We start from the raw sequence: 72,089 nt of genomic DNA, 5'->3' as shown, positions 1-72,089 counted from the left end.
CAATATCATGGAAGGTAAGGAACATGACTTACACACAGTGCAATAAGGAAAGATCATAACCATTGCTACAGTCAGGACTTCAGAGGAGGGAGCAATCATCACAAGCTGAGGTGTAGGAGTGTTTTATTGGAGAGGTGATTTATTTTTATTTTTATTTTTTAATATATTTTATTGATTTTTTACAGAGAGGAAGGGAGAGAGATAGAGAGTTAGAAACATCGATGGGAGAGAAACATCGATCAGCCGCCTCCTGCACATCTCCTACTGGGGATGTGCCCGCAACCCAGGTACATGCCCTTGACCAGAATCGAGCCTGGGACCTTTCAGTCCTCAGGCCGATGCTCTATCCACTGAACCAAACCGGTTTCTGCTGGAGAGGTGATTTTTGAGCTGGATCCTTGTAGGATGGAAGGGATTTGGAAAGAAAACAGTGAGTGAGGTGACAGAAAACCTTAGCTAACCCCTGAACCGCCCATTCCTAGCAGCCTAACAGGAGCTATGGGTCAGGAGAATTGAGGAAGAATAGGGGGCCAGCAGGGATGGTAGGAGCCTAGGGAGAAGGTAGGTTCAGTTAGAGTAGTCCAAGGCCAATCCTGCTTCTGTATTGTCCAATCTCAAGTTACAAAGGAATAGGCTTCTCTTTTGAACCTGGATCCCAGAAGTTGTAATGAGTGATCCTTTATAATATGGTTTTATGTCTCATAAGGAACAGAATTATTTTCTTTCACAATATTTCATAGACCTAGTTAATGAGACCCATAAGAAACTATAAGGATCATTGCAATCTTGTCTCACAAATTAATTTTGAACTTGCAATACTTTTCTTCTTTCTTTATCAGTTAATTCCAATAAAAGGAACAACTAGTAATATTCAATGTCTAGAGACTTTTTTTTAGATGATCCGTGAGAGAGACATCAATATAAACATGTAATTAGAACACATTACTGCCAGTCTTTTTTTTTTTTATTGATTAAGATATTACATATGTGTACCCTCTACCCCCCCCCCCCCATTACTGCCAGTCTTATAGAATGAACAGTAACTGAGAGCTTAGATGTCAGATTCTGCCACTGTCCAGCTCTTTGACCTTGGATAAGTTACTTAATGTCTTTAGGCTTCAATTTCCTCATCTGCACCAAAGAGAAAATGATTTCCACTGCATGGAGTTATTGTGAGGATTAAGTGATATATACAAGTAAATTTTTTGGCATAAGAAATGCACTTAATCAATGGTAGCAAGTACTATTACAGATAGAGAATACATGAGGTTACTTCTTCACAGCTTGCTACTGGGTTATCTAAGGATTAGAACTGGCTGGAAAGTGTAATAATTTGAATGTGCTACAAACTATACTAGAGCAGTGTTTTAAAATGGTGGTTGGACCAACATAAACACAAGAATGGTATCCTATCTAATAAAAGAGTAATATGCAAATTGAACATCACTCCAACACACAAGATGGCCGCCCCATGTGGTCAAAGATGGCCATCACAAGATGGCTGGCAGGGGAGGGCAGTTGGGGGCAACCAGGCCTACAGGGGAGGGTAGTTGGGGGCACCCAGGCCTGCAGGGGAGGGTAGTTGGGGGCAACCAGGCCTGCAGGGGAGGACAGTTAGGGGCGACCAAGCTGGCAGGGGAGGGCAGTTAGGGGTGACCTCAAGGGGTCCCAGATTGGAGAGGGTGCAGGCTGGGCTGAGGGACACACCCCCCCCTGAATGAATTTTGTGCACCAGGCCTCTAATAAACTCATAATGAGTAAGCATTAAGCTGTTGAACATAAACACTCTGAATTCATAACCTGATAGGTGGTCAAGGAAACTCAACTACTCATAACACATTTTTTCGTCTTTTAGCATGAAAGAGTTTATTTCTCACCTTCAGTGTTACAATAGGGAGACATTTTGAGGTTATATTCCAATGAGAATGTAAAGCATTTGTTTATGTTGCAGATGAAAGGAAGGCAAAAAAAAAAAGTATATTAGACTAGATGAGCTATTTGGAAATATGGAAGTTAAAGCAGTGTTATTGTCAGATGGAAGACTAGTACAGAGATGGGCTGCAGAATTTCGAGTATCTTCTGGACTCTGTGCCTTTGTGCTCTTTTTCTGTTCACCGGGATGCAGTGTGTATCACTACCACTTTCTGCTAAAACATCTGGCTGACTCCTGTTTATCTTTCAGATGGGCTTCTCTAATCACTCAAACTTTGGTTTTGGGGCCTCTTGTATTTGTCTTCACAGCATTTTATTCTTTAGTTAATGTCAACCTTCTCACATTTTTGGAGGCTACATTGTGGGAATGTGATTGAAGAGTATAAACTGTTTATACATTTATACTATAAATATTTAGTATAAAAGTCCTTTTAGGAAAAAAAAAAAAAAAAGGATTCTCCTCTCTCCAAAGCCCCAGGTGCCTCTAGCTTTTAGTAAAATGTAACTTTTGCAGCTCTAAAATAGGTAAGATCACATTGTTCCAAGCAGCTTCATCCGGCCTTTTCCCATTCCTTCTGAGGTTGGCTTTTGAGTATGATAGCAGTATAGGTTCCAGATGGTGTGTATAATTCAACTAAATCATGCATATTATATAACAAAACTTAAAAAGTATATTTGAAAATGTGTTCTATTGACCTCACGTAGAAACCCTTTGGCCAGACTGAGTCTGATGCTGTGGATTTCTCTTACTCTACAGCTGATTAAATGATGCTCACCACCTACTGCAATGGGAGATGGAGCGGTATTTCCATGGTGCTCTGACTGAAATTGCCTGCATGTGTTTGCCTACCCCGTGGGTAGGTGAGTTCCATTAAAAACAAGGACCACACCTTGCTCTCCTGTATTCTCTGAGCCTTTCACATCATAAGTGTTCACAAATATTTGTTGAATGAGTTGGCTTCCTCTTTAAAGTTAAGGAAGGCTCAGCCTTCAGGATATTATCATTGCTCAATTGCTTCTCCAGAGAGAGGAGGACATCTGTTTGCCCTGCCCAGAAGAGTGGGCCAAAAAACTCCTTTTTGTGCTGCTGAGGAAAAAAAAGAGCAAAACTGTTCCTTTCATATCAGAACTACACTTTGGGCTTAAGAATTTCTGAAATTGTATGTAAATATCCCTGTTCCCCTAGAGAAAGAGTGCTTAATTTGATCAGATTCTCAAAGTTGTTTATGACTCCCAAAGGATAAGAATCATTGATCCAGAGCCTTCCTTAAAAGGGCTCAGAGGGGTCCCTTTTGATATTGTCACCAAATAAAAAATATTGAATATGCCACTGTTGGAATATTTTATTTTCCTCTATGGAACAGTGCCATCTCTGTGTCTGGTAATGTTGTCTTTGCCAAAGAGAGCCTGGTGGATATAAGTCAACTTTCTTATATATATATATATGTATTTTATTGATTTTTTTACAGAGAGGAAGGGAGAGGGATAGAGAGCTAGAAACATCAATGAGAGAGAGACATCGATCAGCTGCCTCCTGCACACCCCGCACTGGGGATGTGCCTGCAACCAAGGCACATACCCTTGACCGGAATTGAACCCGGGGCCTCCCAGTCCGCAGGCCGACACTCCATCCACTGAGCCAAACCAGTCAGGGCATATGTCAACTTTCTTTTTAATTTTACAATAGAGATCAATGGCCTCCTTACCTTTCCTGCCCCACCTACCCCCTTCTGTCAACCTCACTACTCAAAATCGAGAGTTAAGATTGTGGTTTTATCATATAAAAGCTTTGTGCTTCAGCAACTTGCCTAGCCTTTCAAAGACTTTGCTTCTTCATGTTTAAGTATATTGTTCCTCTTCTTTGAAATATAATGCTTTTAGCTCACTAAGTTGTTCATTTATTTATTCACGCAACACATATTTTTAGAGGACCTAGTATGCGTACCAGGGAACAGAAAAGACAAGAAACAAATATGCCAGGAGGAGGAATCAGACAGGATGCAAATAGGAAAACAGGATAATACCAGGTGGTGGTGAGTGCTCTGCAAAGACTTCAAATAGAATGATGCAATGGGTAGAGAGTGACTGGGTGGCTAGTTTCGACAGGGTCATCATGGAATGTCTTTCTGAGGGGGTGACATTTAGGATCTGAAGCTCAAGACAGAGGAAATAGCTAGTGCCATAGCTCTGAGGCAGGCATGAGCTTGATGCGTCTGAAGAAAGCCAGCGTGGCTGATGGGATCCAAGAGGTCAGCAAGTATGGTTTGAAAGGTCACCAAAAGGAGCTTGGAATGGATTTTAAGTACAGTCGGAGGCTTTGGGAAGTGTTTTACTCTAAAATACTTGTAAAAGATCACTCCAGCTGCTGTGTAGAGAATAATTATAAAGAGCGAAGAATGAAAGCAAGGAAACGAATTAGGTGGCTACTCTAGAAGTTTAAGCTATAGGCTATGATGGCTTGGACCAAGGTGGTGGTGTCCAGATGGGAAGAAGTGGTGAATTGTAGATGTGTATGCAAACCCTTGGGCCCACGCCTAATGTACAGTGAGCACTCAATCAAATCTAACTCTGATTATCACCATCATCATTATTATTGGCTTGATAAAATAAAATTGAAGCATTAATGGCTCAACATAACAGTGCCTTTAAGAATATTATGGAATTTAGAGCAAATTAGGTAGGATAAGCCATATATTACATGTGAAGATTTAATTAATGTTACTTTCCTGACACTGTTTTAGATGCAGTGTTTTCAAGACATTTCTCTTTGTGTTTTGAGAACAAATCCATCATTTGCTTTTTTCAGGATGCACTGTTTAGTCATTTTGTAGTGAAGAATCCTCATTATCTTCAAATGACAGATGTGAAACAGTAAATTCTAAGTTGTGTAGAAGATGTAACATATTGCATTGCTCTGGAATTTATTATGAGCAAGGAGTTGGAAAAAATTAGGGCGCTAATATCCAAGAAGAAAGCAAAACTAAAAAAATGACACAGATAAATTAGTATATTTATGGATACATGTCATGCAATTTGTTGCCAGAAAAACCAAATGAAGAAGTAATGTTCTGAAAAGAACTAACAATTACCAAGACCACTAAGCTCTGAGTCAGAGAAATATGAAGACTAGGGACATTCATACATATATATAGTTACTATGGAGTTATTGAAAGTTATGGAAGAGAGAGAGAGAAAGAGAGAGCTGTTCTTTTAAAATCCCTTTTTCAGAAGTGAGTCTTTCACTCTGCACTTTAACAAATGCACATTTCTTTTCAGTCTACCCTTATCAAACAAGCTCATATTTACAAGTTAAATTATTCTGAGACAGAAAAGCCTTAAATGAAAGACAGACATCATTACAATCCTTAAGGTCATGCTGATCTCTTCAAATGTTAGAATTCACTAGAGTGAGGTTGCTTTTTCAACTAAGTGACCCCATCACTTTAGAGTAATCCTTGTAATGAGTATAAATCTAGGCACACATTCTAAGAAAACACTAGATTCTAAATGATAATATTCTACTAGGCCAGAGAGAGTTCATTTTCAAAGTGTGGGCACCAGAATTCTTGAAGCAGTGTGATTTCTAGGTAACTGAAGCAGTTATTTAGATTTACTGAGGACCCACAGTGGGACAACAATTTTGGCAGTAAATTTTTGCTGCCTTCAAAATTCTTCTCTCTCTCTCTCTTCCGTCCTCTGTCCTCTTTTCCTCTTCCCCCTTTTCCTTCTCTTCTTCATTCTTTTAAAGTTTAGATAATTAAAAAAAGTGTCTGTCTGTCAGTAGTTTAATGAAGATATAGTTGGGTCATTAGAGATACACCTTTAAATCATCAAAACAAAATTGCATAAATTGTAAAAAAAACAACAACCCAGCATTTCCCAAAGATCTGTGGATCTCTAGTTCTTCAAGGCATCATTTAAAAGAAATCTCATACATACTGACTGCTATATTGCCCTCTCAGATCTGCTTAAACCCATTCTGCCACTACGTGACATGACCTCTTCAAGGTCATGGTCAGCTACAATCTCATTAAAACAATATAAGAAAGTTAGCAGAACAGGTACAGTACTGGCAATTGCAGTTGTCTCCAGGCTGCAATCAATATTTATCATATTTCTCTTCTGCCACATATTCTAGATTCCCTCTCTCTTGGACATCACTTTTGCTGCTTTAAATTGCTTGCCTGATGGAATAACCCAGACCTTTATCTCTGAGTGTCTGACTCCCTGGTTATCATGCCCTTGTTAAGCCATAATTATGACAGTTTTTCATTCATCACTGTTATCAGAAATGGTAGCATCAAGAGACACCTCAGTGAATACTCTTCCATGCTCCTATTATGTAACAGTAGCTCTAGCATCTCAGGATAATTAAGAGAGACTTCTCCCACCTTCTCCTTCCTTTTTTTTTTGTTAATCCTCACCAGAGGATATTTTTTCCATTGGCTTTTTTTTCTTTTTTTCTGAGAGCATGGAAGGGAGAGGGAGAGACTGAGAGAAACATTGATGTGAGAAACACATCAATTGGTTGCCTCCTGCATGCATCCTGACCAGGGCCCAGGTACCTGCAACCAGGGTATATGCCCTTGACTGGAATCGAACATGGACCCTTCAGTCTGTGAGCTCATGCCAAACCCGCTAGGGCTAGTGACTGTGGGTGTACAAGCATGAAGAGCTCAGAATGACCAGGTGGCAGTTGTGGCTGCAGGCTCAGTGGAATAGAACACTTACCCCTGGTGAAAGGGTAACTCTACTGGAAAGCAGGACCTCTAATCTAGAAGAACCTAAGTTGTAGGAATGGTAAGCACAAAAATAAAGTGAATTACTGAGAGTGATGGTGAGAGGGGCCAATTTTATTTCCATCCCTTCATCCCGAGACCCATATGTTTTAGCAATTGTGGTGTAGCACCATATATCAGATGTTGGCACAGTGCATCAGAGGGAGCTCCTCAACCTGGAGGGTTCTGTCTCTGGACTGCTGTCTTATTTGAATCTCCAATAGGTCATTGCAGCATTCTGTCAGATCTGCTGCTTCTGGACGAGCTGGCTTATGGTAGGACAAATGGACCCTGTGGTCATGAACCCTTACCATTGATATGCATCCTTTGCTGCAAAATGTGTCCCTTCATCAAAGGGAATGCTATGTGAGATCCTATGGATGTAAATCACGAATTCTCAAAATTCTCAGAGAGTGGGTAGGGAAGGCAAACATATAAAGCAGGTTTCATTTCTGATCTCTCCAGAGGGAAATGTCTCAAGACATGGAGAATGGCACTAACCTCTATAATTCTACCTAAGGTGTGGGATTGCTTTTAATTTAAATTTTCTGGTTAATTAATTAACTTGATTATTATTTCATAACTGCTGAATGCCCACAATGTGTTAAGGCTTTAAATTTTTTGGAAAAATGTTTACATTGCACAATGAGTTTCTGTCTCTAACACTCGGGCTCTAGTGGTAAGACAAGTGCATTCATGTAAATTTGAATTTTTGAGGATGCTACATTTACATAAAGTCATCCTAGGACATTGATGATCTGATAAGCATATAGCAAAGAATTTGTTTTGTTATTGTCTGTGGAACTAATTAAATACATGGACAGATAAACAGGTCAAATCAGTATGCTCCTCTAATTCATTCAAGAGAATGAGATTTGTTTCTATTGATGTCTTAATTGCTCTAAATCACCCTGGAGCTCACATATCTAGGTAAATAATACTCATAACATAAACTTTTTTAGCATATTATTCTTAGGCTAGTGACCCAGAATTCTTTTTTGAGGGGATTGGGGAACGAAATCATATTTCTATACGTAAAAATACTGAAAAGTTTAGTAGTAAATAGACCCATTCTACAGGCATAAAAATAATAAAGAAATGCTGAAGATAACATGGCCTTTGAGGTTCATCTGGGCAAATCAAGATACTGGTTGCATTGCCTCCCAGGAAGACCATTGTGGGCAGGTATAGGCACATTCCTTTTCACATGGGAGGTAAGATGTACAAGTGGTTCCTTCCTGCATTCATTTTTTGAGGATTGAATGGGTAAAATTGTTCTCTAAATCAGGAAGCTCCAGACTTCAGTGCAATCACATTCAGGCCTTTAGAGTAGATGAGGGGGCTAGACTTATGGAGATGCTGCAGTGGCATTTCTGCTGGCTGCTCTGATCCAAACCAACTAAACTAAACTCTCTGTGTCTCAGTTTCCTTATTTGTAGAACAGGGACAGTAATAGCAAACTTTCTCCTGAGATGGTCAGAAGGACTAAATGAATTAATATGTGTAAAATATTTAGAATACCACCTGGCTCATAATAAAGTATTCGGTAAGTGTTAGCTGTCATCGTTATCATTATCATCATCATTATCATCATCATCATCATCATCATCATCATCATCATCATCATCATCTTTATTTTACGTGTATCCTACTGGGTGTGAAAGTAAATTGAATTTAATAATTATGATTCCATTAACTTGTACTCCCAAAACTGAAGGAGCTCAGATGGCCTAAAATGATGAAGATTTTTAATAATTGACATAATTATCCACTAATTTTCCTGTATGCCTGTCTTGATACTGTTTCTGAAAGAAGGTGTTATGGGTTAAATTGTGTCCTCAGAAAGGTATGTTGAAGTCATTGGACCTCAGAATGTGTTCTCATTTAACAATAGGGGCTTCGTTACATACATCATTGCAGATGTACTTAAGATGAGGTCATACTGCAGTAGGGTGGGCTCCTAATCCAATGTGACTGTGTCTTTATTAGTCAAAGAAAATTTGGTCATAGGGATGTGCAGAGGAAAGACAACATGAAGACACACTAGAGAAGATAGCCATGTGATCATGGAGGCAGAGATGGGAATGAAGTAGCTCCAAGCCATGCAACATCAAGAATTCAGGACAGCCCTAACCGGTTTGGCTCAGTGTATAGAACATCGGCCTGCGGACTCAAGGGTCCCAGGTTCGATTCCGGTCAAGGGCATGTACCTTGGTTGCAGGCACATCCCCAGTGGGGAGTGTGCAGGAGGCAGCTGATTGATGTTTCTCTCTCATCGATGTTTCTAACTCTCTATCCCTCTCCCTTCCTCTCTGTAAAAAATCAAAATATTTATATAAAAGAATTCAGGGCAGATATCAGAAGCTAGAAGAGGAATGGAAGAATTTTCTTTTATAGGTTTCAGAGGGAACCTGACCATGCTGATATCTTGATTTTAGACTCCTAGTCTCCAGAACAGTGAAACAATATATTTCTGTTGTTGTAAGCCACCTTTTAGTGGCACTTTGTTATGATAGTCATGGGAAACTAAATCAAAAGGATAAAAAAAATACAATTGATGGGGTAATGCAGTGGTCAGACTTAACCAGTCAGGTTATTGGAAGTGTAATGTTCAAATGCCAAAGGTGTTGTTTTATGTTTTCTGTGACTGTTTTTGACAAATCCTACAATCTGATCTTTCCCCCCTTCTCATTTCTAATCTATCTCCAAGATCTGCTTTTTTAGGGGAAGATTTTTCTCACCATTATTTAAGTAGTAGGCTTATGGACATACATTCTTTCCTATCAGATGTTTGAAGAAACCTCTTCAAATTTTGTGCCTCATTCTATTTTTTTTTTCATCAGAGCAGAGTGCCAAAGCAACAGTGAGCCTTGTTTAGATGATCCAGAGTTACAACCACTCCTGCTCCTGTGGGTCTGATTTTTGTGCTGATTTCCCCACCTTCAATACCATTTGATTATTTTCACAGGGAAAATAGCCTGTTTTGTCCTGCAGGCATCATATATTTATATCACTTAACTTTTCCTAGTTCTAAAAACAGTTATTGGACACACACCATTTGTTAGGGCCAGTTTAATCTTTCCACAGTTGTCATCTAGATCCAGGATGACCAGGCCAACATTTATTTGTTTAAAAAAATTTTTTTTCCCCTAATAACCTAGAAAACCCTTCCAGAATTACCAATAAGTCCTATTTTCACTTTGTACAAGTGACCATACAGTCAAATTCAAAATTTCATAGATGCCTAACCTAAAAGTAATAGATGAAAGAAGCAAAGTTTATAAGAATATATATCTTCATTGATTTCAGAGAGGAAGGGAGAGGGAAAGAGAGATAGAAACATGAATGATGAGAGAGAATCATTGATTGGTTGCCTTCTGCACATCCCCTACTGGGGATCAAGCCTGCAACCCAAGCATGTGCCCTTGACCGGAATCGAACCTGGGACCTTTCAGTCCACAGGCTGATGCTCTATCCACTGAGCACAACCAGCTAGGGCTATAAGACTATCTTTAACTCATTAGCTAATTTTCTCTTGACTTATGTTTACTACCCCTCAAGTTCTATAGGATGATAAGGGTTTATTCAAGTCAGCAAGCACATTTTTTTCTTTTCATGACTATTCCCCAAAATACATTTGTAATAAGCATTTACATTCTTTTCAAAAGTACAAATGAGTGACTACTTGTCCTACTGATTCCACTTGCTACTTTGTAATGTATATTAAATACAAAAGTAGCTTAAAAATATATAGCTTTTTCAGAGGTATCAAGCAAGGGCATGAACAAGGGCAGGAGCCTATGCATCAAGCAGGAGCCTGCTTTGTATAGTTGAAAAGAAAGCTGTTAAAGTAGCTTTAGTTCCTTCTGCTCCTTGATTAAATCTTGATTAAAATCAGTGCTGCAGTTAGAATGGGAAGCAGTCTTCTCCTTCCTTTCCCTGCTGTAGGTAACATCACTTGATTGCTTGAGACAGTTAAAGGTGCTTTATAGTAAAAGGACAGCAAGATTAATGGGCAGGCATTTCCATAGTAACAGCAAAGCACTCTGGGGGACAGAACCACTTGTGGGTGGAGCTACATATACCAAGATTTCAGCTCCATGGCAACAGCATAGTGTGGGGTGGGGATGAAAGTAGAGGTCTGTTTAGTGGAGACAATGTATAATCAGAGTTGTCAATCTATTTTAAAATCCAAAGTTAAATAAATCAAATTTGAGACCACAAGCTGATGTAACACATTTAAAATACACTGTATATCCACTCAAAATTTCTGACGCATAAGCACAAATAGTTTAAGAACTAACCAATTGTGAAAACTTGCTAGTTTAAAAAAATCTAATTACCAAGATTTTTGTCCCAGAGTATTTGCAGAAAATTACACAATTAGAGCAGTTTTTTTCCTCAGCTGCTCCAATACTGAAAATGAAAGTAATTATAAAAAATAGTGTGAAATACTTTTTACAACTTGTGAGTTAGATTTTTGCTTTCTTTAGAAGAAATTCTGCTTTTCTGTGTAGATAACTATCTCAACCAAAAGCTGAAGAGACAGCAGTTAAAAAAAGAAAGCAATAGTTAGTAGAAGAATAAAGAACAGAATAAAAGGTGAGTGAAATGCTAAATAACTTGGGAGAAGCTAAAAGGAATTCAGAAAGACCTAAGAAGCTAGCATTCCATTAAAATGAGTAAAAGAAGTTTGACACAAAATTATATTCCTCCCACTTTTATCAACATCAGAGTTTACAGTTGTTTGTTTTTTTTAAATATATATATTATTGATTTTTTACAGAGAGGAAGGGAGAGGGATAGAGAGTTAGAAACATCGATCAGCTGCCTCCTGCACACTCCCTACTGGGTATGAGCCCTCAACCAAGGTACATGCCCTTGACTGGAATTGAACCTGGGACCCTTGAGTCTGCAGGCCGATGCTCTATCCACTGAGCCAAACCGGTTAGGGCAGAGTTTACGGTTTTAAAGATCTTCTTTACTCTATACAAAATTGTAATGCATTCAGGGAGCTCACCAGCCACTTAGGAATAGGCATTATTTTCTATGCAGGCCTTTTGAGTCAGGTCTACACAGCCAGTGAAATAGAAGGTTGGAAGTTATCTGGTGAATTGGGGATAGGTTAATTACTAATCAAGTTCATTAAGGTAAATCTGTATGTTTGTACCTGTCCTTTATTAAGAATATTTGTCACCTGGAAGTAGTTGCGGAGATTTTACTGAGGGTACTCCACGAGTTTGGAAAACGGACATTAGTGATTCAACCCAGTTGCTGCTCTGGGCTGTCTATTCTCTAACTGAACTTTGTGCCCAGAAAGATCTGGAGGCCAAATGTCATTTAAGAATGTGAAGAATCTGTCCCCAGTGTCGCAGGGAAGAGTGACGCCTATTGTTAAGCATCCAACATCCATATCCTACATCTGGAAAGGAAGGTTTACTATCAGGAACATCTATGATACTGCCTGCTGAGCATCAGTGCCCATAATTTGGAACTGCCCTCCTCCCCTACTGTCTACACAATTAGCATCATTGTGCAGTGACTCTGATTCCCTGTCTTTACTTGAGTGATTTAAGAATGGACACCTAAGTCTAACTTGGCTAGTCAATGCATTGCCCAGGATTTGGGGGGTTTGGAATTTGGAGAGCTGGGTCAGACTCTCACCAGAGACTAATGCCGTAAGATATAAGACTCTGGAGCTATTAGTTACCATATTTCCTGTCATATAAATAAAACCTCAAAAGAAAAAAAAAACAGCAGAGGAAAGCAAATATAAAAAGTTATAGAAATCATAATTTTTTCTAATATCTCAACAGCAAGGTTGTTGGAATAATGCCTTCAAAATTATTTCTAATCTAGCCAACTATCATATCCAGCCAACTACCAATCAAAAAATATAGAATGGATTCATCTTAGGTATGCAAGATCTCAAAAATGTATTTCCCAGACATACTTTCTAAGAAAACTGTTGACAAAGGTGTGCCACTAAAAGAGGGAAGTAAGTAAAAAAAGGAAATATGAAGGAGAGTGATCTGTAGGACTCTGGAGGACCCCAGGATGACCACTGTGCACCAGGTTTTGAGGGCCACTAGTCCCCTTTGAAGCAGGTTCACAAATTACTCTGATTTTGTATCTATAACTATCCTCCCTCCAGAGTGAAAAAATAAGTATAGTGATACTTAGCAGAACTCTATTTGTTGTCTATTGCTGTAACAAATTGCCACAAATGTAGTGCCTGAAGACAACATACATTTATCACCTTATAGTTTCTGTGGGTCAGGAGTCCAGGTACAGCTATGCAGTATCTCATAAAATATATGCATATTCAATGCCCCAGAAATTTCAGGTAACATAATTTAGGAATAAGCATACCAATGTACTTTGAATTGAATTAAACTAATTGAACATCTATTTTTATCCATTAAATGGATAATTCATAGACTTAATAAATAATTCTTGTCTATTGGAGCATTGACCATAATCTGTTACACAAATATTCCTATCAGGAATAGATTGGTTATTCAACTACAAAACATAAATTCCACTTCAGTCATAGTTTTGGCTTAGAGTGTCAAAAGAGTGGGAGTATGTATCTGGCTTGGTTTGTTCCTAAAGTTTATTTTACTATGGGTCTAGTTTCTGAAACCTAACTCAGAATTGACATTGAACAAAAAGACATGGAATGATCATAGGAAATGAACTTGGATGATGATTAAAGGAAGTTTTTGTGGTTTGGGTGATGGTACTAAATGGTTATTTGACTTTGGGTCAAATGCAGCAAGAAATCACCAAAGGTTTGAGGATTCTGGCCTCACAAACAGAAGCTTTCTGATTGTTAATGATCTGGTTATAAGAATAGCTAAACTAAAAAACATAAGGATAAAAGCTAACAAAAAATAATAGAATATAGAAAGTCTCTGTTACTGACCAATGAAGTTTCTTTGGAAATTGAGAACTCTTCCCTGTCTCTGAAAAAAAAAGGCTGGCAGAAACAGTCTAAGAGGGAGAGAGGAGTGAATGTCATTTTACCCAACATCCTTACTCTTCTCTTTATTTCCTTTAATGTGTATTTGCAGAGCTATTTTTTTTTTGCTTCTTTGAGCTGGCATTCATCTTCTACAATTTTATTTTCAGACTAGAGGCCTGGTGCACGAAATTCATACACTGAGGGGGGGAAGGGGGGTCCCCCAGCCTGGTCTGTGCCTTCTCACAGTATGGGAGCCCCACGATCGATTGCCCCAAAGAGGTTGGCCCTGTCCACCTATCCAGGGCTCCTCAATAGATTGCCCCAAAGAGGTAGGCTGGAGCCGCGGGACCCACCTCCGCACCGTGCAGAGCCGTGGAACCCCCAGCCTCACAGCCCGGAGCCGCGGAATCTGCCTTCATGCTGCGTCAAGCCCCACCCACTCATGTGTGCACACAGCCCTTCTGATAGCTCCTTACAGCGTGAGGGTGTGAGGGTGTCATGGCATGAGGGTTTCACAACCACATAGGCTTTTATTAATAGGATTGTCTTTTTAATTAAGTAATATTCTGCCTCAATTTGAGTATTTGGCAGGAATATTAACATGGCATATTTTTATCCATTGCATTGAATGCCCATTTCCTCTTTCTCTTTCCAATCTTTACTTTGTACATTCTCTTCTTATCTTGTGACCCCCCATTAGCTACATGCTTTAATTCACTTTTCCCCATAAAAAACTATGTTTAGGAACAGATTAATACATTTACTCATTGAAGGACAAAATTTGTTTCTGATTATGGTTCTGATTATGTGTGTGTGCATCAAGTAAATTGCACTTAACTACTAATAAAAAAGATACCACTATGTGGCTTCAGCAGATAAGTGTTTATTTTTCTCATATAATGAGAGATCTGGAAGCCAATAGTGATGGTTTTGGTATAGCAGCTCAAGGTCTCTGTGATTACCTTTTCCTTATGGTTCTAAGATAACTGCTTCTGTTCCTACCATCATATCTGTATTCCACACAGAACAAAGCAGCAAAGTTGGAAGGGGGAAAGGTGAGCTAAGTCAGCCTACTTTAACGAGCATTTCCAGAAGCTCTACCTGATGACTCCTGGTTCAAAACTGTGTCATATGACTGTCCATGGCTATAAAGGAGGCTGGTTGCTTAGTCTTTTATCCAGACACATTCCTATCTATACTAATAAAAGGATAATATGCTAATTAGACCAGATTGACTGACCATCTTCCAGACATCCTTCTGGACAAAGCCATGGTGGCGGGACTGAGGCAGAGGTGGTTAGGGGCGATCAGGCTGGCAGGGGAGAGCACTTAGGGGGTGATCAGGCTGGCAGGAGAGAGAGGTTAGGCAGGCTGGCAGGGGAGTAGTTAGGGGCATCAGGTAGGCAGGCAGAGGCAGGCAGAGGCAGTTAGAGACGATCAGGCAGGCAGGCAGGCAGAAGAGTTAGGTGCGATCAGGCAGGCAGAGGTGGTTAGAGGTGATCAGGTAGGCAGGCAGGCAGAGGGGTTAGGGGCAATCAGGCAGTCAGGCAGGTGAGCAGTTAGGAGTCAGCGGTTCTGGATTGTGAGAGGGATGTCCAACTGCCAGTTTAGGCCTGATCCCTAAACATCCCTCAAGGGGTCCCGGATTGGAGAGGGTGCAGGCCGGGCTGAGGGACCCCCCCACCCCCCATGCACAAATTTTGTGCACTGGCCTCTAGTCCATAATAACATTAGGTTTGTTAGTATGAAAGTAGGGAAGAATGGATATTGGGTAGGCAATCAGCTGTCCCTGCCACATGTATTCTTCTGTTTTGCATTCTAACAGGGGATCAAGCTTAAGATCAAATAAATGAATCTCTAGCCATAGAATTTCAGGTATTGGTCAGGGAGTAGGAGGCACTGTGTCATCAAGGGAGCTTTTACTGGCATCACTAAATTCTCATCCTGTAAGCCTTCGCTTACTTTATTTCCTCTTAAGGCTGGCCTCTATAAAGGTATGACTGAGTGTTAATGTGTGACCTGAAATCTTTTATCATTGAGTGGATACTTATGCTGCTTCACTTCTGGGGTTGAGAGATGCCTAGAGGAAGTGGGGAAAAGAATGCTGGGGCAAGGGAGGTGGTGGCTCAGATTTTCTGCTTTATAGACCACTAGAGGCCCGGTGCACAAAAATCTGTGCACTCGGGGTGGGGGAGGGGGGTTCCCTCAGCCCGGCCTGTGCCCTCTCACAGTCTGGGACCCCTCGGGAGATAACGACCTGCTGGCTCAGGCCCGCTCCCAGGTGGCAGAGGGCAGGCCCAATCCCAATGTGCAGCCCCTAGTCAGGCTCAGAGCAGGGCTGATTGGGGAGTTGGGGTACCGCCCCTGTCATGCACAGAGCAGGGCGGATCGGGAGGTTGCGATGCCACCCTCAGTCATGCTCAGGGTAGGGCCGATTGGGGGGTTGGGGCACCACCCCATCACACTAAAGGCAGGGTCGATGGGGAGGTTGCGGCGCCACCCCCTGTCATACACAGAGCAGGGCCAATCAGGGGGTTCGGGCGCTGCCCCCTGTCACTCACAGAGTAGGGCCCGTCAGGGGGTTGGGGCTCTGTACCCTGTCACGCACAGAGCAGGGTCAATCAGGGGGTTGGGGAGCTCCCCCCTGTCATGCACAGAGTAGGGCCGATAGGGGAGTTGGGGCACCGCCCCCTGTCACACACAGAGCAGGGCCGATCAGGGGGTTGGGGAGCCGCCACTCTCACACTCAGGGCAGGGCCGACGGGGAGGTTATAGCTCTACCCCGTCACACACAGAGCAGGGCCCGTGGGGGGGGGGGTGGTTGGGGCACCGCCACTGTCACACCCAGGGCAGGGCCGATGGGGAGGATATGGCTCTACCCCATCACAGAGCAGGGCCCGTGGGGTGGGGGTGGGGGGGGTTGGGGCACTGCACCCTGTCACACACACAGCCACAGGGCGATCAGGGGGTTGGGGCGCTGTCCCCTATCAGGCACAGAGCAGGGACGATCAGGGGGTTGGGGCACCTTCCCCTGTCAGGAACAGAGCAGGGCCGATAGAGAGGTTGTGGTCCCACCCCGTCACACACAGAACTGCAGGGTGATCAGGGGGTTTGGGCGCTGCCCCCTGTCATGCTGATCCCGGTGCCGGGAGGCCTCACGGCTCCGCTGATCCCGGTGCTGGGAAACATATTACCCTTTTTACTATATAGGATAGAGGCCTGTTGCATGGGTGGGGCTGGCTGGTTTGCCCTGAAGGGTGTCCTGGATTAGGGTGGGGGTCCCCACTGGGGTGCCTGGCCAGCCTGGGTGAGGGGATGATGGCTGTTTGCAGCTGGTCACACACCCTTCAGGGTGGGGGTCCCCACTGGGGTGCCTGGCCAGTCTGGGTGAGGGGCTGAGGGCTGTTTTCAGGCCGACTGAAACTCCCAACTGCTCCTTTTTTTCTTTTTCTTTTTTAATTCTGGGCCAGCTTTAGCTCTGGCTCCAGCTCTGAGGCTTCTGCTGCTGAAAGTAGGTATCTGGTTTGTTTAGGTTCTATAATCGAAACACTGTATAACTCCAGCTCTGTATAACTCCACTGTATAACTCCGGCCTTGCTGAAAGCAGGTTTTTGGGGTTTTCTTTAGCTTCTATATTCGTTACAATGTTTCTTAAACTGCAGGCTCAGAGGCCGGCAAAGCAGGCAGGGAGCGTTGGTTTCCTCCGTCACTGAAGCAAGCAAGCCTCATGTTAGTTTCAAGCTGCCTGGCTGCCGGCCGCCATCTTGGCTGGCAGTTAATTTGCATATCTCGCTTATTAGCCAATGGGAAGGGTAGCAGTTGTATGCCAATTACCATGTTTCTCTTTTATTAGATAGGATGTGAGTCAAACATGGGTGGTGGCTCAGTTGGAGCACTTTTAACAAAGGTAGAATCAAAGACATAATGGAGAAAAAGTTCAGCATTGAAATAATTATCAAACTGGTTTAAACAGATATCAATGAATTTTCTATGAACTGTTACTTTCCAAAAGACTAAGGTGGTGCCACTGGACTGTTTCCAAGGAATATAGGGACAAGTGCAGGAAGTAGCTCTCATATCCCCAGTGATGAGCTCTGGCTGTTGCATGAGGCAGTCTGGGTGGGCTGCAACTCTGTAAGTTTAGGAGCAGCAGTTCCACAGAGTGCTTCTCAGGGCTAAGTACACCTCTGCCCCATCACTTTGGATTTTGCCATTGCTGCCACCTGAACACCACTGGAGCTGGAAATTTTCTTGTTTATGGAAATGGATCTTTCCTGCTATGTCTCAAGGCTGGTGATTTTTAATGCTTTATTTGCATTTGAGAATAAAAAATGCTACCCATGTGCCATGCTTGGTTGTAGGAAGTCCCACATGAAGACTTCTCGATCCCCCTATATTATAGGGATTAACGTGATAGTTCTTAAGATTTATACACGTAGCTCCTTTCCACCAGTGTGCATCCATACCTCCAGGGGGCTATGTCTAGGTGAGTTTCAGTATCAGCCATTGTGCTTTCTTGGAAGGACCACTCACCATCAGCAATCAGGATCTGTTGCTGGCTCTAGTTTCTCTTCCTCTCTCATGGTAAAGCCTCTCAGAAGGTCCATTTTCCCCTGGCTGAATTGGACCAACCCAAAACACAGCTATATCAGTCTGATCCGCATGGTGGGCTGGAGTCAAGTCTTTCTCAGAGAGGCTCCTTAGCAGCTCTATGAATCAGGAGATGTGGGTATGCCTACAATTTTTAAAACTTTAAAACAATCATTCAAAGGCTAAAAGTAGATATTGCTTTGGAACACACTATGCTTTCAATAGGATTTAACCTTTGCGTAATTGCCTTATGGTCACAAAACACACACTTTTAGCACTTTAGTTACTCCAAGTGTGTTGGTAGTGATGGCTAAATCTACTTAGTCTAACACCTGTTGCCCACCAATGACTCTCATTTGAGGAATAAAGAAGTAGGCAGATTGAAAACCAAAATATTACCATGCTTACTGATAGAAATCAGATGGGAGGGTGTGACTTTGTATCTATTAGACAAGATGAATAGGTAGACTTACCCACCCAGTCACTATAGCACTGGGCCGGGGCAGGCCAAGGGGAGGAATGGCATTGCTAAACTAAGCATGCTTTCCCTCTAAATGAATTCACCCATAAATCATTTGCCCTCAGCAGGGGTGGTGTGAGTAAAGGTCTGAGGACAGCTAGGTATGTTTAGGGAAAACCCCTCATTGTGGAACCTGGAAGTGGGCAATGGCTTTTTCTGCTAAGGGTCACCCCCTGGTTCGCAGTGGCTGGGTGGTTATTATACCATTCTGCTTCCAGTTGTATATTCACGTTTGCTGCTTTTTTTTTTTTTTTTTTTTTTTACCTCAGGTGTAGTTTCCTAGCTTCAGTTCCCTCTTCAGGGCCTGAGCACTTCATTCTCATGCTCATTCGCATTCTTTCTCATTCTTATATTATACTCAGGAAGCCCTCAGTAGCTGTAAATGTGGCTTTGATGTTGGGAGACACCATCCTCCCCTCAAAATATTTTCTTCCTCTGTGACTCTGAGGAGAAAACTTCCCATTCAGAACCTAGCTCCACAGTGAGTAGAGGGAGGGGGGATGTAGTAAAGTGAATTAGCCTGAACCTGCAGGGCCTCAGTAGCTGCACTCCACTTCAAAGACACTTGCCCACTGAGCCCTCCTTTCACTCATGGCCTTACATCTGAAGATTAAGCTCTCCTAGAATATTCTGCAGTGGCTACTGAAGACTCTTGTGAAGTCAAGGCACAAAGAGCCACTCTGTTCTGGGAAATGCGTACATTTATACTACTGAGAGTCTCACACTTATATATTAAATCTCCTGCTCTCTCTCCTGCAGATTTCAATCTGGCGGGACTGCCACATGTCTTTGTGCTCTGCACCGCACACGTGCATATGGTGCCTGCTAAATATAAATGCTGTTTGGCAGGATCCTTTTTTCTCTTCCTTTGTTTCTGAAAATGTAGTGAAGAAAATGTGTAATGTGCGCCCTCTCCAAAATGAGAGAGACTTTCAGGAAGTATCTTGACAACAAGCCACACATTTTATACATATTTCAGCATGTGGCAGCAATAACTATCCGCTGCTTTCTCTGGTTAAATTGGGACTGCTGAGTTGGTTTGCACCCTCTTTTCAATGGAGGTCAGGCAGCTTCCTGCATGGATGAGTCATTTGACTAAGTTTCCGTGGGCTGGTTTTCAGATAGTGCCAGTCCCTCCCTCTACCAGTCAGGTTAGGTCAGTGTCTGGTGCCATAACAACTCAACGCTCTCAGTGGCACAGTGCAATATATTTTTATTTCCTATTCATGTTATGTGTCCAATGTCAGTGACTGCGCATCACAGTCATTCACGCCCAGGCTGATGGAGGCTGTGGCTCAACATGCCTCTCCACCATCTCTGCAGCTGTGGGTCAGAATGTGGCAAGTCTCACCCTGGTGATGAGAGCTTGCCCTTGAAGTGACACAAGTCACATCTGCTCTCACTCTACTTAGTAATTCCCATGCTATGCTTAACTTCAGAGAAGAGCAGGACAGTATATCTGATCAGATACCCGAAGGGCAGGGAGCTGTAAGTATTTTGCTGCTGGCACCAAAGACTAGCATGTCTCCTGCCAGAATTATGAAAAGAGTGGACGAGTGCTTGTGCTATTATTGAGGAGTGCAGGTACTTTTTAGGTGCATCAATGGTGTTGTTGAAGGAAGAGAGCAAGACACCACAGGATTGGAGCTATTCCATATAGGCATCTCATAGAATAGCACTGTCTTAAAACATGCTTAGATTTTTATTTTTATTTTTTTAAATACATTTTATTGATTTTTTTACAGAGAGGAGGGGAGAGGGATAGAGAGTTAGAAACATCGATGAGAGAGAAACATCGATCAGCTGCCTCCTGCACACCCCCTACTGGGGATGTGCCGGCAACTAAGGTACATGCCCTTGACCAGAATCGAACCTGGGACCCTTCAGTCTGCAGGCTGATGCTCTATCCACTGAGCCAAACCGGTTGGGGCAAACATGCTTAGATTTTAAAAGCAGTGTCACCGCTTAAAGAAACCTGGATTGGGGATAGTAAGGTGAAAGGCACAAAGGCACATAAACGCATGCTCCACTTTCAGCCTCCGGAGCTGGGCCGAGGTCCCACACATACAGTGTCACATGCAGAATCGGGCAAATGTGAAAACTGGTAAAATGTTACTGGAGCCTTTGCGGAGCTGCTCTCTCTGCTCGGCTTCCTGGCATCTCCGTGGGTCCTGCGTCTGCCGGGAGAGCCTGTTCTGACTTCTTCCGGGACCTCACAAAGCTGTGATTGCAGAACTTGTGTTCTGTTAGATCTCAAGGACTGTGGCAAGTCCCAGAACCACTTAGCAGGTGAAGAATCACGACTGTCTGTGCCCACTTTGAGGGCCTGACATTTCTGGACTGATTGCAGTGAGCTCAGGAAAAAGCCAAGGAGGTTTTCAGATTCGGAGAGCAGTTGAGAGGGCTTTGCCTAGTGACACTGATCATAGCTGGCAAGGGGCTGCTTGAGGGGAGACAGAGGCTTGTTGCTCCTCACAGCCTGTACCTGACAGAGTCCGCTGTGTAGCAATGGAGGAGAGCTAAGAGAAGAGCAGTGGGCTCTCTGGAGACGCTCAGGAGAGCTAGCAAGACTGATTTGACTGTCCACGACTGCTTGGCGCAACGTGAGTCTCAGCAATTTTTAGCAGGATTCTGCTAATGAATGTGGAACCCAGGGACTGGCAGCTCCATTTCCTCTGGTATTAACATTTTTTACTTTATTTTAATGAGGAAAATGAGATTCTTCTCAGTTTCCTATCACTGAACCCGGTTTGGGAGGGTATGACATTTAACAACAGGGCTTTGAAAAATATTAAGCGTTATACAAATACAAGGAATTGTTGCCCCTGTAATTCTGATGAAGCACACATACAGCTTCGAATCAGCCTTAATATTAAAGGGATATTTAAGGATTAGGAGGGCCTCTGTCACTATTGGGTATCAAGTTGGGATGGCCTTCGTAAAAAGGGCCAACTAATCTGGCCATATTAAATCCATTTTTAGAAGCTAAATATCCAAACTCTGAGTCAATAAACTGCAAACTCAGACATAGATCATGAGACTTGATCATCTCACATCAGATGCAACACTCTCATAAATTATAAAATACGCCAGGCGATTAATTCTAATTTAAGACCATAACTTGATCTTCTTCTTGGTGGAAGGAGGAAATGGCTTTGGGCAGGAGAAATGGCCCCAAATTTCTCAATATGTGGAGGCAGCCGAAGTGAAATGGGAGGGGAGGACTGCCATTATATGGTGGACTTGAGGGCGAATCCAGATAATTCCGGAGAAAAGTATCTGTGTCCTTAAATCATTCCCAAAGGCTTTGAAAAACTACAGTTAAGCCTTATTAATTTGGGGTTAAGGTCAGTCTAAATTAATAGAAATTTGAATTACAGAGCGTTTTGAAAGACATCCACTTGCATTCTTTTTCAAGCATAAAAAATGCAAAACTAATGGATAGGAGAAAGGGGCCAAATATAGGTCCATCAAGACTGCTTAATTATCCTACTCATTATTTGCATGCAAATGATAAACTCTAAAACACTTCAGTCTTGCAATAGGTCTGCTGTTGCCTTTTTTATTTTTAAAATGAATATACTTACAAAGTCCTTTTTATTATTCAGAAGAAAATTTCAGCCATATTGAGAAGGATATCCCCAATTTTTGATGTGCTTATATTTTTAGGAGCCATCAGAAGGCCAAAACATATGTCCCCACAGTCCTACTTGTCTCATTGTTCCATGTACAGTGGTCAGAAGCTGCACAGCTTTTTGAGGAATTCAAAACTGTTCATTATTCTGGATAATAAAGCCAGATCTTGATTTATTTTTTTAAAACTTCATGATTATCTAAATATTTTATTTGCATGGTTTCTCTACCTGCTAAGTCAACCAGGGCAATTCTAGGCAACAAGGTCGAGTAGATAAAGCTCTCATTGATGTTCTTTATCCTTTCAGCTTTTAGTTGCCTTGCTATGAGACTTTAAGTCCACTGAGGACAAAGCTCATGAGCGTGTTGTTCTGTAGTGTGTCTGGGACATAGTAATGCCTTAGTGCATGATTATTACAAGAGTGAATCAATGCATCATTTAGCAATTAGGGCTGATAAACAAATTCACATTAAGCAGTAAATACTAATAGTAGATTAATGAGTTGGGCATTATAGAGGGAGTAATCCTTAAACACAGAGGAATGAGTTCTGTTTTGCATTTTAGACACTGGATCAGGCAGGTAAATACCTTCAACCTGGGTGGGTGATTGTTATCTCTACCCTCCTAGGTACAAGCTTTTTCTAAAAATAATAGCAACAGCAACTACTACTACCAATTGTTAAGAACTTACTGTGTATCAAATGTTGCAAATGTACCAAAATTTTATTTTATGTGATCATCACAATATGTACTTGAACTAGTTATTATCTTTCTTTTAGAGGCAGGGAAATTGATGCTGGGAAAAGGCAAATACTTGCTCAAGGTCACACAATGAGTAAGTGGGGGCTTAAAGAATGGAGTTCTGACTGATTACAAATCATTGTTCTTTGCATGTCACTACTTCACCTATTCTTTCTATAACTGGAACTTAATAAATGTTTGCTCAGATGAGTACACCTTTAGACTGTTGCATTTGAGATTGCAAATGGCATCCCAATCTAATTCCGTGAGAATCATCATCAACTGCCATCCACTGAGCACCTTTAAAAACAAGGCACTAAGTTCTAAAACAAACAGGTGTTCATATTGACTTCCTAACCAACTGCTGTCCTAGATATCTGTGAATAGTATTCATTTAGTGTACAACTTTTCAAATGAATAAGATCAGAAATAAATTATTTTTCAGATCATGTTCAGATGTTGTGGTTATTGTAGCCATAAAGCATGGTTCTTGCTATCAAAGAATTTGCAATTCACTTAGAGACACAGCATTTATGTTTCACAACAATGTGAATGCCTTTATGACATATCTGAATTAGGGATGCAAAAAATAAATACCATCAGAGTTCAGAAAAGAGAGAATTAATAGTGCATTTGGAAAGGATTTTCATGATGGAAATGATGATGGGAACGCAGAACAATAATAGGAATGCAGGTATAACAGAAGACAATGAGTAGTCCCTATTGCCAGCATCCGCATTCACTGGACAGTTTTCTACTTAATTTTGGCTGTGAATCTGGCCACAAAGGGCTTTCATATGGTAATTCTTTATGCCTCAAACTCCCTTTGATGTTAAACATTTAAACAATTGTATATATGCTCTATCTGGCTAAGGCATGATCAGTTTTTTAGCTATCTAAATATCTGGAATATTTACAAAATGTTATTATCTTTTTAAAAGAATTGTCTCTATTCTCCACTTTGCTCTGTCCGTGGGAGTCTGGTCTGAAATGAATGTATTATAGCACATCTCCAGGCTTTTACTTTGTTTTAATGAAGTACCTTCTATTGGGCAGGACAGTGCAGGATATGATGCGTCTTGATATTGATATTAAAGAAGTTTTTCTTGGAGTTCCTGGACCTATTATGTAGGTCCAGCATTTCTGAATGTTCACTCTATGGAACATTAATCTCATGACATACTTCATACTAAGTGGGTTCCATGCTCAATTAAGTTTGGGAAATATCTTTCACTTGGAAATTTGCAATGCACAGTAGCATTTTCACAGGCTCTGGTAAGTCCTGTTGCAGAGAAATCTCTTAAACTTTGCTTAACTTGGTGTTTCTTAAAATTATTTGACTGTACACAATCCCTGTTCCTTCCTCTATGTACCTGTCCCGCCTGAAGATACCTATTATACTGTCACACTGAAGGAGCCACCAGGACTTGGGAAGAGGGACAACACACTAGCTGGGTTTTTTTTTGTTGTTGTTAATCCTGACCTGAGGATATTTTTCCATTGATTTTTAGGGAAAGTGGAAGAAAGAGGAAAAGACAGAGAGAAACATCAACATTGATGTGAGAGAAACACATCTACCGGTTGCCTCCTGCTTGAGCCCCAACCAGAGCCTGGGCTGGGGAGGAGCCTGCAACCAAGGTCTGTGCCCTTGACTGGAATCAATGTTGATGCTTCAGAACACAGGCAGATACTCTATCCACTGAGCCAAACTGGTTAGGGCCACACTATCTGTTTTAATGGAGAAAATGTAATATAAAAATTGGTAATAGGTGCTGCAGTACTTAAAAAACATGAAAGAGAACACTCAGATCTCAGAGATAATAACTGCAAGAAGGGGAGAGGATGGAATGATCAGAATCTAGAAACTTGGAGGAGGGGGCATCAACCAATTGCTGCTTTAGTTCAGGACTTGAAGGCAGAGCTTCTGACATCCAGAACCTCAGAGAAGGGGGCGCTCAGGAAGCTGGGGTTCTGCTGTTGGTAGCACCAAGCAGGGTGTGATGAAGCTGGTTCTGGGGGTGTGGAAAGGAGCTGAACATGGAAAATAACTGCTGCTAGAGCTAACCTTGGCTGCTTGGGGTGAAGGGAGCAATGTGGACCGGAATGTGGACAGGAACAGCCAGCAGGCAAATAGGAATGAGCCTCCCAATTTATGTCTAGCAGCCCCTATTGGTAGGATCTAACCTGGAGCCAGCAGACAGAGGAGAAATGTGGCTTTCAGAGACCCTCCCCACCCCCATATAAATGTGGGTGTGGAACTCAAAATAATAATAACAATAATGCATGCAATAATACATATTATATTTATAATAATGTATAACAATAAAAGCATAATATGCTAATTAGGCCAGAAGTCCTTCCTTCTGGACAAAGCCGCAGTGGAGGGGGCCATGGTAGAAGCAGGCAGCAGAGGCCCCGGCCGGCAGCAGCAGTGGCGGAGGGTGGGAGCCAGGGCCAAGGCCCTTGCACCTATTTTGTGCATCAGGCCTCTAGAATAATAATATAATGGCTTAATAATTGTCACAGCCTTTCTTTTAGCTGCTCAGCATCCACTGAACTCCCATAGAGCAAAAATAATAACTTATGCTTTTGCCTAACTAGATGAAAATAGCCTTTCTCAGAATAAGGTTGTTCCCAGTCTTCCAAAAGGGGTGCCCCAAAGTCCTGACAGTCATTGCCTTCACCTCTGGAAAATGTAAATTCTTCTTCAGATTGAGTCATGGACCCATGAAAGTATTTTGTAACTAAAGATGAAGTTATAAAGTTATCTACCACCAATAATATTTACATGAAATCATAAAAGGAAAGAAGTAGAAAGGGAAAAATAACTGTTTAGATACATTAAAAAATTTATTGGATTGTTAGGAAATATTATGTTTTTAACTACAACTGTTTGATTTTCTTCAAAAATGTTAACTTAGACATCAAGCTTCTAGATCTTATTTGAGTCTAGTTATTCATAGCATGCAGTAAAGTAGAAAGCTGCCAATTCATCAGTGAATTTAAGCTGTTTAGATAACCAGCACACAAAATTTATTCAAGGCCACATTTTTTTTTTTGGCCTCATCCTAATCACAGTTGTTTCAGATGGAAGTTACCTACAATTGGTTAAGTGCATTTCAAGTCCAGTATCTGCCTGAAAACCTCAGAGTTGTATGCTTTCTCATTAAGGATTAGTCCTGAATCCCAAGCTAGAGATTTCTATTGGCGCCATTATTGACATGGGGAACCCTGGCAACAAACTTTGCAAAATGGAGGCTTACACTATCTGGGTGTCACAATGTAGTTTCCAACACCGGCAACAGCAGGAGCAGCTTTGCAAAATGTGAAGGGTGACCTTTGCAAGCACACCCTGGGTTCCCAAGACAGTCTAACTTTCTTTGGGGAACTAACAGATGCCCCACCATGTTTAGCTAGAGGGCTAGCAACCAAGGGAGCGAGGAGAAAAGGTATAATGAGATCATCGAGTTTGGTTTCAGCTATAACTAGTAGCACTCCACCCCTGTGGAGAGTAATTTGCATCTTAATGCACCTCACCTGTGAGTATGGCGCTTTCTTTTAAAATTGATCTCAATAATTGTACCATACTGCCTTTCTCAATATACACAGCACAAATAGCACCCTGTTCTCCATGCTGGAGGTTGCAAGTGTTACAGACCCATCTTAGGGACCTACATAGTGTCTTTCAGAGACAGATAAAACTTTTTATAGTCAGGTTATCTCATGGGTCAAATGAATTTCCTGTCAGGAGCTCTAAGTTCTAAAACAACAATGGCTTTTAGGTGTTTTGGATAAGAGTAAGTGTGGTACAAAAAAATTAGGGTGGTAGAAAATGCATCTACAACCAGCACTTTAAATGAAAGGTTCTTTGAGTATTGTAGACTCACATAACATAAAATGAGGTTTTAGGAAGGGAGGCAGGAGGACACGGATCAGGTAATCGGATTGGCATACTGTTTTGCCCACCAGTTGGTTCAGAATTTTTGGAGCTAGAATTTTAATTCCCTTCATTTGGATTGAGTTTAGAGGCTTAATCTGAGTTTAGCAGCCTCATGTCCTAGGGGAGTTTCTATGTCTCTCCCTCCAGTGTAACTTCAGGTCAGCTGGTCTTCCCAGGCTTAGATCAGCATCAACTGAGGACCCAATTTGACTGAACCACTGCTTGGAGCAGCTCATTGTCATCTGGGGTAGTGTCCCACAGCCTGAAGTAATTAGTCTCATAACTAACTCCCAGCTTGAGTCTTACAGGGTCTGGGGCAGTGGTCGGCAAACTCATTAGTCAACAGAGCCAAATATCAACAGTACAACAACTGAAATTTCTTTTGAGAGCCAAATTTTTTAAACTTGAACTATATAGGTAGGTACATTGTTATTAACTTAATGAGGGTACTCCTAAGGCTTAGGAAGAGCCACACTCAAGGGGACAAAGAGCCGCATGTGGCTCGCAAGCCTCAGTTTGCCAACCACTGGTCTGGGGGGATGCTTGCTTAATAAATAACTATTGTAGCATGTGCTTTAGCCTCCAGTTCTAAGATTGTATGTGTCCAATCCAACAATCCTTGTGCAAAATCTGGAATGGAATTAATTAAAACAAAGTTAGGGATAGAGTGTTTAGCACCTTACTGACACAAAGTGCTCAATAAGTATTGCTCCTATAGGACACAGATTAGGCATGGTAAAATGGGCAAAAATTCCAATGACAGAGCAATGTAGAATAATCAGAACAATCTGATGGCCCTCCTGGTCTATCAGGCCCTACAGTCATTGAATCCCATCTAACAACTTTGGTCCAAATTCTTATAGGACTTCTAGGGAATTACCTGGACTCTCAGCAGTTCATGGTTGGTGGCTTGAGGGCCTTGCTTTGTTTTTTTGAGCAGCTAGAGTTGGATAGGAGTTCTATATATATTACAGGCCCCTTTCAACTTTCTTACCACAGATTGTTTATCATGCGTTCTTGTCATTACTAACACACTTTCTCAGATACCACAGTAAAGTGTTTTTGGTCCTTTCGTATTTTTTTGTGTTCCTAGAGATTTCAGGCTGGCTGAACAAATTAGACAGAGAAAGAGTAAGTTACTTTTATTGAAACTGTAATCTCTCATCCTGAGAATTATTTCAGACTTTGTTCTCCAATCATAAGTCCCTTTGGAGGAACCAAGTACTTGAAAGAAACAACCACCTCTTCATTTATTCAGCTCATGAGTCTCTATTCCACATCCCCTCTTTTTTCCCCACAGCTGTTGAATTGACAGTGTATTGAGCACCCACTGCATGCCAGACCTTGTGCTAGGCATTGGGAATACAGTGACGGACAGGAAAAAATCCAGACCTGGTAGGGGGAGACAGGCAATAACTAGCCATGCATAGCAGTGAGGGATATGAATTTAATCAATAGGGTGAAGTGACAGAGAGTGATGGTTGGGGATGGGCATAACTTCTGATTGGGTGGCAGGAAAGAGTCTTTTGAGGAGATGAAACCTGAGGTGAGATTTGAAGCATGAGAAGGAACCCACCATATGAGTATCAGGGGATGAATGCTTCCACCAGAGGGACACAAATGCAAAAGCTCAAGGTAGAAATATGCTCCTCCCACCCGACAGGCTTCATACTCCTAGATGACATGTATAAGAGGCTCTTCTATAAGCCCATGTGAGAAGGATGGATGGGAGGAGGCTGGGAAATATCTTTTGGTCACCTGCAATGTCTGTGGATATAATTGGTGCTTCTTTCTGATAGATGTGCTTTAAGTGCTCTATAGATAGGCTGGGGACTGGGTGATTTTCTTGAAATTTCCCCCCATTGTCAAATTTTTCAAGAACTAAAAATAACAAATTGGCAATCTCCCACACATGTTCTTTTGTAGCATCCAAGGACACTACCATAGCTTGATGGATAATATTATGAGCTGTCTCGGTTATTTGATGAGTTGTATTATAAAAGTGAAGCAGGTTTCATCTTGGTGAAATGCTTAGTGGAGGGAGCAGTATTTCCAGTTTGATTATCTAGTTACATTTTTTCCCCTGTTTTTCAGTTTTGTTTTTTTTCCTTCCTGCACAGGTAAGTACAAACAACATACCTTCTTAGAAAGAACAAGAACCTCTGTTTGCTTGTTACTGCTATATAAGAGGGAGGGTCGGAGGGGAAGGGGTTGTGAGAGCCATTTTTTCAGTCTCGACACACAGGCTAGTATGAGTAATGGATATTTATGGGACATTATGTGGCTGATGGAAAGAGATCCTGCAATAGCCAACTTCCTCTTGGCCCTGCCCCCCCCCCCCATGAGGTCTCAAAGACATAGACAAAAAATATCAGGTAAATGCATGATCTTTATTACTCTTAAGGTATTCAACCAAAAACTGATATGGTCCCCTGGAGACCTAGACCTGACCGCATAGTAGCCTCTTACTTGCTTCTCATTGCACTTTATTTCTATTTAGCTGTTACAAGGCTATACTTCTAGTCCATTTGCTAAAGCTGGAGGCAGACATTTGTGGCTTAGAACAAATGAGAGGTTGAGTGGTCTCCGTGCTTTCTTCCATAGGCCCAAACCAAAGTTTGTGTAGTTTTTTCTCTGTGGGTAAGAAAGATCCAAGCAATAGGGAAAGAGAAAGAACATTTCTCTCCCTAAGGGCCCAGTGTATAGCTAGTCTAATTTGCTCAGCCATGTCTCTTGAGGGTGGACAACATCCAGGCGGCAGAGCTGGTCCACCTCCCCCTTCCAGGAGAGGCTGATTCACTCCCAGGCTAATGCAGTTTGAGCTTCAGTGCCCTTCAGTGGCTTGAGTCCTTTCTAAATAAGTATTCACTTTCATATCAAATGTTAAATTTTATTCTTTTCTTAAGGAATGTTCCCCAAATTGCATAAGATTTAGGTCTCACAAAGCTTCGACCTACTCCTACATACCAGTTGGGCTGCCACAGGAAACCCCTGAAGGCCAATCCTTTGAAGACATGCAGAAACTGAGAGGAAAGAGTAGGCCATGGGTATAAAATTAAAATATCTGCAATGCCAGGTCAAAGGTCCAGGCAATTTTATTGTAGGATCCTTTTAAAAGCATAACATAGGGAAGGATGAATAGTTGCAAATATAGTATAGAGAACTGTATATCTTTCTTTTTTTTATTTTTTTTATTGATTAAGATATTACATATGTGTACCCTCTACCCCCCCCCCCCCCCGCTCATCCATCCCCTCACCCCCCCGTTGTCCGTGTCCATTGGTTAGGCCTATATGCTTGCATATAAGTCCTTTGGTTGATCCTTCCCCCTTGCCCCCACCCTCCCCTACCTTCCCTCCAAGGCCCGACAGTCCAATCAAAGCCTCTCCGTCTCTGGATCAGTCCTTGTTCATCAGTTTATGTTGTTCATTATATTCCACAAATAAGTGAGATCCTGTGGTATTTATCCGCTCTCCAGTTCCATTGATGCTGTGGCAAATGGTAAGAGTTCCTTTTTCTTCTTCCTCTTCTTAAAGAATACCTTTCAGCATTTCATATAATGCTGGTTTGGTGGTGATGAACTCCTTTAGCTTTTTCTTATCCGTGAAGCTCTTTATCTGACCTTCCATTCTGAATGATAGCTTTGCTGGATAAAGTAATCTTGGTTGCAGGTTCTTGCTATTCATCTCTTTGAATATTTCTTGCCACTCTCTTCTGGCCTGCATGGTTTCTGTTGAGAAATCAGCTGACAGTCGGATGGGTACTCCCTTGTAGGTAACTGACTGTCTTTCTCTTGCTGCTTTTAAGATTCTCTCTTTATCTTTTGCTCTTGGCATTTTAATTATGATGTGTCTTGGTGTGGTCCTCTTTGGATTCCTTTTGTTTGGGGTTCTCTGCGCTTCCTGGACTTGTAGGTCCATTTCTTTCACCAGGTGGGGGAAGTTTTCTGTCATTATTTCTTCAAAAAGGTTTTCAATATCTTGCCCTCTCTCTCCTTCTGGTACCCCTATAATTCTGATGTTGGTACGCTTGAAGTTGTCCCAGAGGTTCCTTACACTATCTTCATATTTTTTGAATCTCTTTTCTTTTTTCTTTTTCGGTTGGGTATTTTTTGTTTCTTTGTATTTCAAATCTTTGACTTGATTCTTGGGATCCTCTTGTCTGCTGTTGGATCTCTGTAAATTATTCTTTATTTCAGTCAGTGTATGCTTAATTTCTAGTTGGTCCTTTTTCATGTCCTCCATGGTCTCACTATACTCCTTGAGGGATTCATTAAATTTATCGGCGGTTTCCATAAAATTCTTGACAAACCTTATAAACGTGGCCTTGAACTCTATATCCAGTCGTCTGCCCTCCTCCGTTTCTGCCAATTGTGACCTGTTTCTTTGTCTCCGCATTTTGGCTGCTTCCCTGTGTTGATAGAGTGGCCCTGCGCGCCAGGTGTCCTGTAGGGCCCAGTGGCTCAGCCTCCCCAGTTACCTGGGGTGGACACTCTTGGTGCACTCTTGGTGCCTTGGTTGATGTAGGATCACTGGGAGGAATTGACCTCCAGGCCAATTGGCTGTGGGAAGCAGCTGTGTCTGAAGTGGGAGAATGGTCCCCCTCTGACCACTGGGTACAGTGGCTCCTGGATCTAAGGAGGTGCTAATTCAGCCCCTGCCTGAGGCCTCACAGCCGGGGCCACGAAGAGGCTGAGCAATGCAAGCCGCTGCGGGGCCTTGGGCCTTCTCTTGGAAGTTCCGGGTCTGCTTGGCTGGGCTGTAGTTAGGTACATTCACATGCAAAAGCCTCTGCTGCAGCCTGGGTGGGGCGGGGTCTCAGGGAGTCAAAAGGGCGGAGAAAGAAGCTATGGCTGATTCTCCGCGCCCGGAGTCGTGCGTCTCAGTGTCCAGGTAACGGCTGCAAGCACCTCTGAGGGAAATCCGCCCTCAAGTTCGCCCGCTGCCGCCTGACAGAGCAGCCTCTCCCCGTATGAGTCCTGGGTCCCCAGAGACTTCCCAGAACCGGAGATCAGAGCAGTCGGGAGCTTGTGATTCAAAAAGACAGCCGCGTCCTCAGGTGCCACCCCCTTTCTGCGCGCTCGCGAGCCGCCGCCGTACCTTTCACTCAGCCTCCGCAGCTCCTCTGGCTTTCAGCGTGCTTTTCTTTTCTTCTAGTTGTAGAAATTACACTCAGCCAGCCTTCCTGTTGTTCTGGACGATGTTTGCTCCGTCCTTTGGGATAATTTTCAATTGTTGTGGGAGGCGACTATTTTCCGGTGTTTATCTATGCCGCCATCTTAGTTTCTTCGAGAACTGTATATCTTTCATCTAAATTCTCCAATTGTTAACATTATACATTTGCCTTATAATTATCTCTTTTACACACACACACACATACACACACACTTTTTTTTATCCTCATCTACTTGAGAGTGAATAGGAAACAAATGACTCATTACTTGTAAACTCTTCAGTGTATATTTATTAAACAAAAGATATCCTCTAACAAAACCACAATGTATCCATCAAAATCAGGAAATTAACACTGAATTTACGCTAATGCAGAGATCTCATTACAATTTCACCCATCCTATATAATAAAAGCCTAATATGCTAAGTGTCCAACTATTTGTTCAACTGTTTGACCAGTTGCTATTTTGCACACTCACCACCAGGGGGCAGATGCTCCGACTGGTAGGTTAGCTTGCTGCTTGGGTCCGGCCGATCAGGACTGGGCGAGATGGGCCGGACATACCCTGGAGTCCTCCCACGGTCTCTCCCCAGTCGACCAACCTCCCCTGGTTACTCTCTGGCCTCTAAAATATTTCTTCTAATTAATTTCCTTTCAATGTGCATGAATCTGTGCACCAGGCCTCTAGTCTATAATAATAAAAGTGTAATATGCTAATTAGACTGGACATCCTTTTGGACATCCTTCCTTCTGGACAAAGCCTTGGCGGGCAGGAGCCGAAGCAGAGGGGGCTGCGGTGGCAGTGGGGGCCAAAACCCTTGCATGAATTTTGTGCATTGGGCCTCTAGTTTTCCCAATAATGTTCTTTACAGGTTGAGAATCCAAACCAGAATTATTTCATTTAGTCACTTCTTTTTAGTTTATTTCAACTGAAACAGTTCTTTAGTCTTTTCTTGCCCTTCAAGGTCTTCATAATTTTGAAGTGTCCAAACCATTACTCTGTAGAACATCCCTAAATTTGGATTTGTATACAGTACTTCTTTTACATGATTATATTAAGAATTTTTTTTTTTCAGGCATAACCCAGAAGTGAGAGTATGCACATGATGTTGATTTGTCCTATTACTGGTGATGTTGACTTTTTTCACGTGATTAGGATTCTATCAGCCAGATTTTTCTGCTGTAAAATTAATGTGTTTTGTGGAGTGCTATATTGAGACTATGTAAATATCCTGTTCCTCATCAATTTTTTACTCTCGTGTTTTATTTATTGACTAGAGGCCTGGTGCACCAAATTCGTGCATGGGTAGGGTCCCTAAGCCTGGCCAGTGATCAGGACCAATCTGTGGGGCGACCGGCAGGGCGATCGGGGGGCTCCTGTTGGCACCAGCCTTGGATGGCCTGGGGTCTGCGGGCTGGGGGGAGCTCCTGCATTAAGCATCTGCCCCCTAGTGGTCAGTGCACGTCATAGTGACTGGTCGTTCTACTGGTTGTTCTACTGTTCGGTCAATTTGCATATTAGGCTTTTATTATATAGGATAATTTCTGCCTAAATCAATTGCTATCATGATGATCACCAAATAAGAATTTTATCTAATTCCATCATTCCTTCTACATTTATTAATTGACAATTTACTGTAAGGTAGACTTTAAAAAAAATCCCATTTACTTATGTATTTATTTACATTTGTGTGGATCCATGGATTCCTATTTTATTCAATGTGTTATGATCCGACTATTATTATTTATTTTAATGCTCAATTGTCCCAGATTTGGCTAGTGGGAACCTCTTTAGTTTGGCTCCTATATCCTCTTAACATGTTCCTATCATTCTTTGAGAACTTCCTTATGTTCTGGTACAAGATGTTCTAGGCTTATCTGTACTTTCATTGTTCTAGCTGTGGAGTCAGCTATTTCTCCAACATCACCTGGTTCTTTTCAGTGGAAAATACTATTTAAAAACCAAGATCTGGGGGCTAGGTGTGCTCATTGCTATGCGGGTGTTGCTTCCAGGTTAGTGATGGTGAACCTTTTGAGCTCGACATGTCAGCATTTTGAAAAACCCTAACTTAACTCTGGTGCCGTGTCACATATAGAAATTTTTTGATATTTACAATCATAGTAAAACAAAGACTTATATTTTTGATATTTATTTTATATATTTAAATGCCATTTAGCAAAGAAAAATCAACCAAAAAAAATGAGTTTGTGTGTCACCTCTGACACGTGTGTCATAGGTTCGCCATCACTGTTCTAGGTCCTCTCAACAGGGCTAGAAAATAGATGTATACACACATACACACCTATAGCTATTTCTATGGTTTTCTATACATATATATTAAAACCATTAGTTTAAACAGACACCTCCAAATGATAAAGTCATATCACATGGTTTATTCTGACCTTTCCTTTTTCCATATTTGAAGACAGTGAGAATCCTGCCTCCCATTATCTTCAATCCCTATTTTCTCAGTTCCTTGTATATATTTTTCCTCAGTTCCTTGTATATAATTTGCTTCGTCCCTTAGTCACATGTGCCATCTCCTTAGCCCTGTACTACTGACTCACACCAGAATTTCCATCCCCAGCACAAACCTATCGAGAGTTCCCCTGATCCAGCCTCTAATGGTATGTAGACCAGGAGCTAGCCCTGACTGATCACTAGTTTAGAGTTCTCCCCTGGCCCAGCATGTGACTGACACCAGCCCCCACTAGCTGGTGTCCCCTAGCCCTTGTTGCATGCAGGCCAGGAGCTCCCTTTAGCTTCAACAATGTGTCCATCAATAATTGAGATTTTTCCTGAATATTCCCTGTGTGCTGGTTGAGAATTCACCATGGTCTTGGTTGCTTACTGGTCAAAAGTAACCCCTTAAGCCCAGAAGTGTGCCAACTCATGCTGCTTGAGCACTGAACAGAAGTATAATAACTGAAATTGATCAGTAAATTAAGGAAATATGCCCAAGATATTGTTACAGTATCCTTTATTGATCAAGGAAGGGAGAGTCAACAAATTATGGTTGAAGGTAATTATGACAAAAATGAAAATAATTGTATTCTAAATCCCATGTTGGTCATTTGCCTGGGTGTTCTCAGATATATTCCCCCACTCTTTTCCTGCTTTGGAGTATGTATTATGGGCAACTACATAGTCCATGCTGCCTTGCCAAGTGGCTTCCAGTTAGGCTTGTCCACTGGAAGGCATGGAAAAAAGATTGGAGAGCAGGTGGAAGAAGCCAAGGAAATTTTCACTTTCCCTTTGACCTTGGGCAATATCTCCACAAGTGGCTATTTCTCCTCTATGACTCTAGTTTTTGTTTGGCAGACTTGTCATAGTTCTGGATTCCTCCAGTTGATCTATGTTTCTGGGTTCCAATAACACCACCTTTTCCCTTTGTCCTACCAGCTCCAAGAGTGGTAGTGACCTTCTGCTAGTTCTAATTTCTTGATTGCCTCCATCTGATTTTTAGTTCTTCCATAACCCATGTCACCAATTCCTTGAATTAAATTTCTTCTGCTTTAGCCCAGCTGACATGGCTCAGTGGTTGAGTGTTGACCTATGAACCAGGAGGCCACAATTCAATTCCTTTAGGACATAGGCCCGGGTTGTGGGCTCAATCTCCAGTGTGGGGCATGCAGGAGGCAGCCAATCAATGATTTTCTCTCATCATTGATGTTTCTATCTCTCTCTCCCTCTTCCTTCCTCTCTGAACTCAATAAAAATATATTTAAAAAATTCTTCTACTTAAAAACCCCAGCATGTTTTAGGTTTTCCCCACTTGATCCATTTTCAGGTCCAACAAGTTGACTTTCTTTAAACTTATTACATAAGCCTGGAGCTGTTGTAGCCAAATGTCTCCCATTTGAAGAAAGAATGTCAGGGACTGAAAGGAAATAGAGCCTAAAGACAAGAAGTAGATCCTGGTGACATTGAATAAGTCCTTGATCAACCATTATCTGAAGCCAGAATGACCCCTGGACATTCCAGTTGCTTGAACCAATCCAACTGCTCTTTATTTTAGTGACAGTTGTTATATCTCTGTTTAGGTATCCTGACCATTAAATTAATTACAAATTATGGGTCATTTACTCTTTGATTCATGCAGGTGCCTTCAGGTTCCATTAGAAAGTCACATATCCTGACAGAACACCTCACTGAGTGATTTACTTATTTTGCATTCTTAAAAGAGTAGATTTTCTTGCAACCTCTCCCTATTACTGGTCTTTTTGTCTTTTAGTGTGTGATTCCCCTTTTTCTTTTCTGAACTGCCACATTTTGACAGGGTTTCATATATCCACTACATCAGTGGAAGGGACAAAATAAAAAATTTATGTCATCCGCATGACAGACCTGAAAAACTAGCCTCTCATTTAAATATTGCAAAAAAAATTGAGTTATATGCTACATAAATGACAGGAGAATGGGGCTCTTAATCTATGTGAAAGGAAATTGGATTCAAGTTGTTTTATCTCTTGCAGATGTTCAACATTATTTTTGTCAGCTAGTAGTTAAGTTGAAGAGAGACATCTTTCTCAGAATAGAAACATGAAATAATAATGTCCTCTAGCATCGTATCATCATGTTAAGCCATGAGATGGATGATATACTGATGTGAAAAGATGCAAATGATAAGAATTTTGAAATGTTTGTTGGGAGTGGAAGACTGGCAGAAGTTTTGTTCTATAGTACACTGCTTCTGCATGAAAAAGATAAGGAACCCTAGAGAATCTATTAAAAAAAAGGGAGAGGGGTGTTGGGATGTGTCGGCCATAGTTTCCTAATTGACTTATTTTGGACAAGAATTCAGTTATGACTTGGGTTTAAAATGTCCCTGCAGGAAGTTGGCACTAGCATGAATGAGGACCCTCTGATCTTACGACACAAAGGATACAAGGCTTCGAAGGGGATGTTGGTCATGGTGTGCTGTGCCTTCTGGCCTCCATCATCCTCTTCAGTAAGTGCTCTGGCTTTGCTCTTCTGACATAGGTCTATTTATCACCCTCCGTGGCTCTCAGTTCTCACATGTGAATCATTTCATGCCTCTGTCTGCAAGCTCAGCCCTACCCTGAGTTAATCCGACAAGTCGGGAAGATAGCTTAGCAGCCCAGACCATTGAGATCTATGATTAGATGTGCTGCTTGAGGCATGCTGGCTGGTGGGCTGGAGGTACACTGTAGAGCACCCCTGAGCTCTGGAATGGTGGCTTCCCCTGAAGAGTGGATTGCTATCTCAGTTTCCCTATCTAACACATTATTGCATAAAGGAGGACTGGGAGCCCAGTCAACTTGGCTTGGTCCATGAATCCACAGGGGAGAGTAATGGATTCTGCTTTTTCTACCAGCTTCCACAGCTATTCCCAGAGGACCAGGTATAGTTCTGGACTTACTTCTAGACCCTGGGCTGCCGTGTCCAGCCTTCCCCTGCCACCCTGCTTGTCTCCATCTTTCTGTGTCGCTAATGTATCAGCATGCCACATATCAGATAAAAACAGTTCTGATGCATGTCTCCTTGGATCCTCCTTGGGCCAGACAAAGGTATTAGAACATAATTAACCCATGAATAAATTATTTTCTACTTACATCCTAACTCCTACTCTTCATTTTTAATGTTACCATGGCTTGATTTGGAATGTACATTATAAGTTTTTATAATAATATTAATAACAATTTTATATAATAATTTAACTTATATTCTGTACAAATTCTGTGCTAAGGACTAATCATTTATTTTGAGGTACAAACCCAAGGAAGCAAAAGTGAAGAAAAGCAATACAAAGTGACTTTATTGACTAGTGCTTGGTAGTGAGCATAGAGAGACAAGGCAGGTCACTCAGCAGTTGTGTTTGCAAAACTATGTGGGGCTTTTGTAGAAAGACTCTAGAGAGAAACCATGCCTCAGAGTCATTAATTGGAGAACTGAAGGTGGAGGCAATTTATTTTCTTGTATTTCTTCTATATCTATTTTTCCACATTAAATTTTGTCCAATTGAAAGTTAATTTCCTTGCACTTCAGCTACTGCTGGAACATGAGATCCCAGGTCTTGGGATTCATTCAAATCTGAAAATGGCAGGAAGATGGAGCAACTCTGAGCATGTGGTTGGTTGGCCCAATTCTATAGAGGTTGCCAAGGAGGCTTTACCCAGGCATGTAACTGATTGGCCCCCAATGGGCGGCTAGCTGGCAGAGCCTGTCTGAGGAGGTGCATAACATTGTTGATGTTTCTACTTATAATTCACAACACCCCTGAAAGGTGACTATTATATGTCTCACTTTACAGCTGAGGAAACGGGCTAGTTTGTCCAAGATCTCATAACAGTGTGTAGTTGAACCAGGGTCTGAAACCAAATCAGTTTGCTTTAAAATTTTATGCTCTGTCTAGTATGCTACCTAGATTTTCCTGCATGCTTTCATTTTAATTAAAAAGAAAATGGTTGAAAGTCATACAAAGTTCATGTGGAAAATACTGAAAATGTAAAAACCAAAATAATCATCTATAATTTGTAGATCTAGAAATAATCATTTTAAAATATTCATAATTTTTCTATATAATTATCTTTTAGTTTTTCTGTGATATTTTTACATATGTGGATTTAAAAAATGGGGTTCTTTAGAAAGTAACCTCCCAGGAAGATCTGACCATAAATTCCTAACTGGGCAGGTCATGTTGGGTAGTCATGCTCCAGGCCAAAACTTCTTTACTAAAAGGCTTGTCTTTGCTGTGAGCAAGCCCTGTGCACTGTTTCTGTGCATCTACTTTAACACACCATTGAAATGCCCTCTTTTACACCCCTCCTTCTAAAGCTCGATCTTAACTAGCCTGTAATCTGATCTCTACCTTGCTTTCTCCCTTCTTCATGTAATCTTCCTTACATTTCCTTCTTAATTTCAAATGCATAAGAGTAACTGCAAAACTTATTTTCTGGAGCATTTGAGATCTTGCTCCCCAGCATATGTCATCAAGTTTGACTCAAGTAAACACCTATAAAAATTCTCTACATGTTTGGATGTTTCTAAAGTTGACACATAGTTGAAATAATAATGTAATCCCTGTAGCTTATATACTTGTCATTGATTAGACTAACAAAAGTAGTACCCTCCTTAATGTAAACGTTTATGATTCCATGAAAGTACCTGGATGTAGCATAATATGCTTTGAAATATGCATTCTCTTCCTTCACTGGGGTGAGGGGGTGTATTTCTAGGTAAGAAAGATGGCAAGTCAAATAGTTAATCTTTAAACACAACTAATAACAGATCTCCCAACAAGCTAAATGATTTTTACTGGCAGAAGAATCCTTGTCCATGGAATGCTTTTAGCAGAATGTACTTCAGTGTCTAGAATTTCTTAGGTAAACAAACCTAGAATCTACGGATTTACAGAGCATGGCTTTCTGGAAAATGTCATGTAAATTATGTAAATATCTGAGTATAAAATGGAGATGTTTCCTTAACTGAGTAATTCCTGGGTGAGTAAGGTGGCTGTATACCTTCCTTAGAGACCTCATTTATTATTTAGGTACCTCCGATAAAGGGAGAAAACCCCCCAGGGAGTGCAGCTAGGGGTTGGATCCCTGCCCTGCTGTACCTGTGCCTCCTTATTACTTGCATCTTTGAAATTATTAGTAAAGCTTGGTACTGGGCAAGCTCTCTGATGTGTGTGAGTTTTATTAGACAATCAGATCTTTGTTGTGTTCTGTGCTATCTTAATTCATAACCATTTCTTCATTGATGACATTTTAATTAAATGTCAACTTTGGTCAAATCATCATCTGTGTTTTGTCATATCTTTTGCATGATTCCAAGAGGACTTTGCTGTTCTGTATTTTTCCATAGCTACAAGAGGGCGACCTCTGCAAGAAGGAGACCTCTGCCATACCTCCTGTTCTTGCTACGGCAAGGAGAAAGAGAGGGCTCCAGGGGAAAGAGAGGAAAAAGTAGGAGTAGAAGGAATCCCCCCTGCAAGCCTGGGATCTTTCTTTACTCTCAGGCATCTTTCCTGCTGCAATCCTTTGCATCCTAGTTCTTGTCCTAGAAACCTCACTCCTGCTCCAGACCCTGGCCTCCTGAGCTTTTCCAGTTTCTCCCTGTAGTGATTAATGCTTGCCCTGGCTCCTGGAGAAATCTCAGGCAACTTGGTGGTTCAGCAGGAGAGATACATCCCTGACATTCCAAATTGGACCTGGTGGTGTGTAGCACCTCTGGATTATTTATCCAGGGTTCATGGAGAGAATTTGAAGGAGAGAGAGTCAGTGAATTTAGAGTGTGGGGGGGGAGCATACACCTTTATATTCACCAATCTTTAGCCAAAATTTATCATTTCTTTCCATTTTGAATGTTAGAACAACAACACCTCTACAAGACATCTGATTGAAGCAAGTTGTGGTGTATGAGTTTTCCCTTACTCAGAATTGCGTGGGGGCTTATATTGATTTGTTTTTCTTATCATTTAATAAGGATGGATCCTTGTTTCCTTTATCTATTCACATTTTTCTATGGGGAGGAATAGCCTGGAATTTAGTGGATGAGCACTAGCCTGTGGGTCAGTCAGTCTGGGTTTTTACCTTGGCTCTGGTTATTGGTAAATTGAAGTCTGCACTCATGGTCTTCCTCTTTATCCACTTTGCCTTCTGGGACTTTTTGAGTGTTGCATGGGAAATGTCACTCAATAAGTCGACTGTTTCACTGCTAGTGAGAAAGTTATAATATCATCACCCCTGCCTGCAGTTCTAATGCATTGATGAAGTGGAAAATTAACCATGGGAAACATAGTACATAATCCTTCCTCCTCTGTGCCCCTCCCTACTTTTTCTAGAGTATAATTCTAGGTAGTACAAGCTGGCCATGGGAAAATTCCACCTAGCCAATTTCTTACAACTGAGGGAAAGTTGGAGGTACAGGTGGAGAGAAACCCAGGGAATGCTTGCACTGGGATAGCCAATGTTAAGCAATAAGATACCCCTAATGTAGTCTGCAGAGGGGTCTAGTATGGTTGTTCTCTAAGCCTGGTACAAGGACACTGTGCTCACTCCTCTAATCTTAGACAGAGAGCAATTCCACACATTTTTATTTCTAAAAATGAGAAGCTAAAACTTTGGGTGAAGATAGCTTTATGTGTTGCTGGATGGGGAGGGAATACTAAAACTCATGGGCTAAAGTAATTGTTTTTACTGCCTTCATTTTTCTCTTATGTTATATGCCTGTGTTGACTTTTAGGTTACTCATCCATAAATACAGTTCTCAGTATTTTCTTCAAAAACCTTCAATGAATGCTCTAAACTCCAGGTTGAGGGAGGATCTCAAAGGTGAGGTGAAGAAAAGAGTAATGCCCCACAGAAGTTCCTGTTGGCCTGGAGCTGAGAGAAGTGCCCCAGGGCATAGGAAATAAAGTTTGAGTGAGAGTCACATTTTCTAGCAAAATCACAGGTGATTTCATTTTTTTAACACAGAACCAGCAAGCTATTCAATGATTCAAAGATTACTAATAATCAGACTGAAGCCCTGTGGATAGATTCTGCAATAATAATAATAATAATAATAATAATAATAATAATAATAATGGAGTGGGAAAGAGAGAAACAAAGTTGATGTAAAACATACACCAGAGAAAAATTGCCAATAGAACTGGGAAAAGGGTACAAAGAAATTGTTCCTAGAGTCTCAAAGAAGTTACCCAAAACAAATATTATAGTCAGAAAAAGATTTCAAAGAACAATAGAAAATCTCAGAGAAAATTTAAAAGGCAATAGGAAAACATGGGAAACAAAAACAACAGAAATGGAATATAAAAACAACACAGAAAGAATAAATGGGACTGAAAAGTAAAAATATATAGTGGTAGGTTTGACAACCTTACCTAAAATGAAATGGGAAAGAACAAAGACATAAAAAAGATTACAGATAAGGTACTGGATATAGAAGAAAAGCAAAGGTTCAATATATGCTAATTGACATTTCTGAGAAGGAGAACAGAACAGATGGAACAGAAATGATTTCAATAACATAAAACAGTTTTCTTCAATAAAAGCCTGAATAAGCACATTGAAGGGTAAGCATGATCCAGTAAAGATTGGCACAACACAACCAACATCCAGCGATATCCTTAAAAAGTCACTGAATATGAGATAAAGAAAGATTTATGTGGGCATGAAGGAAAATAATTTAAGTCAAAAAGAAGGGGAAAGTCTAGCTGACTTTAGAATTCTTCATAGCAATATTCAATGCCAAAAGATGGTGAAGCAATGCCAACCAACTGTAAATAATTTATTAACCATGCAAGTTCAAGTTTAAAAGCACATATAATCTCAATAATGCCAGAGTTTAGGCAATACAGTATACAAGAGTGCTTGGAAGATATAAACCCAATGGATCAGAAGATGATTCAAAATAAATGTAATCACATTGTTGAATGGGTTGAACTTAAAAAATCCAAATATAAAATCTTTCTTTACATTCTTCAGTCTTCAAACCATCCCAGTCAAATCTTATTTTCTTGTTATTTCAATAATATCTTGGCCTGATCCCATCACTTCAAAATCCAGTAAAGCTTCTTCTATCTCACATTCAATTTGACTCTCATTTTCTTTCAATTCCAAGGTTGGGCACCTATGGTACCAGAATGATGGGTACCAAAGTATGCCCCTTTGGCATAAGAATTACTTTGTGCTAAACACAATTGAGAACCAGCTTATCTCCTCTGGCCCTTGTCCATACTAAAAGAAAACAACACATATATCAGTAACCTAGTCCAATAAAAGCTTGTGTCCCCATTGCTGAGGAATGTGTTGAATGAACTCAAAAAGAGTCTGGAGGCTTTGGCTAAAAATAAATGATAAAGATTTATTCAAGGATTTTAGGGTTTGCAATCAGAAACACTACTAGGCAAAACTCCGGAAGTGTTCCAAAGAAGAAAGAAAAGTTACGAGTTCTTATGGTGTAGTAGGCAGTTAGACAGACATGAGCAAAGTCAGAATGATAGGCCAGTTACTGAAGGTCACCAGGGCAAAAGCCCGGATGCCTAGCAATGGACAATTGTAAGGTTGGCTCTCACCCCAGGGTAACCTTTCCTCCCCTAGCATGTCACTGGTCATGCAGTTTAGACACCTGACCTTTCTTATCTCTGGTCATTCAGTTCAGATCCTCCTCTGACTTTCCTCCCCTAGCATATCGATAGTCATGTGGTAGACCCCCTTAGAGGAGGAACAAGTGGGCTAGAGAATAGCTTTATATGACTCCCTTTCGCGACCATTATCATAAGCATTAAGCCCTAGAGATAATATTGAGGCCTCAGTTGTTTTAGCTCCAGGCCCAGAAAAATAGCAAGGCCAGGAAGGGCAACATCATGGCTGACATCAGGACCAGTTATGATGACTATTGACCCCCTGCCCTGGTGATGACCAATCAGTGGAGACTATAACCCTGAAAGGACACACCTGGAAAGCTGATGAATATTCTATTGAGATCCTTCCCTGAGACCTCCAGATAAAAGCCCTTAAGAGGAAGGACCCAATATATGCTCTATCTCTCCCTTGAGCACACATGTGCCTTTCCCCATCTCTCACCTTCCCCTCAGGCACATTCTTGTATCCTTTCTTTCTCCTAAGCTCCAAGGGCCCTTCTTTCACCTCTGTAACTTGTTTCCTGAGTTCATGCAGCCCCACTGGGGTTAACTAACTCTGTGGACTTTCTAAATACACTTACACTTGTTTTTGAGTCTTGGCTCTGAATTCTTTCTTAGAACTCAAGGACGGAGATCTAACATCTGGTGCTGTTCAACGTTAACACTTACAGTAAAAAGTATATTTTTGAGAATAGTCAGTTCTGCATTCTTAGCCCTAGGATTGGTCCAGGACAGTTATCAGTCAGATATCAGATGGTCTGGTCATGTTCAGTGGTCTGGATAATGGATGTCAGGTGAATGTCAGGTGGTCTGGATCTACAAGTCATTTAAGTTAATCAGAGGGTTATCTGGAGGTCTGATGTATAGCCAGGCATTGATGCAGGACTGGAAAGTTCAAAAGTTTGCACTCTCTGACTAGTTAGAACAAGAATATAAGTATTTCATCATGCCTCAACCTACTTGATTTTAGTTATTTGGCAGATTGACTATAGTGACTCCATTTTATTTCTTCACTCTATTTCTCAAACATCTTGGGGCTACTTGAAATAACCTTTCTCTGTTGACAGAGGCAGATCAGACCTATCTTAACCTCTTTATTCTTGCTCTACTCCATTTTCAGGAACAAGCACACAATGAAAAATAATCCATCTGAATATTCTTTATTAAAATTTCTCTTCCCCCATTACATGCCAATTAGGTGAGGGTCTGTTTGTGTTCAGGGAATTGTCTCATTGCTTCATGTTGCCAGTTCTGATCTGTCCTTTGCACACACAGTGGAGTGGAGGGAGGGGAGAGGCCTCTCTCACACAGTTACCAAGCTCTTTCATGGAGGAACAAAGCTCTTTCATTGCCACATCTCTTATTGTTGCACAAAAGTTACAAAAATTATTTTATGCCTAAAGAATTTCCTTAAGTAATTTCCACCTAGTGCATGAAACAATGGCCCCCTTTCACTTGTAAAGCACACAAAAATAAGTAAATGTCCTTTCTTTATGCGCACAAAGCAAAGCATATGTGCTCTGTTTGGAGAATGCAAATGCCTCAAGCTGCAGCATTTCGTTCACCAGCACTCAGCAAGTGGCCATTTAGGCTTAATTGCTCCTCACAGCATAGTCCAATTAAGAACGGGCATCAGCAGGGTAAGGGCTATTTGTTAATCCATAAAAGGTATGAGAGACAGTACTTGTTTTGCCTGCGGTTTTTATTCACATGTTTGGGTGAAAATCTAAACAGCTGGAACTCTCGCAAGTGGTATGTGTGTATTTAATCTGTTGGTTATGGGCAAGACAAGTGTATGAATGTATTTCACAAAAGCAAACTTTTTCTTCCACTACAAAGGAAAACTTGGTCAAGATATTTCTGAAATCTACCAAAGCATGATATTTGAAGTTGTCGTGGGAAGGGGGCAGAGCTCGCTTAGAGGAAGATTGGCTAGTTTGAAAGGAAGCTTTAGAGGCAGAAACTACTGAACCAAGGAGGTTACTCTGCAACATGAAGATGGTTTTAGACTCTAGGAGAGCAATTTCCCTATTAAAGCTCAAATTTCTATCAGAACATATCGTGTGTGGGGTTTTTTGTTGTTGTTTGTTTATTTTTTAGCATTCTTTTAAAATAGAGGTTTTGTTTTTGGAGAATTTGCTTTCTGTACATCATTTAGGTGTAATACAGGGAGAACTTCCATTCTCTGCTAGAGACAGGATAAACTGACAAGAAACAGGAAATGGGAGTGACGCTGTGCCTCTTGTGATAGGATGAAAATGTTGCCGTTGGAAATGGAACTCTTTCGCAGAGCCATGGGAAGTGCATTGTGGAGACCTATGCATAGGAGGGCTTGAGGCATGGTGGTAGGCTGTATTAGATTGAGAACAAAGAACTGCCCCCCAGTGCCCGATGTCTCATCTACAACCAGGTGGCTCGGCTCTGTCTCCTGTGGAGAAAGTCCTAGGCCTGGTGAGGGCCAGGATCCAGAACTGTGATGCCGTCACTCTGAGCTCTGGTAGTCCAGAGCTGCTCCCGGCTGCGCTCCGGCCTCCACAGCTGCTACACAGAGAGCGTATGAGAACCAACCAGCCCCGGGCCTTGGTGAAGCTTTGATTGTATTTCCTTGGGTGTGGGAAGGAGAAAGCTTCCTTTCAAACTAACCAATCTTCCTCCTAATTCGTAATGGATTTATACTGGGACTTCCCCTTACCAGCCGTGGGCAAACTACGGCCCTCGGGCTGGATCCGGCCCATTTGAAATGAATAAAACTAAAAAAAAAAAAAGACCGTACCCTTTTATGTAATGATGTTTACTTTGAATTTATATTAGTTCACACAAACACTCCATCCATGCTTTTGCTCCGGCCCTCCGGTCCAGTTTAAGAACCCATTGTGGCCCTCGAGTCAAAAAGTTTGCCCACCCCTGCTTAACCAATCCCTTTCTTGGATCTTCTGGGTTCCATGCCCTTATCCTATTTGATCCTTTCCCCTGATTTTCCCAGATTAGACTCCTCCCCTTTCTGTCATCAATTTGGCTCCTACTGCGCATGCCTCATAGTTGAAGGCCCTCCCCCTGCACCATCCTGGCTTCCACTGCCCATGCTCTCAGCAAAGGAATTTCACCTACAGTTTTATTCTTCCTCCAGGTAATACAGCTAATAGGTTGGGTGTCCCCCAAGGAGACTAGAAAGCAGGTTCTTCCTGCCTGTTGGGGGTTAAGGTCCGTTTGTTAGAGGATGCAGCTGTCTCCTGGGGAGTCTTTGAATGCTTTAACTTCCTAGTTAGTCGGACTTAATGTCCGATTCCATTTGCTCCTTTTCTTGGTTAATAACTAACTAGCCACCTACACTAACAAAAATAGGCAAACATAGGAAGAAACATATATATTATGTAGCTGTTAAATATTTCCAGCTAGCTCAAAGGTTTCTACACTTAATTCTTTCATTTATTTTTTTAATCCCCACCAAAGGATATTTTTCCATTGATTTTTAGAGCTAGAGTGGAAGAAGAGAAGAGGCAGAGAGAAACATCGATGTGAGAGAAACACATCGATTGGTTGCCTCTTGCACTAGTCCTGAGCACGGCCCAGGCCAGGGAGGAGACTGCAACCAAGGTACTTGCCCTTGACCGGAATCGAATTCTGGGACCCTTTGTTCTGCAGGCCAAAGCTCTGTCGACTGAGCAATACCGGCTAGGGCTACACTTCATTCTTTATAAAAAAAGAATTTGATGACCACCAGCCAGGCCGAGGGGCTGTTTACTTGTTCTTACAAGTCTAGAGTTTCCTTCAAGTCAGAGAAGAGGAAGGTAAAAAACACACCTGGTGACCTGCTCCTTCAGGCTGCTCATGCAACAAGACATGTTGTCTAGAAAAGTCAGACTTAAGTGCCATTGGGAATTTGGGAAGGTAGGAAGAAAGGACATTTGATATCTTGCCTTCCCAGAGCACTGAATGGCAAGTATCTTCCATGATTTATATGTTGGTTGGGCTCTGAAGACAAGCAGAGCCATAAATTAATTTCCCTTTTCTTCTTCCCGAATTTCCCCCTTTTCTGACCCTCATCCCCATGGGGATTTTGCTCCATTCATAACCTGTCTGGCCTCCTTGACCTTCCCTCCACAAGCACAGAGAGGGAAGGGAGCCTGAGTGATTATTCATGCATCGGGGCTGTTCAGTGGTCAATCAACCTGAGATTAGAGATTTCCTTCTTCTTTAGCCAAGTGAAAGCCTATTTTTCTCCCTTTGGTTTTGTTTTTGCCTTATTGTCAATTGTTAACCAACATAATGCTGATGAGTGAAACCTTTGCTGATTTCAGGATTGTTCCTACCATCAGATTAATGATTCTCCTCGGGAAAATGCCCGCACTCTCCTGCCCCCAGTTTGTATCCTGGCTTCAGGTAATGATATTTACCCGGCTCATTGAAATGTCACACTTAGGACCGAGTCCTATAAATTATTATTGTGCTCATAAAGATAAAGGTCAGATCAGAGCTCAGATTTATTCATACCCTTGATGCATTTCTGAGAGTTAGTAGAAAAAGAAACTATTGGGTCTTTCAGTTAAAAATACATACAAGTGAAAATAAGCCCCCCGCCCCCCTGCCCCCTGCCCCAATAAAGGAAAAGAAAGAACCACAGAACTACCTAGTTTTGGAATAAATAAAAGTAAGGAGAGATAGCTCATTTAAAGTCTATAAATACTACCTCTAATTTTCTGCACAGTTTCTGACAGTCCTTTAAAATAACTGGACACGGTAAAAGGTCAGGGTAAGTTCAGGAAGACTAAGGGAACTACTGAGAATTGATCATTGCATAGTGACTGAGTAGGTCACCCCCTTCCTTGCAGGACCAAGGTGGCTCACCAGTTCCCCATGTAGAGTTGTTTGGTGGCTGGAAAGCCCATCATTGTAGCTGAGTACCTTTGTGCGCCCTTAGTCACAAAGTATGTGGCTTTTTACCTTGAACTACAGATTTTAAAGAGCAGGATTGCTCACCAATACTAGACCCTGCTGCCTCTGAACTCAAGGAGGCAGCTCAGTGAAGAGGGAATGATGAATGGTGACATTAAGCGCTGGAGGTGGCTGGGCAGCATGAGGTGCAAGTTGCCAGTATCTTTGCGGCACCAGATCTTTGAATAAATCACGGGCTGAGTGTTGTTAGCTGTCAGGGCAACAGCTCTTGCCAGCACTTAATAAAAAGTCCCAGACCATCTACATCAAATGATTTTCTTCCATAAAATTTGGCTTTTGAGCTTTGAAATAATTTACCAGGCTCACCCTCATTTTTCTTGCTCACTTATCCTTTAAAGGATTATCTCCATACAGAGAGTTATGTTTGAAGAGTTTAGTCGTCCAAAGTATTTGAACAAGAACTGGTGATAATCTTTACTTGCCTCACCCATTTCTGTGATTTTTCCTTCTCCTCCTCCTTTTCTCTCCTTCTTCTTACATTTCTCAGTTGAATCTCAGTGCCTTTATTTTAATATTATTCTTCTTCCTATACTCTCTTACAGTTTTTTTATTCTTTATTAACTTCATAATAATTACCACTTCAAATTCTAAGTGCTAACTATGATGGGCAGTTAGACAGACATGAGCAGAGCAAAGATGATGGGTGAGGTACAGAAGGTGACCCCTGTATGTGTTGCTTTTGGGCAAATTGGGAGGGGGCAGATAGCTTTGCATACATTTGTTTCTCCTCAGTTGCTTTTAGCTCAAAATAATCCTATGCCAAAGTGGCATATTTGGGGATGGTATATTTTGCTACCCTTCACAACTTATTAGAAGTAAGTTCTGTGGAAAAAAAGAAAATAAAGAGCATAATAAGGGGCCACTTGGTGGTATCCACACAGAACCAGTTTTAATTTAGAGATGCCTGTGCAAAAAAAAGTGTGTTGCAGAGTTTCTACAAAGAATTCTTGTTTAATCCACTTGAAATTTGTGAATGTTTGTGTTTGTGTGTGTGTGTGTGTTTGTGTGTGTGTGTGTGTGTGTATAAGTAGAATTGCTCTTATTAGTAAAAGATGCTATCTCTGTGCAATGCATTACACAGCTTTTATTTTATATAGGTAATATTTTATAATCATTGTCTTATTTATATGTTCAGTTATATTAATAATTAGACTTTGTAACACTTCAAAACCCTGAAACAATGATTCTACAACACATATCTTTTGTGACATCTAGAGTAAGGCTCTTAAAATTGTTTGGTTCTTCATAGCATTTCTAATGGAGGCTGACTATTTAATTCCATTCTTAGAGGGAACTTGGGAGTCTGATAAGTAATATGTCAGAAATGATTATGGAAAAGAAAACCAGGAATGTATCCCAAAAGAATAGGCATGTCTTTGGGAAATGAAAAGAATCCTGAATTTCCATCCTGTCATATGTTAAATTGAGAACCATTTAGATGAGATTACACACTAAGCAGTGCCCAAATTGGATGTTTTAAAAACACATTGCCCCCCCTCCCCCATTTTTTTCTGGATGTGCAAGCAAGAGTGCCTATTTTTTTCCAATAAACTTTTTGTGTGATTTGGCTCAGAGTGGGGTGGGGTTTCATGGAATTGGAATAGGTTGGTGGTAACTTTATTTAGAATAATAATATATCTTCTAGAGATCAGGTTGTGGGGCAAATATATCCATTGGAGGAAAAGGTGGAGCCACACTTCAGCTGAGAGGGAGTGGAAGGGTGAACAGACACTCTTCCTGCTTGGGGAAAAAAGGAAGGTCTGGTACTAGAAGGTTTGAGCTGGTTTCAAGTTTTCCAAGCATTAAATATGCAGGAGAGGTGATCAGAAGCTGCGAATAGGAGAAACAGGAAATATGTGGGCCCGATTTCCACCCCCAACACAGTTGTTGCTGTCAGATACAAATCCCACCTTTACTGATGGTTTATCTATGTTGTCTCGTTTAGCCCACCAGCCTCTCTGCCCAGGCCCTGCATCCAGGACTCTGAGTCAGAATTTCTGCCCTCTGCCTCCCTCACTGGGTGACACTAGGTCTCTCCTTTCATCTGAAAATTGAAGATACTATTGGTCTTCAACAAGAAAGTGTGTGAGAGTTCTGTGCTTTTTAGGGGGAATGAATTAACTAATACTCTATTTCTAGTCTTGTCATAACACATGTAGAGGGAAATAAGGAATCTTTAGAAGGTTACATCATTCACAAAGAAAACAAAAAATTATATGGATGGAAGTACAAATATAATAAATATATTCTTTTTTCTGCCTCCATCTGAGGTATAGCTTTTGTACTCTAAAGAAAACATTTGATTAAAATTGTTAAAGGGCTAGAAACTATTTCAATTCAAAATTTTTTATTTTTCTGATGGGTGTATTATCTGGGATGATAAAAGCTTAGAGAACGTCTGGAATATGACATTATTTGTGGCTAGAATGAAGTTTGATGTAAACTTTTCATTCTGCTTTTCCATATTAAATAGTCTGTGTCCTTTGTAGCCAGGCATGTAATAAATAGCTTAGCAAATTATTATCTACTAGAGGCCTGGTGCACGAAATTCATGCAGGGGGGGGGGTCCCCTCAGCCCAGCCTGCATCCCCTCCAATCCGGGACCCCTCAGGGGATGTCCAACTGCTGGTTTAGGGCCAATCCTGGGCCTAAACCAGCAGTTGGACTTCCCTGTCACAATCCTGGACCACTGGCTCCTAACTGCTCACCTGCCTGCTGTCCTGATTGCCCCTTACTGCCTCTGCTTGCTGGCCTGATCGCCCCTAACTGCCGCCCCCCCCCCTCCAGCAGCCTGGTCTCCCCTAACTACCCCCCCCCCCCGCCTGCCTGGTCACCCCTAACTGCCCCCTGCTGCCAGCCTAGTCACCCCTAACTTCCCCCTTTTCTAGCCTGGTAACCCCCAACTGTCCCCCCTGCCGGCCTGGTCGCCCCTCAATGCTCCCCTGCCAACCTGGTTGCCCCATGCAGCCTGCTGTTCAGTCGTGTGGTCATACCTCACTGCCCCCCCCCCCCCCCCTTGCCGTCCTGGTCGCCCCACGCAGCCTGCTGTTCAGTTGTCCATTTGGTTGTTTCAGTCATGACAACTCCTGGCTTATTATATATTAGGATGTATTTTCTTACAATGTTATTTCTCTGAGTAGGCTTGAGGTGTCTGCTTGGCTCTCATTTTTTAAAAAAAGGAATTACATTTTAGTCAATGTAGATTATCCAAGGGCTGCTGATGAAATAAATAAATTACTTAGCCCCTTTGCTCCCTTATTGGCCTTGACTCCTAAATTTTAGAGAGATTTTGCTGCTTATTAGCACCTACACCAAAGAAAGGACAGAGATAATAGAAGAAAAGAAAGCAACAGCTTTGCCATGTTACTACCTGTTAGTCAATGAGGGAAGAGTGGGCATGTGTCAAATAAAGGGAGGCCTGTGGATTGTCTCTAAGTCAGGTTTCCTCACAGCCAATTAGGAATTGCGCACACCTGGGATCTCTGCCTCTCTAGCTTCATGGTGAGCAGGTGAGCACTGAGTGGATCCATACTGTCCCTGTGTGGACCCTGGGAGGACCTGCAGGTAAATGAGGAGGCTGACTTCAAGGTGGCCCCTGTTGACTCCCACTGCCTGTGTTCATGTCTGTGTAATCCCTGAAAAGTGATGGGTATCACTTTCATGATTAGGTTTCAAAGACAGTGACTTCCAGACAGGCAGCATCTTTCCACTGCCCATTCATCTTGCAGCTGTGATGAAGCAAGCTGCCACGCTGGAGAGGCCCACTGTAGTAAGAAACCAAATGTGGTCTCTGGCCAACAGCCAGGGAGGAACTAAGGCCCGCAGTCCACCAACCTGTGAGGAACTGAATCTAGCCAACAACATGAACTTGGAAGTGGGTCCTTCCCCGTCTAACTCTTGAGATAACTATATCCCAGTCAAGACCCTGATTCAACCTATAAGAAAACCTATGAGGACCCAGCTATGCCAAATTCTGAACCCACAGAAACTGTGAGAAAAATGTGTGCTGTTTTAAGCTGCCAGGGTTTGAGGTAATTTATTATGCAGCAATTGATAAATAATAGGTAACTAATACAGTCTTGTACTATACTTTGAAACTATTCTGATCGTTCTTGGCAAAAGAAGAAAGGATCTGATAAACTCATTCATACTATGATCTTTGAGAACTCAATAGGTAACCCCTGTTGGAATACAGTGTCTTCAGAGGGGAGGTAATGCCAACACAATAGAGTGCACAAATAATGGCAGAATTTTAGGATTTGGGGTGATAATAGGAAATGTTCTGTTGAGGATGGATAAGCTTTCTGTTTTTCCTCAAAAATTATAACATATGTAATCACTTCTAGCACATACATATGTTAGACTTTGCTGTCTTAAGTCTATTTTAAAACCCAGTTATGTTTTTATTATTTTAAAAATTGGATTCTGAACAAGGGATGTGATCCCAAGGCATCTTTCTGGAGGAAGGAAGGGAGCCCAATGATGAACTTAAAAGGCAATTATGAGATATCTTCCTTCTTGGGGGTGGGGAGGGACTAGTCATGGGAGGACCCGCAGGTAAACAAGGAGGCAGTCATTGTGGTTTCTCTTTCCCTGGCAGGTGCAGGAAACATGGGTTCTGGCAGCCAGAACAAAGGCAACCTAAGCCATTTTCTGAAATTGGCAGAGAGCAAACCTAGACATGAGACATTTGGGGACAATGAAGGGAGCTGTAGAAGGTTAAAGTTCCAAGATAAAACCATTTAAGCTGTGAGTAACCTGGAAGATTTTAATATCAATGCAAAGAAAGGAAGAGTCAGGAAATGAGAAAGAATGGGTGGCAAATAGAAGAAACCATAGCGAGGTCTCCTCCGCTGTATAGCAAAAAATTTGGTCCATAAGCCACTTTAAAATAAGCCCAGTAAAGAACTTGTATGCATGCATATAAGCATAACCAATGGACACAGACATCAGGGGAGTGAGGGCATGAGCGGGGGGCGGGGGGGGGGCAATAGGGAGATAAGGACACATATGTAATACTTTAATCAATAAAGAAAGAAAAAAACAAGCCCAGTAAAGGTTAGGATGAAATGCAAGAGTGTGTTTTCTCATGCCCAGAGATAGAACCAGATGAGGTGAAGTCATAATTGAAAACTGGAAAATGCATGAGAAAGATTCCCAGTTCAACTTAATTTATATTTCTACATTGTACTCTAACTTGAAAAAATGAGAAATGTCAGTTGGTACACAACTAAGGTAGAAAAATACCCTTTATATGTATAAACAATATCAATTAGAAGAAATAAAGGAAGACTTCATTAGCATAGCAACAAATAAGAAATGTATTAAGAATCTATATAAAAACATGTTATGTGCTCTTAAAAGGCACAAAAGATAACTTGAAAAATAAAAAATACAAATTATATTTTTGAAAAGGAAGATTTTAGCATCTATACTTATCAAGGATATTGGCCTATATTTTTCTTTCTTTGTAGTGTCTTTATTTGGTTTTGGAATTAGGATAATGCTGGCTTCATAAAATGAGCTGGGAATCTTCCCTCCTCTTGAATTTTTTGGAATAACTTGAGGAGGATAGGTATTAGTTCTTCTTTGAATGTTTGATAAAGTTCACCTGTGAAGCCACCTGGTCCAGGACTTCTGTTTGTTGGGAGTGTTTTCGATTACTGATTCAGTTTCACTAGGTATAATCTATCTGTCCAGATTCTCTGATTCTTCCTGATTCAGTTTTGGAAGATTGTATGCTTCTAGGAATTTATCCATTTTGTCCATATTGTCCAATTTATTGGCATATAGTTGTTTGTAATATATTTTCTTACAATCCTTTGCATTTCGTTGACGTCAGTTGTTACTTCTCCTTTTTTATTTTTTATTTACTTGGGTCCTCTCTCTTTGTTTCTTGATGAGTTTGGTTAAAGGTTTGTCAATCTTGTTTATCTTTTCAAAGAACCAGCTCTTGGTTTCATTGATCTTTTGTATTTTTTTTAGACTCTATTTTATTTATTTCTGCTCTGATCTTTATTATTTCCTTCCTTCTACTCACTTTGGACTTTGTTGTTATTTTTCTAGTTCACTTAAATGTAAAATAACACATTCTCTTTGTCTGAGCAAGTCATCAGCCAACTCAGATTCAAGGAGTAAGAAAATAGACTTAACCTGTTGATGGGAGGTGGTTAAGGAGATGGGAGGAATGATTGGAGACTATATACCACATGGCCCATTTTAAAGTTTTTTTGAGTATTGAGGGATACCATTTAAATGGCTTAGGCTCAGGTGTCTTCCGTAGTGTCCACACTACCCAGGGGAAACTCGTGTATCTTTTCTGTGCCTAATTGTGGGAATGCTGGCATTTACTCCTCAACATTTTTTTGTAAATACTCCAGCTGCTTCAGGTGCTCTGCATCCCAGTGGTTTCAGGTGGAGATGCTCAATAGTCCTCAGTATAGTGGAAGAGTTCCTGTATGGTCAAGCCCAGGCATTGAGTGATTTGAGTCATTTGCTTAGCATTTCTCTCCTTTCCTTGGTTTTCAGAAGGGAATCACCCACTTCTCTTCTTGCTGCATAGGAAGGGATCAACCCAGTGGATGATGTACAACTACCCTCTGGAGACCAACTGACTAACTAAAGGTTGGGGGAAGTGTGTGACATTATATCTTTCCATTTATTTCCCACCCCCTCTCCTATCTACCCCAAGTCTCTTAATATAGTCAAGCAGACTATATTATACTTGGGAGGTCAGGGTCACAAAACTACTTTTGAGGAGGGTAGAACCAAGAAACTGCACATTCTTGTTTTGATAACTAGGATATATGCATTTTTCCTCTCTCTCTTTTGTATACCTAGTGCTCAGCCTTCCCCCTAAATTTTATACAAGTATTTTAAGGGTCTAGGTTTGAAGGGGCATCACAGTTTTGGTCTGTCTGTAGCTTTCATATGAGCCTGTCTGGCTTGGTGCCCTCAGGAACCTGACCAGCTTGTGACTGAGCCAGAGTGAGGAACCAAGTTTCCAGAATGCTATTCCAGCATCCTTCTCTTACTATGAAACTCCTTCTACTTCATAAAGAACCAGCACGATGATGTTTATCAATACGTAAAGAGCATACAGAAGGAACTTGTTTTCTACTGCCTCATTTTCTTTATTTAAATAAATCAAGAATATAGTTTCTCTCTCTCCTAGCTGTTATGAGACTCACTGATATAGTGTGTTTGACCCTTTGGGTAGAAGCATAATGGAAAACAAAGTTGTATTAATAAGATATTGCTAATATTAATCAATATGAAATGCAATAGTGTTCTGAGGTGAGGAAGTCAGGAAAGAACGCTCTAATCTCCTCTGGGATCTGCAAGACCAGACACTTCCCAATGTTTCTTGGTAAATACTCAGCCTAGAAATGGTCCCCAAAAGCGCAGTAAAACATGCAACTCCAATGTTTGTGTTAGGTCGAAATTATGGCCTGGAAAATTCTAGCAAATCTCTTCAATCATGGAAACAGTGAGAGATGTTAAATTTCATATAATTATCCAGTCAGAATGGAAGCTGCATCACATTCTGTGCTCTGTGTGATAACTGCTTAAAAAGGTCAGCACCCTTATAGTCCTAGTCTATAGGCCATATTCTAATTGAACTTCTTAGTGTGCCTGACAGGTGGGAAATGGCTCATTTTGACCCTCTATGTCTAGTCTTTTGTTCACATAACCTAATAACATGAGATTATTACTTTCATATTTTATACAAGTCTGTAATAAAGACCCCAGTTCCAATGATAACAATCAAAATTTTGCTTTTTATATTTTCCCATTTTGCTATAAGGGGCTTACAGTTATGGACATTCTCTCATTAAATCAAGAGAACATAGTTCTATTATTATTATTTTGCAAATTGAGCTATTGAGTTACATGAGAGTTGAATAGCTTTTTTGAGTTTCATAAGCCATGGATAGAACTGGAAATCAAGCCTGTCCTCCTGCTTTGCTGGGTTTTCCAATTTTTCAAAAAATATGAAAACCTTGGGAGGTGGCAGGAAGAGATTAACCAAAGAACTTACATGCATATATGCATAACTCATGACACAGACAATAGTGTGGTGAAGGCCGGGGGGGGGGGGGGGGCGGGGGGGAGGTTGGGAGGTGGGGGCGGGGTGGAGAAGATCAATGGGGAAAAAAAGGAGACATCTGTAATACTTTCAACAACACAGTTGACAAGTTTAAAGACTCAAAGTGAAATGGAATAACTTGCTAATAATTAAAATGTAGCCATTACTACTATATAATCATGTTTCTCAAGGTTTATAAAGTACCCAGAGTTTGTACTTTTAATTTGAAAGGTTTCCCCTGAGCAGAATGTTACTCTTTGAGTAGAAGTGCTCTGATGATTATATATCCCCAAAATAATGTGTACACAGTTTAGAACTGATAACTCACTTAATTTTCACTCCTTTAACTGATTTGAAATCATGGATAAAGCCAGACTAAGCTTTGAACAAAGAAAATTTATCCACTAGATTTTTTTATGGGAATACATAAAAAATAAAGTTTACTATACAAAACTGGCAACAGTTTATGAATTGAGGGCACACAAATACTGAACAAAATAATTCTTGATGTTTGCGATTCCATTGCTTCATGTGCCTGGACCAGAACGGTCATCAGTTTGAAAACAGACATTGACAAAATATTATTCATTTCTGTAGATTCTTTCAAATTTTGCAAATGAACTTTATATATATATATATATATATATATCTCCATCTATGGAGCCATGCTTTTACATATTTCAGGGCATGATCTTCCCTTTGGTGCTAACTTGCCCTTTTGCTTTCCTTCCTACCTAGTCTAATGTGCAGCAAAATTGTTCCCAGTTCTTCATTTTGCAACACAACCCACTCAGCAAAATGCTCCATCAGGTAGTTAACTGTCTGAATTGTCAGCTCAGATGGGAAGTTGTAGCAAAAGGCAATTTAATCCTGGATTAAGATTTGGCAGAGCACTGGGGAGCTTTAAGGTTCATAGACATGACACAGCACACAGGAACCATTGGTTTCACCTCGGCAGAGGTCATCTCTGACCCCAGAATGAAGCACATGGAGGATGCTTTTCTGCTGCACTGTTCTCCCTCATCACTCTCTATGGGGTATGTACGGAGATTCCTGTTTTACTGAAGAGGAAACCTGCTGCTTAGAGAGATAAGCCGTTGGCTCCATTTGATGGGAGCAGATTTTTTTCTACTCTCACATCCTTGTTCCTGCCTCCTCCTCGTAAACACTCATGTGATACTTCCATTGGTCATCTAGAAATGTCTGGTGTAGGCCGGTTTCATAGGAGGGAGAGAGCTGCCTTATCATTGTGGATATCTGAAACTATCTACTCCCAAAGCTGAGTAATGGAGAATAATTATTGGGAAACAGGATAACAAAAAATGTATTGGGGAGGGAGAAAATTTAAAATAGCTATCAGCAGTCTTTCTAAATGAGTAAGCAATACAAATGCACGTGCCAAGTTATGGTAGCATTCTAAAAGTTTGCTTTTTTCCTTGTAGTTTTCTTTATTGGGATACTTGAAAGCCTTTGGAAATTAGAAGCTGTATTTCCCTTCTTGCCTAATGACAACACCTTCCACTCTGTGATCAGAATCATGAATCTGGGAGTCACTGCAGACTCTCCTTCCTTACTCTGTAATTACCTCTCCTTCTTCATCACCCTCACTTGATCTATCACAGTTCTACTAACCTTAATTCCAAAGTATCTTCCCAGTCTTTCCATCCCACTCTAGTCATGAGTGTGGCTTTAGGGTTAGACTGCATGGGTTGAACCAGCTCTGCCTCTTGGTCTCTAGAAGCCTTCCCAGCAGTGTGTTGGAGTGCTCCCACATCAGTATTGCGTATGGTCATGTTTCTACTGCTCCCAAATAGATGTATTCTCCCCATACCCTATAGCCTTTCCTACTGAGCTTAAACATTTTCTTGTTGTTTAGTTACCTATTTACTGCTTCCTCTCTGTACTTTTCTTTGCCCATTTTTAAAACTTGGACTATTTGTTATGCTTTCTTTGATAATAACCATACTCATATTTCAATTTTCTCTTTAGAAGCAATTTATTTAATATTCTTCTTCATATTTCAAGTTACTCTTAGAAGCAATAAATGTGAGTGAAAATAATGAAATAACACTGCCAAAGCACTAAGTGTCACCCAGAAGTAGAATTTCCCTATAAATTATCTGCATAAAGTGAGTAAACCTTGTCTTTAGGATGTTAATGCTGAATGACATTATTATCAATGCGAATTATTATTATTTATAAATAACTCTGAAAATGGCTAAAGGATAGGGGTTTGGAAAAGAAGGTAGAAAAAATGTTACTTGGTTTTATTCCTCTCTCCCTTTCCCCCCCATCTGAATCCTGGTATTAAACTTTCCCAGGGAATGCCAAGATCTATGTAATGTTTCTTTTATATAGAATAAAAACTGATCTTTATTCTCACTCATTATTGCCACTCAAAATATATCACTTAGTATGTGAAAAGACAAATGCATATACTTTTATATTAGTGGGAAAGGGAAAGTCCTAGGGCCTGTATTTATATTTTAAAATTTTTTTATTAGAAAAGATTAAGGGACAGTGACTATCCTTTGGTTATTGTGATTTTTTTTTCATAATCTCGCCAATCTGTTTTATATATAAAGCTACAAAAGTTGCAGTGCCTTCAAGCCCATTTCTTTAGGATACATAACAATCACAGTAAGTTGAATATCAGCCACCTGGAAGTACTCCAGATATTCCTTTCATTGCTTGTCAATTGCTTGTCAGGACTGGAGACCAATTGCTCCTGGAAGGTGAGACAGGGTGTTTCACTCGAGTTCCTGTCAGTCCTCCCAGGTTAAAGCAAATCTGCATCATTTTCCAGTTTCAGCCACCAACTATATCTGTAGCCGCAGTGACATTTTTACACAAGGAAAGATGCACGCTGCCCATCTGTCATGTAAGGACATAAAGTAGCTGAACCGTCTCCCCTGTTTCTTACTACACTGTGAGTGATGAGACACAAGGGGCTGGGTTTGGTTTCTCCTGGGAGAATTGGTGGCAGGAGATACTCATTTGTATGTTATGCTGCCAAGAAAATAAACATTAGGTGAGCCATGATCAAGAGATTACAGAAGTACCTCTGCAAGAGGATGTGGGTCTGGATTCACAATGCCTTCAGCCTGTTTTAAAAGTCTAAGCTCATAAATGTGCCACTGTTTATGCCTGACTCAGTGGGCATGATGGAGGGGGGCTGGGAGGTCTGGGCAAGGGTACTGCCTTCTCACTGACTGACTAGGGGGGTCTTTGGGCAAATATCTTCACTTTATTCACATTGGTTTATTCATTTCTAAAAAAGGCAGAACTGAGTTTAATGGCCATTTCTAACAATGTATTTATTCCATGCCATTTACATAGGCTGCTCAAACTCAAAGGCGATAGACACTACTGACTTGTTACAGACGAGAATATGGCTGTTGGGTGGGCTACCCGCTGCATAGAAGGGTCTGCTCTAATTCACCCACGCTTTCTCTGCCAGGCACCCACCTTTTACCGGCAATACACACCCTGTGCTTGTAGATCGAAGCAAAGCTAACAAACTCATGAATGACCATAGCCCAGTGTGACCAGGAAAGACCCATGAAAAGGGGGAATAATGACCATGATACTCAATTTGTTTGGTAGATTGCATTATGTCCCCTGTTTTGAAGACCCATGTGAGCCCTTTGCCAAGTAACCTTACTGTGTCTTCCTCTGTAGGCAAAGTGTATTTTCTCTTTTTGTTTGTTCATCCTCACCTGAGGGTATTTTTCCCATTGATTTTCCTAGAGAGAGTAGGAGGGAGAGAAGGAGAGGGAGAGAGAGAGAGAGAGAGAGAGAGAGAGAGAGAGAGAGAGAGAGAGAGAGAGAGAGAGAGAGAGAGAGATTATTTATGTGAGAGAGACACATTGATTGGTTGACTCTTGCATGTGCCCTGATAGGGGCTGGGGATTGAATCTGCAGCCCAGGTACATGTCTTGGCTGGGAATCCAACCTGTGACCCTTTGGTGCACAGACTGATGCTCCAACCACTGAACACACTGACTAGGGCAAGTGTATTTTCTGTTGCATTGATGTTGGGCTTGGCCATTGATCTGTGGTGGCTGTGCCTCTGAAGCAGAACCCTTACGTGTTCTAGCATTATATTGCTTGCTGTCTTGCACTCTGGCCATTCATGTTGAGAACAAGTCCTCTTGCTGCTGATACAGGAGAGTGAGAGACTTGCAGAAGAGATCTAAACCCAGCTGGCATTCAGAAGCAGAACTGGCCTGAAGACCCAGTAGCAAACAAAATAAATACTTGTTGTGAGCCAGGGAGATATCAATGTTGTTACACAATAAAAACTGGCCAGAATATATTTTTTCTAGGAACTTCACAAATAAGTATTTCTTTGGCTTTGTTTCTTTAAAAATGTGCCTATCTGGAATAAGTTAAAAAAAAAAAAGAGCTTTGTTTGTGCTTCCTAATTTAGGGAGAATGGACTTACTAAGTTATTCCTGGAGTGCATATTGTAGGGAGGAAGGAGCAGGGGAGGAAAAGGCATAAATGTACTAGGGACAGGGAGGAAATACATAATGATGTGTTCATGGGGATGGCATGTGTTGGAAAAGGAGACTCTAGAAGCCAGTGGCAAACTTGACTAACTTTAGTTTGGTTCCAGGTTCCTTTGGGCCTTAGACGCTATGTCTGGACTTACCTTTTAAATGGTTATACTTCTCAGAATAGTGTCCTGAGCCCTATTTTTCCCTCACTCTGCACACACACTCTCTGGGCAGTCTCATTCACCCATACTTTATATGTTGTGTCTTCTGGGACCCCTTCCCTGTAACACACTGCACAACAAACCTGTATTTGGCAACTCCGCTTGGATGACTATAGACTCTCAAAACCAACAGTCCAGACTGAGCTGGTTAACTTCTCTGTCCATCCAGCTTCTGCACCTTCTCCTATAGTCATCATCTCATCAACTGTCCACAGTACTGATCAAATAAAAACTGAAGTGACTGCTTGACATCTCTCTCCCTCACCTCTGACAACACATTAACCCTCCTTATAGCCCATTATTTGGAACTCATCACTGGTGTGAAGATAAAGTCAAACCCAGTAGCAGGACAGGCCTCCCTCCCCTTCAGCTTCATCTTTTTCTGTTCCTCCCTGAGTCTTTCCGGTACAGCCCTGGTGAGCTTCTTCTATCTCTACAGTCTAATGACACCCGCTGCTTCTGGGTTCTTGTATATGGTCTTGGTTCTGCTTGGCAGGCATCCCTAATGTCTTTCTCTCTAAGTTAGTTTTCCTAATAAATTCTATTTCTCTGTAGTCTTAGTATAGGTCAGTGGTTTCCCTCTGGGGGTGATGTTGTCCCCCAGAGGACATTTGGCCATGGAGACATTTGTATTGTCACAGTTGGGTGGGGATGTTATTGACATCTAGTGAGTAGAGGCCAGGGATGCTGCTAAATATCCTACAATGACCCCCACATGAAAGACCCCCACAACAAAGAATTGTCTGTTTCCAAATGTCAATAAGGGATGAGACTGAGAAACCCAGGTCCATATTTCACTTTCCTGGGAAGCCTTTCCTGACCTTCCCAGAATGGGTTAGGTGCCCCTCCTATCTGCTCTCATGCTCCTCTCCTTAGATTTTTCATAGCCCTGACTGTTGCACTGATAGGTTCTGCTCCCTTGTCTATCCTAGAACAGTGGTCCTCAACCTTCCTAATGTCACGCCGACCCTTTAATACAGTTCCTCATGTTGTGGTGACCCCCAATTTCATTGTTACAAATTGAACATAATTAAAGCATAGTGATTAATCACAAAAACAATATGTAATTATATATGTGTTTTCTGATGGTCTTAGGCGACCCCTGTGAAAGGGTGGTTCGACCCCCAAAGGGGTCACGACCCACAGATTGAGAACCGCTGTTCTAGAATGTGAGCTCCTTGAGATCAGGTACTGTATCTTGTTTCTCTTTCAATTTGCAGCTCCCAGCACAGTTCCTGGTAATGGGAAGCATGCACTGCATATTTGCTAAATTAGTTAAAAATAAATACACAAAAGTAATTCTAAGAGTGAGGATCTTACATACTACTCCCCCCCCCCCCCCCCCCCGGAAAGCTTGTTGTTTGCATGTGGTATGGCCTGTCTTCAGAAACTCAGCTGTGGCAAAGAAAACCAGCTTGAGTGATAAAAGCTCAGAGTTAAGAACATTTGTTCTAATCCATGCTCTTCCTGCACTGCCAGGGAAAAGTATTCTTTCAGAATTCTCTGGTAAATGTGAGGAAATGAGCATTTGGGTAGTTGTTTTGTTTTCTACTGGTTTCTCTTGCCAATAATACCCTGGTTATAGAAGTAGCCATACCCACAGTGTGATATGTGCTGCAGGATCATCACAATAATCACCATCATTATTATTATCATAGTCATTATTATATATATTTCTATAACCTGATTTTTACATTAAATAGTTGCTGAAGCAGTTTGTGTCATGAATTTTTTTATAGGTGAAAATGCCACATAATTCAAGTTAAGGCAACATGAGCCAATATATTTCATCGCCCAGCACCATAATCTATTAAGCCTGAGATATTTTCAAGGAATTGCCTTAAATCCTTTGGTGGTTTAAAGTAGCTTCTGAGGGATTAGTGGCTTAGAGGTAATTGTTATTGCTAATATTTTATTTGAAATGTCCTGTTCAGCCAAGGTAATGTGACATTTTGCTCACTAGAAATGTTATCTTTCTAGGGAAAGGGAAGAGTCAGAAGGTCAGTACTCAGGAGAGAGAGGGAAGGGAGCCCATGAGACAAAGAACAAGGGCCCATGCTACGGTAACCAGCATGAGTTAGCTGAGTTGGAGCTGACTTTCCTGTGGACCTTGGGAAGCTGGAGTTTTAATTTTATGTGAATTGTGAGATTAATCTAGAAAGTTAATCAGCTCTAAATGGAAACCCAAGCTTTATTTTTTATTGTTTTTAATAAGTAAAGGAGAATGAAACACATGGAAGTACCTCTTTGCAGGCTCCCCCTCTTCTACTGAGGGAGTAAATGGAGCTCCTCAGGGCAGCTCTGTCTCTTGGTCAATGGATTGCAAATACAGATACTTGAGAAATCATTTGGGGCACTTGTTCAAAAATAAAGATTTGGGTTCTACTCCCATCAACTCTGATTCCATAGTTTGGAGATGGCTCTTCAAATCTGCATTTTAATCAGAGAGTTTCAGGGAATTCTAATGTAGGTATTTTATATGCCTAGAGAAACATTGGATTAACCAGTCTCTTTCTTGACCATGATACTATGTTTCTCCAATTTCTATCCATGTCCCAAATGCATCCTGTGAGTTCTAGACCCATATATCAAAATGGCAATCAAAATCTACACTGAATGACCCAAAGATACTTTGAAACTCAGCCTGTCCAAACCAAAATGTCCTCTTCTAGTATTTCCTACCTTAGTAAATGACACCAGTGCCTATCCAGTTCTACAATACCAAAATGAAGATGTCATCTCCCTTTCTCTCCTTACATCGACTCCATCATGGCCATCACACTGGTCCCAGCTCCCATTGTCATTTATCGCTATTTTCTCGACCACAGCAGTAGCTCACTAACTAGTCTCTGCGTTCACTCTTCAATCTGCTCTCCTCAGTGAGCCAGAGGGACCTTTGCGAGATGTAATGCTTTAATGTTGCACCATTCCCTGTGAAAAACAATTCAATGACTTCCCATAGTCTCTTGGATTAGGACCAAAGTCCTTTTTTGCCTTCCAAAGCCCTCCTTGGTGATGACCATCTGACTACCACTGCAGTTGTGCCTCAACTTTTTCCCTGGCTCTGTGTTCTAGCCTTATTGCCCTTTCTTCTGTTCCTCAAAAGTGCATGCTTGCTCCCGGCACAGATTGTTCTTTGTACTGAGCCATTTCTTTTTCATCTGGTCTTCTTCCTTTCCCTTGCCTAGTGTCCACCTACATCTCCTTCAAATGACCTTCCAAATTTTTCCTTTATGATATTCTCCTAACCTAACACAGTTTCCCTAATGATGTGCCCTTGAACAACTATATATTTTTTTATAATGATACATTTAGTTTTGTGAGTATTTGATTAATGCCCACATTTCCCTAGACTATAAGGTCCATAAAAGTGGCACTTAGGTCTTTTTTTTGCTCACTTTTGTAGCCCTGGTACCTCTCACAGTGCTAGAGGCATGAAAGTGCTCAATAAATGTTTGTTGAGTGAATGTTTGTTAAATGGCTGAATGTATCTTGTGTGACATATTGTTGAAAGAACAAGTTCCTTTGAACTTTTTAGGCAAAGAAATCAGACTAGGCCTAGTAGAGACAGACATTAGGAACTTCAATGGAGTGGTAAGGTCATTAGCTAGATAATGAGAGCAGGTAGAATAATATAATTATGACATTTAAGTACAGTCATTAAGGGTACACAAACTTTGTACCCAGGCATATAATTTTAAGCTCTAGTTAGCTTCCTAGTGATAGAGGGATGGGACATTTAAAAAATAATAATGATCCTGATTAATAAATTCTTAGATTTCACTTAACATTAAGAGTATTTAGAATAATGAATGGCCTTTGGTTTATTATAGAGAGTCTAATTTTGGGTGTCATCTTGCTGGGCCATTTCCCTTAAAACAGTATTAACCTAATTTATGGCGAGGGCTTCAAGGGACTTGCTAGCTTACTCAGAGAATTTTTTATCCCAATATTCACACTGACTCTGAAAAGTAAGATCAGCTCCTGAAGTCTTGAGGCTATTAGAATCTTCTGGATGTGTAATAGCTGTATACATCTGTTAAATGGATCAGCATTTTTTTCAGCCACATTTTTTGTGTCACTGGTCATTGACTAATCACAACACTGTCTCAATGGTGTTTTTCTTTCTCTTTTTATTTCTTTATTGATTAAGTTATTACCTTATGTGTCCTTATTCCCACATTACCCCCTAGCCCCCAAAGGTGTTTTTCTTAAAGAAGACCAGAGAGTTTTACAAATAGAAGTCACAAGCCCATAGATGGAAGAAGGAGACAAATACAAAAAGACCTTCACAGTAAAAACCAAAAGGAAAAGGGGTGACTCAAAAATAACAAGTGGAGAGAAAGGCATAGGATATAGATCATGTTTATAAAATAAATAACACATGTGACACTATAGAATATGTTCAAAATTTGACACAACTTTGAATTTTTATTGCTGATATTGCAGAATTCAACCCCAAAGGTGAAACTACTTTATTGAGAATTCCTGCTTCACAGGGAAGAAATCTCCCCACTTCTATGGTGTCTGGAGAAGCTTCTAATTCTTGGGTTCTTACCATCAGTACCTGATGGAACCAACTTCAAAATTGCACCAAGGCAACATGAAAATATACTGGATCTCATGGTTGTGTTTCTTCTATGTGCCTGACTTGGTACTAGACACTTTTATATAGATCAGAGGTTGTAAACTGAAGGAAAAGAGAATTTTCACTCTGGAAGATTGTTCTCCTGCGAATCTGAGCAGCCCAGGAGAAAATTCCTAAAGAGGCTTACATAGGGGGCTCATGAAAAAATGCACAGCCAGGTCAGCCTATGCAGGACAAAGCCTCCTGCTGACAGGGCTTATGCATGCCCTGTGCCTCCAAGCAGCTCTTTAGTGCTCCACTGTACCTGTAAAAGGATAGACAAGGAGCACAAGACATCGGAAGACTGTCTATAAAGTGAAAGACAAGGCCAAAACCACTAGAAAAAAGCAATGTGTAGGAAACAGAGGCCATGCATAGACCTGCAAACCTGAAAAACATATAATCTCTTCAGAGAAATAAAAAAAGATACTGTATCTCTGAAACAAGAATAACATGGCATAAAAAAACAGGAAAAAATCAGAGAAAACAAAAGAGTTACTGGAAATAAAATATATATTAGAAGAAACAAAAACTCAGTAGAAGGTTAAAAGACAAAACTGAGTAAATCTTTCAGAAGTATTATAAAAATGTAGGAAAGATTGGAGAGAAGTTAAAGAGAGTTAGAGGATCATTTCAGGATGCTCAAATCTCAATACCAGGAATTTGAAAAAAAAAAAAAGAACAAAGTAAAATGATTTTTAAAATTTCTAAGAATTAAAGTACATATTTTTTTCAGATCTAAAGAATACATCTAGTGCCCAGACCAAGACCCAAATAAAGCATGTGCAAAAATTTAGAACACCAACAATAGGAGATTAGATCAAAGTTTTTAAGGAAAGAAAACAATTTATTTACAAAAGATCAAGGATCTGATTGGCATCAGAATTCTCAAAATTTACATCGGAAACTAGTAGGAAATGAAGGCATACCTTCAAAATTCCGAGGGAAAAATTATTTCAACCATAATATTGTATACTCAGATAAACCACTGATCAAAGGTGAAGGCATTTTAGGCTAAAGGCATTTTGGAATGTGCAAGGCCTCAGGTTTCCTCTTATGCATTAATTTTTTAGAAAGTCACCCAAGATGGCATGACACTAAAACGAGACAGTAAACCAAGACAGAAGAAATGGGACATAGGAAACAAGAACAATCTAAGAGGCAAAAGAAATCTCCAAAGGAAAACTAGGCACTAGGGGTAGAGGACAAAAATTGAGGACTGGACTAGATCAGGAAGTGCTAAAAGAGATCTTTCCAAGAAGGTGAAATTGAGAGACTGACTATATGCCATGTTTGAATGTTCTGGGAGTGATTTATATTCCTAGGGAGAGTTTGGGGTTAATTCAGTGGTAAGTTCCTAAAAATCTGAGCAAACACACGCACACACACGCGCGCACACACACACAGATCTATTAATTCCCTTGAGGTCAGAAAGTTATGCAAGGAAAGAAATCAAGGCCCAGAAGTTTTATAGTTATAACATCAACGTTAAAATTGTTGCAACCAAAATTATGCTGTAGCTCTACAGCTCTGATGGGAATGTTGGGAGATGGAGAAGGCTCATGGGTGAGTGGGAGGAGGGAGGCAGTGAGAGAGAGTGGGAAGTGAATAGATAATGTCTAAAATGGAAAGATCAAGAAGAAATATTGTAAACATTTTTTTGGGTAATGAGGGTGTCAGTACTGGAAGAGTGATCAGTGATTGTCTTACAGAACCATGCATGTCTTTTAGCTCTTTGTGTGGCTCATGAAACATGAGAACTAGGTTAAAAATATAAGAAAAGCATTTTGGAAAGCAAATGTATAAGAAAGTGAAAGCAGGAGGAAGTAATGCTTGTTCTCCGGAGGTCATGCTGGGTAAGTGTGTGCATGGCTGGATTGCTCTTCCTCTGAGAACACCTGGCTGGACAGCTCTCCATAGGCACATTTCTACATCATCTTTGTGACTCAAGGTGGTTTAATAATTCTACAGTCTTAATCATGGCAGAGGCACTTCATCACCAGGGAATGATGCCTAGAGCTTTAATGATAAGAAAGTAATGGATATGCTCATTGTTCAGGACCTCTTCTCATCCACTGAGAAGTCCTACCGAAGGCCAGATATATGTTAAATTCTTTGCAGATTAAAAAAAAAGTAATAACAAGCCTCTGTGTTGTGCTGCAGAGTTACCTTTGGCTAAAATCGTCTGCTTGGCCATTTATCACTTTGCTCCCCAAGCCCTGGACTCAGGTGGGAAGCAGATTGAGTCATTTGTAAACCCCATTAATTACAGATACACAAGACATATCTTCCTTTATCCTCCTTTCTCCAAAAGGCAAACTGTGATTTGTTCTCTTTTTTATGACCTCCACAAAGTAATCTTCCCAAGTAATATTAACATTTAGAATACACAGTCCCTCAAATGATCAGTGGACCCATTGCTTGCTCATCCCAAGCACCTGATATTAATAACATTTTAAAAACATCCATGCCTGACTTCCTGAGGTCTCTCCAGAGACTCAAGGAGAAAACATTGAATATATAGAAAACTTACTTGGTTCTTCAGAAGAGCAATTTTTTCAAAGATTGGAGGATTCTTGAATGTTAGCCTTGTAGATTTGTGGGTGTATTTGAACTAAAATCATTTTAATTAACCACTTTATTTGACCACATTCCTACAGAAGGCATTTCCCAAACACCCATGTACACGATAGAAAAATAAATAAACTGCAGTGACTAAGATGTGCCCACAAATTGGTTGATGGAGGAGAAATTCTCAGCCTCTTATTCTACCTTTCCCTTTAGTCTGGGTTTCCATCCTACTTATATTCCATGTACTCCAGTCCATTGGATATCACTGTAAAGAAACAAAAGCAATGGGTAAAGCTGAAATAGGTAAAATGGTCAAGTGTGGCTCCTGGCCCTTGACATCTGCTGTCTGCATCATTTAGGGTTCTTAAAAGTCATTATGACTCTGCAGTGGCTAGTGCCATTTCAATCTTGTCTAGGGCAATTGGTAGAACCCAGAGGGTTGGTATCAGGAGATAAGTTTCCCAGACAAAGTAAGACCTCTGGGTTTGGTTAAAGATCTATAGAAATGACAGGGAGCAAAAAGACAGAAGCCTGCTAAGTTTTTAAGAGACCTGTATTACCAAAGAAATCCAAACTTGACTAACAACAGCTGTGACTGTTTTTAGGTCTTCCACAGGCCCCAGAAATAGAACCAATACGAAATATACTGCTAAAATGGCATAGCGTTCAAAATGGATATTGTCCCTTATGCTGGTTTTTGCTATGGTTGTAGGAGATGAGGTTCAAGGGAGCTCCTCTTGGATGGCAGATCTGGGGGTGTCAAGATTAGGTGACCTCAGCACTGTCTTTACTGTCCAAGCAGGGAGTCCTTTTAGGATTCAAGATGTGCTGTGAGCTAGTGATCACTTGTATTTATCTCTCCCCGCAAAGAGGTGAGTTCTTGTTGTTCTCTACCACTTTTTATTGCATGTGTTAAGGATGGACAACATCATTCAGCCTAAGGTCTGTGCACCCTTTGGAGTCACATCTGGACTGATGGAATAGATGGCACATCATTTACAGATGTGTGACCTGGGAACTTAAGGTGTTAACTGAATAAGGTTTTGGATCGTTTGAGGGGAAAGGAGTGGCAGTGTTTCATGAGCACTTTAAAAGGAGTTTGTATGGAAAGGACAGTCTTTGTGCACATTGGACAGCCAAAGATGTACCATAGTAGACATTGTGGGAGTTCCCCAATGATAATTCTATCTCTTCACCATTATGAATAGTCTTGTGACTTGGGTGACACATACTCTGCCACCAGCTTCAGAGAAGGGCCCTGATTAGTCAGAATTAATAAAGACAATCCCATCTCTCTTGCCATAATGATTGTTTCAGAGATAGCTCAGAGATAGTCCTAAGCACAATAATTCCTTTTTGTTTTTTGATGGTGTCGATCCAACTATGTATCCTGGACATAAACAGGAAGCCTATAGTTGTAGTTGCACCAGGAGAAAACTTATTACCATGAGAAATAGGTAGTTTAGCCATCTCTTTTCACCTATGCTCAGAATTCAAGCCCTCCAGTAGAGCGTCTGTTTGGTGACTTTCATCATCAGCCCAATCTCTGGCTGTCTGGGCCAGGGAGAGGCAGGCTCTGGCCTCTTTTCATTCTGAGTGGGAGACTAGCAACTGGATTTAGCAATCCACCGGCATCCCACACAATACTAAGGAAGCAATTCTATAAAAGGGAGTCCAGGTGGTGTTAGGAAGGGGAAATGGATGCTTGAAACCCAATAAATGGCACATATATCTACAACCACACCCCTATCCTCCCAACCTCAGACACCTATGCAACTCACAATTAATAAACTCTTAAAAACGTTAGTTAGCCCTAAAAAATTATTTGCAACAAACCTTTATTAAGCATGAATAATTTACTTAATCTTCCCAGTAACCTAACAGAGTACAAATTACAATTCCCTTTTATGGTGAGAAAACTGAGTCTCATACAGATAAAAAGTCATTTTCCCAAGGTAACCAAAGTAATAAATGGAGAATCTGGCAATCAATCTTATTTCTGTTTGACTCCAAACTAGCAGCAGTGCTACACTAATGGGGAAGTCCCTGGTGCCAGTGGGGCAAAGCGACTGACCTGATGTTGTTAGGGAAAAATTACCATGTTGATTAACACACAGTAATTGTGAGGGTTTCTATAAGAAATTTTAAAAAATTGAGTATAAATTTGAAAGAACTGGGTCCACTGGTCACATAATAAATAGCACAAAAAATTTCTCCAGTTTATTCAAGACTAAAGAGGAGATAGGTTTCCTGAGCCTCTTCCATGAGGGAAATCAGGCGTGTGGGCAAGGAAGGTTCAAGTTTGCTTCATGGCATGAACGAAGAGGTAAATAACGTCCACTATTCTCAGGTTCATGCTGTTAATCACTGACAGTTTATGGGTTATATGGAAGTAGACGCCAAGTGTAGGCACTTATGTTCCTTAGTGTGGCCAGAAGCAGGTTGGGGAGGCCAATTTTTTTTGAAGGGCTCTAGGAAATCAAAGCTTTGGGATTCCACGCATATCCTTACTGATGAGCTATGCTATTGGACAAATTGAATTTGAAACTAAAGGGAAAAAATAGAACACAGTGCTTTTATTTCTGGAAGTATGGGCGTATCAATTTAAACCAGAGATGTGTGGATTAAGCTGGTGGCACCTGGTAGTCACTTCCCAGTGCAAGAATGTCCTGAGCCTGAGAGGTCACAGATTTTTTTTTTAAGTTACATAATTTTCGGTAGAAATGAAGTCACAGTTTTGGAGTCATTTCGTACGTAGTGTTGCTCCACAGCTATTCCTGGAGCATGAGCACTGGAGGACAGACATCATCAACCATCTGCCCTAGCAGTGTGGTTCTTTTCTGAGGGACTAATTAGCAATGTGGATTGGATCCACCAGGAAATTCGACATCCCTTAGAATTTGGGCATACATGAACCTCAGAGCTAACCCAAGATTTCTAATGATGTGGTCAAACTCGGGACAATATTTGGAACTAGCTAGGTCTGTGAAAATACATTTTCTTAAAGAAACCAATCACTTCAAACCAGAGATGCAAACTTAGAATCACTATTGGGGTATGCTCTGTAGGGATAAAACCTCCTATTGTTGAAATCAATCTAATTTAGCATCTTAAATTACAATATTTTTATTAACTTGATAAAAATTCTCAAAGACTAGTTTTTTAATAGCTAAAGTGAATAAATTGATTTTTTAAATATTTTCATAATGCTATTAAAGTTTGAATTTTTAGGTATTTAGACATAATCATCCTATCAATTACAAATCATGCCACTACAATACTACTGTAATAATAGGTGTGGTGTCAGGTGGGTGCTAGACCTGTCACAGGAACACTTCTAAATTATATAAATATCTAACCACTGTGCTGTATACCTAAAACTAATATAATATTGAATGTCAACTATAATTGAAAAATAAACAAAATTTAAATTATGTGACTACCCACACATATACATTTTTGATGGCCTGGATCATGATTTGAAAGTGCCCTTCTGTCATGCCTTTCTTACTCAGTTGCCCTTAAGATTAAATCTACTAACAGAAAATATCTAAAGAAGTTTTATCAATTTCAACAGAAGTACTTTCAAGACTCTAAACCATGAATTTTTACAGTGAGTGTTCAGGTTTAGGGTTGTTGGAGAACATGTTTTGGGGACAATATCACCACAAGGGCAGTGACCCAGCATTATGGTAGACTCCTCAGTGAAGCTGCTCTATTTAATATTCCCCCCCCAAA

Source organism: Myotis nattereri (genome assembly GCF_964212035.1).
Source record: "Myotis nattereri genome assembly, chromosome: 4".
Taxonomy (NCBI): Eukaryota; Metazoa; Chordata; class Mammalia; order Chiroptera; family Vespertilionidae; genus Myotis; species Myotis nattereri.
This window is presented reverse-complemented; position numbering follows the sequence as displayed.